The sequence below is a fragment of the Mytilus galloprovincialis genome, chromosome 10, assembly GCF_965363235.1.
Source record: "Mytilus galloprovincialis chromosome 10, xbMytGall1.hap1.1, whole genome shotgun sequence".
NCBI classification, from domain to species: Eukaryota; Metazoa; Mollusca; class Bivalvia; order Mytilida; family Mytilidae; genus Mytilus; species Mytilus galloprovincialis.
In genome coordinates, this window is record NC_134847.1 from 48,477,270 (window position 1) to 48,541,804 (window position 64,535).

The following is a 64,535-nucleotide window of genomic DNA, read 5'->3' on the forward strand; positions in this document are numbered from 1 at the left end:
AATTCTATTTCCTTTGAGGAAATTTGCGGCTTCAAATTTTCCTTTGAGGAAATACTTTTTCCTGTGAGGAAATTTGCAGCTTCAAATTTTCCTTGGAGGAAATACTTTTTCCTGTGAGGAAATTTTTGACAAACACTTTTCCTTGAGGGAAAATTCAAGACAACAAATTTCCTCTAAGGAAACCATTGTTCTTCAAATTTCCTTGAAGGAAATTTCTGAACATCAAATTTCCCTAAAGGAAATGATTTCCCCTATTTTTCCTCCATGGAAATTTCATAACAGTACAAACAGTATAAATATAATTTTTCATAGAGTGAATTATTAATAATAAAGATAATTAAAACTTTAATACAAATTTTCATGGTGAGTATTAAACATACAAAAACAAAAGGCTGACTGTTTAACATGTTTAAGACAATCATGACAATACAATAATAAGGAAAACGCTATGAATATCATACCATTTGTAATGTTATTAATATTGTGCTCATATTTGCATATTAAATAAAATACATGTAAACACTTTTCAGGTTAAATTAACTTGTCTTTTGTTTCAGCTGCTGTGTACAATTATTCAACCCCCTACATAACAGTTCAGTGCATAAATAATTCCATTCATCGTTACATCAAACAATGCACTTGTAAAGTACTTAATATATGGCTTTTACGCATCTTCTAAACGGTCAATCGACCGGAAGGTTGTCCGGGTAAACGGTTAGACAAAACATTTCATTTGACAACACAATTATTAACCAATAAAAATGACAAATAAAAATATATAGCTTATACTAAACAGTCTCCGGGACAAGTTTGCAATTCCGCTGAGTGCAAAAGTTGTCACCTTAATTTTTGGAGTTAAGTCAAAATGAAGTTGATAACTTGGTTGGTATTGGTTCCCTGATATTTGTCCTAAAATTTTTTGGCTCTAGCACCACTGTTGAAAAAGTTATGCCCCTTTTTTCAACAATTTCCTCAGAGGAAAAGTAGTTTTCCTCAAGGGAAATCAAATTTCCCTAAGGGAAAAAGATTTTTCCTCAAGGGAAAAAGATTTTTCCTCAAGGGAAAAAGATTTCCCTTAGGGAATTTGCTGCATAAATATTTCCTTTGAGGAAATTCTTTTTCCTTTGAGGAAATTCTATTTCCTTTGAGGAAATTTGCGGCTTCAAATTTTCCTTTGAGGAAATACTTTTTCCTGTGAGGAAATTTGCAGCTTCAAATTTTCCTTGGAGGAAATACTTTTTCCTGTGAGGAAATTTTTGACAAACACTTTTCCTTGAGGGAAAATTCAAGACAACAAATTTCCTCTAAGGAAACCATTGTTCTTCAAATTTCCTTGAAGGAAATTTCTGAACATCAAATTTCCCTAAAGGAAATGATTTCCCCTATTTTTCCTCCATGGAAATTTCATAACAGTACAAACAGTATAAATATAATTTTTCATAGAGTGAATTATTAATAATAAAGATAATTAAAACTTTAATACAAATTTTCATGGTGAGTATTAAACATACAAAAACAAAAGGCTGACTGTTTAACATGTTTAAGACAATCATGACAATACAATAATAAGGAAAACGCTATGAATATCATACCATTTGTAATGTTATTAATATTGTGCTCATATTTGCATATTAAATAAAATACATGTAAACACTTTTCATGTTAAATTAACTTGTCTTTTGTTTCAGCTGCTGTGTACAATTATTCAACCCCCTACATAACAGTTCAGTGCATAAATAATTCCATTCATCGTTACATCAAACAATGCACTTGTAAAGTACTTAATATATGGCTTTTACGCATCTTCTAAACGGTCAATCGACCGGAAGGTTGTCCGGGTAAACGGTTAGACAAAACATTTCATTTGACAACACAATTATTAACCAATAAAAATGACAAATAAAAATATATAGCTTATACTAAACAGTCTCCGGGACAAGTTTGCAATTCCGCTGAGTGCAAAAGTTGTCACCTTAATTTTTGGAGTTAAGTCAAAATGAAGTTGATAACTTGGTTGGTATTGGTTCCCTGATATTTGTCCTAAAATTTTTTGGCTCTAGCACCACTGTTGAAAAAGTTATGCCCCTTTTTTCAACAATTTCCTCAGAGGAAAAGTAGTTTTCCTCAAGGGAAATCAAATTTCCCTAAGGGAAAAAGATTTTTCCTCAAGGGAAAAAGATTTTTCCTCAAGGGAAAAAGATTTCCCTTAGGGAATTTGCTGCATAAATATTTCCTTTGAGGAAATTCTTTTTCCTTTGAGGAAATTCTATTTCCTTTGAGGAAATTTGCGGCTTCAAATTTTCCTTTGAGGAAATACTTTTTCCTGTGAGGAAATTTGCAGCTTCAAATTTTCCTTGGAGGAAATACTTTTTCCTGTGAGGAAATTTTTGACAAACACTTTTCCTTGAGGGAAAATTCAAGACAACAAATTTCCTCTAAGGAAACCATTGTTCTTCAAATTTCCTTGAAGGAAATTTCTGAACATCAAATTTCCCTAAAGGAAATGATTTCCCCTATTTTTCCTCCATGGAAATTTCATAACAGTACAAACAGTATAAATATAATTTTTCATAGAGTGAATTATTAATAATAAAGATAATTAAAACTTTAATACAAATTTTCATGGTGAGTATTAAACATACAAAAACAAAAGGCTGACTGTTTAACATGTTTAAGACAATCATGACAATACAATAATAAGGAAAACGCTATGAATATCATACCATTTGTAATGTTATTAATATTGTGCTCATATTTGCATATTAAATAAAATACATGTAAACACTTTTCATGTTAAATTAACTTGTCTTTTGTTTCAGCTGCTGTGTACAATTATTCAACCCCCTACATAACAGTTCAGTGCATAAATAATTCCATCCACAAGACATCTTCCTTCAATTGGCTGAATAAATTTTTGCAACTTGTTCTTCAAACATCTTCTCTGTATATTTGATATGATGGAGCCATGTACATGAATGGATAAAGCATGTGTTTATTTCGACAACAAACATGACAAAGATACTATTTTTTTCTTAATTTCTCCAGAATCCATCAGTGAATATGTAGGTTTTTACATTTTACACAATTGTGTTCTTGAGCATCTTTGATAGTACTCCATTTTGTTTATAGCAACTTTGTAGAATTTTTTCTATTTCTTTTTCCAGAAAAACACACAATTCATTTCACATTAATTAATCTAATTAGCTCATTATCATGATTATGTAGAAAAGTATTAACAATTAAGTTTCCTCTTCAGTATAGACCTGCAGGACCTGTTGATGATCATAAAACCAAGATATCTGACCTATAAATACACAAAATTAAAAAAAAAATGTTATAAATGGAGAAAAAAACAGCAATATAAATAAGCTTATTTTATCATGTTTTAATGGAAATTTTGAGAAACTTTCATTTGATATTCTTACTTATGAGTTTTCTTATTTCAGTGCTTTGTGTCCAAGATTTAATATTCGTTGTTTAGTGCCTTACAGTGATATTTAAAGTTGAGCCACTTGCAATAGTTGTTATAGAATGTTCATATGTTGTGTTATTTGAACCACTGTCCTATATTATGGTAAGGTTGATTGTTATAGACTTTGAATATGTTGAACTTCACAACTAATACACGATGGTCTTGCTGTATAGATTCTGCGTACTGATGTTGTTTATCATCTTGTTAACGTGTTTTATAGTTCTTTCATTTGTCTTTGGTCTATTATTAATATTACTTTTACTGTTGAATGGTTTTATGTGATATCCGTATGACGTGGCTCTGTACTAATACATCTCGTCAATGTGTTTGTATTGTCTTTCATTTTTTGGTGGCGTGTTTTGTATATGCGACTTTTTGTATTTCTTTGGTTTTTATAACGTGACTCTGTACTTTAAAAGATCCTGTCAGTATGATATTGTTCTATTTTATGTCATTATGATATATTTCTATTATTACAAAATACATTGAACCATAAACGTCAAAATCATTCAATCGCGTAGTGGAATTAACTATTTGTGGATTCTTATAAATTCTATATATAACTTTTGGACAACTTTCAATCTCGGTCTATTTCTGAAATTTATTCTTACATACTTTTGATTTTTTAGCCCTATATGCTAACATTGCCTATAACGCGTTCTATTTGAAAAAGAGAAAATCTATTTTATTCTCTTTTTAGTGTGGTTTCAAATTCGGTAAACAAAAAGATTGTCAACGTTTATTGTAAAAAAACATCTTTATTTGAAGAAGCGAGGCGATTCAGTTGCTAAAAATTAGTGAAAATTTATCCAGAATTACACCTGATGTTAACTTTATATTCATGCAGCAACAAAGAATGATGAAACTCATTGAAATTTTTCCTCATCTATTATCATAATGAATTTAAAAATAAATGAAAATGGGGAAATATCCCCGGAATAAAATGACCTTTAGACTGGGGAAATATCCCCAGAAAAAAGACCTTCAGACTGGGGAAATATCCCCACTTTTCTTCAAATATAATTATAAGTTTGAGAAGTATGTGTAAGTAACTGTAATTAACATCATGAATAAAGTGGGGAAATATCCCCAAATAAAATATGACTTTCAATATGGTGATAAAAGAATACGAAATGGGGAAATTTCCCCATTAAATTACAAGTAGTGGGAAAACATCCATACAGGAAGACAACACATACGTGAACACTTAACAATATTGGGGAAATTTCCCCACATGAAAATAATCTTTAAAACAAGCTGTGTAATTGGTCATTTTCTATGTCGAAGAAATAAAAAATATACATGGAATGGGGAAATGTCCCCATTATGTGTATTTATCCATTTCTACAGCATTTTGCAAAGATTTACTTTCCGTCTAAAAATGTCAATCTTGAATATAAAAATGACGAACATTTATCAGGTGAAGCTTGGAAAAGCAGTGTGATTCTCAATGCACTTTTCGACTGATTTTTTTTTATATTGCAAACAAGTCAAGCTAATGAAAATACTGCTTTAAATTCTTTTTGCAAAATTAGATAGCGGGCCTTAGATTTGAAGGTCATAATTAACACTAACTAATGTACATGTGCAAGACTTTAAATGACTTTGAAACATTCAAATACGAAATAAAAGATGAATCTTGGTGATTCGCACTGTCCAGCGGGAAATAAATATGCATATTCAGGACAAGAACAAGTTAATGTAACATGAAAAATAACTTTACTTTTCACTTGAACCACACGCAGAGTCGGATTTCCAACAAGCTAATTCATAAAGGAGGAGTAAAAGATACCAGAGGGACATTCAAACTCATAAATCGAAAGTAAACTAACGCCATGGCTACAAAAGAAAAGACAAACAATAGTGAGGAAGAAACGTCAAAGAAATTAAAACCTACAAGCAACACGCATCCCACCAAAAGCTTGGGGTGATCTCGGCAACTCCGAAAGGGAAGAAAATACTGCTTCACATGTGACAACCGTCACGTTGTTCATAAGATAACAGTCCACCGAAACGGACATAGCATTATCACTTCGAGCCAATCAATCCTTTGATCAAACTCCTTCATGCTGCGTGCTAAGCGGAGAAGCAACAAATACAAATTCTAAAGTCTCCGTTTTCATCCGGCCGGGTTCCAAACTACGACCTCTCGCACTCGGGGTGATCACGCTACCACGTATTCGTGTATCCATCAAATTAAAGGAAAGTAAACGAGATAGAAATCAATGTTTTTTCAAGAGAAAACATAATTACAAACTGTTTAATGTCAGTACAGCACAAGTAAAAAATTTAAACTCTTGAAAATTACATATTAAAGCATGCACATTATTTTGAATAAAACATAATTGTACTGTTGCTGTTGAAACCATATGTTGTTCAACTGCTAGGTAAAATAGCCACAACAAATATGATACCTCATGTATATAACAAATCAAATCAAAAAAGAAAATGAGTTCTATTAGTTCCTGTATTATAGAATAAAATATCTGTTTCTTTTGACATATATAGCCATATACATATGAGCTATATATGGTGCGTCTAGTTGTCATGTTCTTCGTATTTCCTGAAAATACATAAAAAAAAACAACGATTGATTTCGACCTTAAATGTTGTTAGTTGATGATTAAAGAAAAACAAATAAATATTATAAAGTAGTCAATTACCGATTTCGAGTTGAGTTTGCTAATAAAACGTCCAGATGTTTTGCTCAAATGAAAAATATTTAATTTGAAAAGAAGATAAATATTTAGTTTTCACAGTGATATTAGCAAGCAAAGACAACGCGTTTGACATTTGATCCGTGAAGAGACATTTCCAGTCATTAATTCCACTTTCAATTTTTTCGATAAATATTTTGTCAAAAACTGGCGTGGATACTTTTGGTACACCCTTTGGCAATTCTACTTCACCTTTATCGTTAAACATGAACATTCCACTTGTTGAAATCTTCCAAGGCCCCGCATGATTGGATTTGTAACACAGTTTAATCTTATTAGATACTTCATCCATTGTAAATCTATAATGTAATGGCTTGATATGTTTCCGTACATCAGCAATAAATGGTTGAAGCCAGTTCCTAATATCGTATTGCCAAATTAAGTTGCTTGGATTTGGTAAGAGATCCAAAAGCTCAGGCATTTTTTCTGCGTCATTTCGACGGAGGGAATCTACTATTTTGCTGAAAACCGGCGTCAATATCCTCATGTGTGTGTCCAACATACAGAAAAGAAAGGTGAACCTGCAAAAAAAAATATTTTCATAAAAAATTCTATCAAATTTTATATTGATTTATATTTTAAAACTGTCCGCATTACGATTCTTGTATGTGCATTCTTTTGCTAATTGTTTTGACATTTCTCTGAAGCTATATTGCGACAGTCATGATAGTGGATTTATGTGGAGTATTTATATATTACACTTGATACATTATTTCAGGGACGGTGTTCCATATGATATCATGAATTCAGTTAGTCTAAAAATACGACGGGTGTCCCTCGAGGAGCTGTTAACCGAGTTTTCCGGTGGTATTGGAGTTACTTTATATTTTTATGTAATGGTTTGTCTTAGTTGTTTTACTGTTGAATATTGAGATGATTTATTTTAATCGACTTTTCATTATGATTCTCCGTCGGTATATTTTCTCGCTTTATTATATCTTATTCATCATGTTCATTTGGATACAGTTATTCATGTTAATACATAATGATACGACCCTTATAAAAATGGTAGGAGGAATCACCGAACAATTCAGTAGGAACAAGAATGTGTCCTCAGTACACGAATGCCCCACTCGCACTTTCATTTTCTATGTTCAGTGGACCGTGACATTGGGATAAAAACTCTAATTTGGCATAAAAATTAGAAAGATTATATCATAGGGAACATGTGTACTAAGTTTGAAGTTGATTGGACTTCAACTTCATCAAAAACTACCTTGACCAAAAACTTTAACCTGAAGCGCGGGACAGACGGACGAACGGACGGACGGACGAACGGACGGACGAACAGACGAACGGACGCACAGACCAGAAAACATAATGCCCCTCTACTATCGTAGGTTGGGGATAAAAATACGTGTGTCCATTGTCATGATTGTATTCCCTGAATTTTTTTAGATAGGAATTCTATTATCTAACAGTAGTATGACTACTGTGGGCTATAAGATATCAAATGTCTACCTCTTGAAATACTTTCATGTGCACCAGTAACTCGCAAAACGATAAAACATATTTATTTTTGTTTTCCCGCCAGCAGTTGTCCGCTTGAATATACAATACTGGAGGCAACGTTCCACCCTGCAAAAATTATAATTCAAACCTTAAACATGTTATTTTATTTATCTTGCTCATTCATTACTTGATGTGTCAAAACAGGAGTTTGTTGTCCACTAAATAGCTGTAGCTGACTAAAATAATTGCAAGTATATAATACTGCCTTAGCAAGTACAGTATGTCCAATGAACATACACACCAATATGTGTTATTCCTCCCTACCGTGTTGCTTTTAGTTGTTTTAGTCATCGTAGTTGTAATGTTTTCCCCCTTCTTGATGTGGTATGGTATATGCTATATTTGTAACATAACCGAATTAAACTTCGATATTAATTATGAAAAGACAAAATATTGGTTGAAATCCATGTTGCTTTTTGTATATAAAGATACATTGTATTAAGAATGTCCCAGACACCCGCAGAAGTCGACTTAAACACATACGTATGCATATAAACACATATAAATTTTTCATAGATTTTATATTCAATTATAATGCAAAATATTCTATAAGAATACTAAACCACCGAGGCTGTACCATTTTAGTAGGCTTGACTTCTAACAGATAACAAAAAAAAAATGATATTTCTTTTTTTATGTCTCTTCATGATTAACCATGAACTTAATATGTAGTTCATCCTTAAAGTGGAAAAGTAAAGATAATCGGTTTAATAGATATTACTATCTAGTAATAGCATAATTTAGTCAGTCATAATGTGAATCTTTTCAGTCAATATATGTATGCACAAAACTGATAATCTGTGTATCGCACTATTTCGGATCATTTCTACTGAGGGCTATTTGAAATTTTCTAGTTTGAATTGTTCTATATTTGCATTGTTGTTTTGTAATACATGTATTTATAGTTGATTATGGACATTGATTTTACTCATTGTTGAAGGCTGTGTGGTGATCTATAATTGTAATTTTTGGTGGCATTGATCTCTTGTCATATTCCAGCACTCTGCAATGGTGGTTTCTATAAATTTATCATTTATGATTATGAAATACATGCTTTTCTATTTCAAATAAATCAATACAAGTAAAGGCAAAGGCAGAGATAATCGTGTGTAAAATAGCAGAACAAATGTGTCGTCAAATAAAATAATCATTGTAAATGACATTAAAACAATGACATGATTAAACAATTCCTAAATAATTAAATTAACCTATACTGAGCCAAAAAAGTTTAGCAACACTTTTTTTTTTAATTTTTTTTGGTTGTTTCTGGATTTTTTTTTTAATAAACATCATTGATATAATCCTTAGTATTACCTGTATTTTTAAGCAGTCGTACTTTTTCCAGGTGATTGATTTTGCGCCATTTTAGCTTTGCGCGTGTAATTGATGTTTTACCTTCTGTACCTGTACTTTTAAGACGAAATTTAATTTGTTTTTGCACTAACGTTCAGAAACACACCATTGGTAAGAAAAACACATAAACGTTTGAAAAAATTGCATGGGGCGTCAACCAGGCCTCTACGAAAATGACCGTCAGATGGCTCTTGGAATGGTTGATGCTTGCATGAGTGTTACTGACGTAGTGGATCGATTTAATGTGCATAAGTCAACAGTTTATAGACTAAAAAACAGTTATCAACAAATTGCAACAGCACTGGATAGGTCAATATGTCGTAGACCAAAAACAACCATCGTCAAGGTAGGAGCGCTACATTCGCTTTACATCAACACGGGACAAGTTTTTTGTGGCCACAACAGTAGTGCATTGACTAAGGGCAGCTGCTGGTGTGCCTGCCAATACTTAAGTGATGCCCTGAAAGCATGGTCGAGAAATTGATTTTGAATAACACAATACTCAATCTGCTTTTTGACCCTCTCGCGCTCCATACAAAAAATATTCTAATGAATATGCGTGTTAAACATACATTTTGCTTCTCACATGTCATAATTCATAAAAACAAATATGTAACCCATAAAAAAAAACGACAACCACTGAATTACAGGCTCCTGACATGGAACAGGCACATACATACATAATGGGGGGGGGGGGGGGGGGGGGGTAATCATGTTCGCGGGATCATAATTCTCCCCTAACCTGGGACAGTGGTACAACGGTACAACATGAGAATGTATTTTGTGACTTTTCAAAAGTAATCCGTTTTTTCTTCTTTATCCTGTTCACTAGCCCAAATATATTTATTTTATTTTATTAAAGAAAACCGATATGCAATGACTTTGTAAACTATGCTCAACAGCAAAATAAACTGACCATCGCCATTTTTTTTAGTACATGTCTTAGGCAGCAACCATTTCATTTTCGGGGGGGGGGGGGGGGGGCGGGGGGCAAACAATTGATTTTCCCATAAAACGACAAGACAAGACAAACTATTTTATTTTCTCAGTCATAAACGTGTACAATAGTAGCCTTTTTTCTCTCTCGAGCCTTTGAATGTTGATTTTAAGAACGAAACCGTATTAAAGAAAATTGTAGTATGTTTTAGTAAAAAAAAAATATAGGTTGCTGTTGCTTTTTTTAACGCAATTTGTACTTAATAAAAGTATCTCCCATGCCTATCAATTATGCAATAAAAAAAGTATCACGTAAAAAGTAGAAAATTCTTTTGAGGCCTATTAGGTCTGAGTAAACTATGTTAATTTTCCTTTTATGACAATGCAGAGTGAACGAAGCATCTAGTAATAAAACATATCGGCTGCACACATCGATCAATTAGATTAATCATAGTTTTAATTTTGAATACCATATTATCTTCATAAAATGTCTGTGCCAAAAAAAAAATCGTTTTATAACCCCAGCTTCATAGTGCGTGATTTATGACAACTTGCCGCTGGGTGCGTAAATATTAACACCGATGTGAAGTGCCTACTTCTTAAAGCTTTTATATAAACAAAATAATTAATGCATTTGTACATTTTGATTGGAATAGGTATATTAATATTTCTATCTGTTATTAAAGGATTAACCACGATTATTGAGGGAAATCCTCTCGTTGTGAAAGTAGTTACTATCATGCGTGTTAAGGAATTTTTGATTCTCGGACTATCATTTTTTTCGACATTCGATTTTTATCTCAATATGAACAATTTTGTTTTTAAATCCTGTTATTTTCAATGGGAACACACAATAATTATTTAAAAAGTTCTTGCCGCCTCCACCTCCACAAAAAATGAATGGTCAATGTCTAATATAAAATCATTAATAAAATGATATCGTAAGATATGCTTTAAGTTTACTCGGGGGTGGAGAGGGGGCACTTACTATGCAATGAGTGACAGGAATGGGCCGCTGGAATAGGTTAAAATTTCTTGCTACATGATATATAATAGTTGATAAATTCAAATATCAATTATGGGTTCATATTATCACTTGCTTGATAATATCAGAAGTATCTGAAACAAATCAGATGCCAGTATTTATTTTTATTGCGGTTAAACCACAGTCGACTTGTAAATGCATTAGCTATTTGTCAAACTAATTAAGGTCTTTCCTCTCCGCGAGGAAAGACCTTATTGTTTTTCTCCTGTTTTTTTTTTTTTTTTTCATCCAGCATTTGTTTGACATGGCCTCCCCTCGTTTCTATTGGAGTTATCAAGACCAAATATGGACCATCAATAGACCTCATCATGAAGTATTACCAGATGAGGCTGTGTAGGATTTCATCATCCCCTTTAGAAGTTATCTCCCTTTTATTGTTTTTTTTCGACATGGCCCCCCCTCGTTGTTTTTGAAGATATCATGACCTTATTTGAACAATAGTTAGATCTCATCATGATGTGTTACCATATGAGGCTGCTAAGGATTTCATCATTTCCTATGAGAGTTACGTCCCCTTGAAGCAATTTCTTTCTTTTACATTTTTCTCAAAAAGTATTCAAGATAGAATCCATTTGAAAACGGCAACATGTACAAGACCAGATGGCAATGTTAATTAACATATACAATCATTTTGTTGTTAACCCTTATAAGGAGTTATTTCCCTTCAAAAAATATACACAATTTTTGAAAATTTTTATCTCGAGAACCGGAAGTCGTAGAGACTTGGGACCTTCACCAATAATCTTTATTTCGTGTGACCTTCAATATGCAGTCAAGGTCAAAGGTCACTGAGTGCAAAAAAAAATTACGCTGCAATTTCAAGCTTACATATTAGGAAAACGATAAGAGTTTGCTGCATACTTACAGCGTATAAAATGTTCCTCTCGATGAGCTCTATATTTTATACACAGAGCTCAAAAGTGTCCGACTGTTTGTTCAAAAGTTACGACGGGATGATTCTTAAAAGTATAGTATTGTGTGTATATCTTTTTAAAGGTAACAGATATCAACCTACTATAAACTGCAAAGATGATCAGTAATTCAAGACCTTCAATTTGAGGTCAATGTCAGGTCATGATGAAATTTCACCTTGACCTTCACATTATACTATGACCTTGACCTTGTGATATTTGAAAGGCCAAGTGGTCCTGAGTTGAATGGTGCTAGTCCCATGTCTCTACGACTTCCGGTTCTCAAGTTTTGTATTGCATCATATATTTGATGATTAATTGTGACCTTGGTGAACTCTGAAATTGTCCCAATTCTTTTTCTATAATGTTGTCCTTTAACTGTAGATCATTTATCATTTAACAGATTTGAGATATCTATTGTCGTTTTAGAGATAATCAGTTTGAAATTTTGCGAGCGGCGGCATGTATTTCTGAATCAACAACAGCTTACCACTTAAAATGTTTAAGAAATTGAAGAAGTTGACATAGTTATATGTTTGACCAAATACCAAAAACATTCCATGGAAAAAAACACCAAAAAATCAATTTGAAAATTTTCAAATTTTGCATTGACTTTGTAAGTTTCATAACTTCTATTTATATAGTTGATATTGCATCATTATTTGCACTTTGTCAAATGGGGTCATCTGATATATCAAATTGAAGGTCTTAATAAACTCTACTTAAAAATGAAAATTTTAAACCCCCTTTTCATCCCAGGGGGACGGGTGGGGTCATTTAGTGCAAACATTCAAATTTCTCAGATGGTAAGGTTGTCGCATATCAAATGAAAGAACATAAAGCGTACATTTCAAATTTCAAATTGACGTCTCCCAAAAATGGGTTGGATGGGGTCATTGAGTGCAAAAAATAAATGTTCTTTTAAGGTAGGATTGTTGTATATCCAATGAAAGGTCATGATGTGCACATTTGAAACATCAAATTCCCGACCTCCAAAAATTAGTTGGATAGGGTAATTAAGTGCAAATATCAAACTTTCTAGAACATGGTGTTGTCGCATATTAAATGAAAGCTCATCTACTCTGTTCCATATATCATAATTCCGATCTCAAAAATGTAAGCGGATGAGGTCATTAAATGTAAAAAGCGAAAAGTTTCAGAAGGTATGCTTGTCGTATATCAAACGAAAGGTCGTACAAAGTACAATACGAAAACATCACTTTTACAGGAAAGACCTTTCAATTGTTTTACAAACAATTGAGATACTAGTTAATCTCTATTATTCTAATGTAGTATTTCCACTGATGCTAGTCATAGATGCTATAAATCCGATTATTTTGACATTTGCACCTAATTACCATATCCAAAGGTTTGTATACATGAAACACTATACCATTGATCAGTGGCAGATCCAGAATTTTTCACAAGCCGGGGCCCACTGACTGCCTAAGAGGGGCCCGCTCCGGTCCTGTTTCAGTAATTCCCTATATCATAATCAACCAAATTTAGCATCAGTAGTCAGAGCTCATGTTTTGTCTGTTATTGTGTATATATAAGCCGACCCTAAACAAAATTTACTTACTTAGTACTTACTTTTCTTAATCTTACGTATACATGTATATGGGTTATATTTAGTTTTTAAAGATCATTAAAACCGAATATTTTTTTTGTTTCGATTTGTTTTGTTGTAATAATTCACTACGTCAATTGATAAAAAGCATCAATATAAATACAAACATGTTTAACCCCTGCCGCATGTTTGCGCCTGTCCCAAGTCAGGAGCCTCTGGCCTTTGTTAGTCTTGTATTATTTTAATTTTAGTTTCTTGTGTACAATTTGGAAATTAGTATGGCGTTCATTATCACTGAACTAGCATATATTTGTTTAGGGGCCAGCTGAAGGACGCCTCCGGGTGCGGTAATTTCTCGCTACATTGAAGACCTGTTGGTGACCTTCTGCTGTTGTTTTTTTATTTGGTCGGGTTGTTGTCTCTTTGACACATTCCCCATTTCCATTCTCAATTTTATTTCACATATTTAGACGTTATAATAACCCCTATCTAATTTTGACATTAGTTACATCGTTTATTGATTTGTTATGGCCACTTATATTTCTTATTTGCCGTATTGCTTCACCTATAATAAATCCTCGGAATACATGCTGTGATTGACAGCTACTTTTGTATTTCTGTGTATATAGATATAATAATTAGTTTCTTTAAAATGTATTTCAAGGTCAAGAATGCCAGGTGTTGTAAATTATCAATTTTTACAGCGGATGAGGGCATTCCGGTGTATTGCTATCGCCTAGATTTCCATTACGTAATATTCGTTTTGGTTTTTTGAACCGATCTATAAACATGATGAAGACATCATCAAGTGCTAACTTACATTCCTTATCGCTTGTTAAAAATCCATTTCTTCAATGAATACTCATCACATACTTTTTTTAAAAAGATAAATTAATAATATTAAAATGTTTTGTTATACGTATAAACATTTAGTGAAAAATCATTCAAAATAAATATGCACACGCATGCGGTAGAATATCTCAAGAACGTTTGCAATCTTAAGCAACGATAACTCAACCATGCACTAGCACTGCACTATTACACTACAAACTCCTCAGAGTCTGAATTGACCAGTTTTTGTGCTCGACCAGTAAAATCGAGCACACATTTTACTCGACTAGTCTCGACATTGTCTCGACTGTACTTAACTGTACTTTAGTGTACTCGACTAGGTCTCGACTTTACTTAATTAGTCTGATTCAGTACTTAATGATCTTTGTGTAGTCTGAAATGGTCTTGACCAAGGCTCGACCTGTCTCGACCTGTCTTGACTAGTCTCGACCTGTCTCGACTAGTCTCGACTCAGTCTCAACGAGTCTCGACCTGTCTCGACTAGTCTTGACCTTCAAATTTAGTTTTGACTGGTGTAAATCAGCCCATCTAACTAAATTAAATATTGATCTTACAAAATTCAAGCTTATTAGTTAGTTTGATTTATTGCTGTGAAATGAAAGAATTTAATTTTACAATATGTAAAAAAAAAAATGATTATATAAAAATTCAGATAGGCATCTTTAATTTTTTTTATAACTTTTTCAAATCAACTTGGATTTTCATCAAACTTTGCAGATATCTTAGATATATAACAAGCTTACTGAATCCCATTTCATTTAGTTTTTTGTTGTATTGCTGTAAAATTTAAGAATTAAAGTAATCTTGGTATAAAAAGCTAGGATTTGCAATTCGGACAAAATAGAGATAGTACACTTTAATTTTTTTAATAACTTTTTCAAATCAACTTGGATTTGCATCAAACTATGCAGTTATCTTACATATATAACAAGCTTACTGAATCCCATTTCATTTAGTTTTTTGTTGTGTTGCTGTAAAATTTAAGAATTAAAGTAATCTTGGTATAAAAAGCTAGAATTTGCAATTCGGACAAAATAGAGATAGTACACTTTAATTTTTTTAATAACTTTTTCAAATCAACTTGGATTTTCATCAAACTATGCAGCTATCTTACATATATATCAAGCTTACTGAATCCCATTTCATTTAGTTTTTTGTTGTATTGCTGTAAAATTTAAGAATTAAAGTAATCTTGGTATAAAAAGCTAGGATTTGCAATTCGGACAAAATAGAGATAGTACACTTTAATTTTTTTAATAACTTTTTCAAATCAACTTGGATTTGCATCAAACTATGCAGTTATCTTACATATATAACAAGCTTACTGAATCTCATTTCATTTAGTTTTTTGTTGTATTGCTGTAAAATTTAAGAATTAAAGAAGAATTAAAGTAATCTTGGTATAAAAAGCTAGGATTTGCAATTCGGACAAAATAGAGATAGTACACTTTAATTTTTTTAATAACTTTTTCAAATCAACTTGGATTTGCATCAAACTATGCAGTTATCTTACATATATATCAAGCTTACTGAATCCCATTTCATTTAGTTTTTTGTTGTATTGCTGTCAAATTTAAGAATTAAATTAATCTAGGTCAAAAAAGCTAGAATTTGCAGTTTGAACAAAATAGAGATAGTACACTTTTAAGCTTTTTAATAACTTTTTCAAATCAACTTGGATTTTATTAAAACTATTTAGCTACCTTGGTGATCTTACTAAATCCCAGGTTGTTATGAAGTTTTAAAATATTTTTTTGTTAAATTTAATGACATGACACTATACATGATTTAATAACATCAGTACACGTGAGTTTTACAGGTAAAAAGAAAGCCCTACTTTTCTTAAACTCGTGTATTACTTATCTAGTGAATTAAAAGCCCAGCGATTTAGATTTAACAGGATGTTGCAACTTTGAATAAATGTTATTTAGAATTTAAAACTCTTTGGTAGATGTGATCTTTTTAATAAGTTTGCCCCAAGCAGAAGGTATTGCTTTATAAATCACCACAAATCAGAAGAACTATTTTAATAATTTCTAATGTTTCATCCCTTTTTGATATATTTATATAGTGTATATCAAAAGGAATAAAACATTAAAGGAATCATATTAATATTTTATATATACTTTTTCCCAAATTATGAGAAAAGATATATTTCTAATATCGTAGCTTTTTGACCTAGGTTAATTAAATTCTTAAATTTGACAGAAATACACCAAACAAAATAACAACCTATGATTCAGTAAGATCAATATATTGCAAAGATATTTGTAGAGTTTGATGAAAATCTAAGTTGATTTGAAAAAGATATGAAAAAAATTAAAGTGTACCATCTCTATTTTGTCAAAACTGCAAATTCTAGCTTTTGTTTACCTAGATTAAATTAATTCTTAAATTTGAAAGCAATACAACAAACTTTATAACAACCTGGGATTCAGTAAGAAGAATACATTACCAAGATAGCTATATAGTTTCAATAAAATCCAAGTTGAATTTAAAAAGTTATAAAAAAATTAAAGTGTACTATCTCTATTTTGTTCGAACTGCAAATTCTAGCTATTTTTTACCTAGATTAAATTAATTTTTAAATTTTACAGCAATACAACAAAAAACTAAATGAAACGGGATTCAGTAAGCTAGATATATATGTAAGATAGCTGCATAGTTTGATGAAAATCCAAGTTGATTTGAAAAACTTATTAAAAAAATTATAAGTGTACTATCTCTATTTTGTCCGAATTGCAAATTCTAGCTTTTTATACCAAGATTACTTTAATTCTTAAATTTTACAGCAATACAACAAAAAACTAAATGAAATGGGATTCAGTAAGCTTGATATATATCTAAGATAACTGCATAGTTTGATGCAAATCCAAGTTGATTTGAAAAAGTTATTAAAAAAATTAAAGTGTACTATCTCTATTTTGTCCGAATTGCAAATCCTAGCTTTTTATACCAAGATTACTTTAATTCTTAAATTTTACAGCAATACAACAAAAAACTAAATGATATGGGATTCAGTAAGCTTGTTATATATGTAAGATAACTGCATAGTTTGATGCAAATCCAAGTTGATTTGAAAAAGTTATTAAAAAAATTAAAGTGTACTATCTCTATTTTGTCCGAATTGCAAATCCTAGCTTTTTATACCAAGATTACTTTAATTCTTAAATTTTACAGCAATACAACAAAAAACTAAATGAAATGGGATTCAGTAAGCTTGATATATATGTAAGATAGCTGCATAGTTTGATGAAAATCCAAGTTGATTTGAAAAAGTTATTAAAAAAATTAAAGTGTACTATCTCTATTTTGTCCGAATTGCAAATTCTAGCTTTTTATACCAAGATTACTTTAATTCTTAAATTTTACAGCAATACAACAAAAAACTAAATGAAATGGGATTCAGTAAGCTTGATATATATGTAAGATAGCTGCATAGTTTGATGCAAATCCAAGTTGATTTGAAAAAGTTATTAAAAAAATTAAAGTGTACTATCTCTATTTTGTCCGAATTGCAAATCCTAGCTTTTTATACCAAGATTACTTTAATTCTTAAATTTTACAGCAATACAACAAAAAACTAAATGAAATGGGATTCAGTAAGCTTGTTATATATCTAAGATAGCTGCATAGTTTGATGCAAATCCAAGTTGATTTGAAAAAGTTATTAAAAAAATTAAAGTGTACTATCTCCATTTTGTCCGAATTGCAAATCCTAGCTTTTTATACCAAGATTACTTTAATTCTTAAATTTTACAGCAATACAACAAAAAACTAAATGAAATGGGATTCAGTAAGCTTGTTATATATCTAAGATATCTGCATAGTTTGATGAAAATCCAAGTTGATTTGAAAAAGTTATAAAAAAAATTAAAGATGCCTATCTGAATTTTTATATAATCATTTTTTTTTTTACATATTGTAAAATTAAATTCTTTCATTTCACAGCAATAAATCAAACTAACTAATAAGCTTGAATTTTGTAAGATCAATATTTAATTTAGTTAGATGGGCTGATTTACACCAGTCAAAACTAAATTTGAAGGTCAAGACTAGTCGAGACAGGTCGAGACTGGTTGAGACTGAGTCAAGACTAGTCGAGACAGGTCGAGACTAGTCAAGACAGGTCGAGACAGGTCGAGCCTTGGTCAAGACCATTTCAGACTACACAAAGATCATTAAGTACTGAATCAGACTAATTAAGTAAAGTCGAGACCTAGTCGAGTACACTTAAGTACAGTTAAGTACAGTCGAGACAATGTCGAGACTAGTCGAGTAAAATGTGTGCTCGATTTTACTGGTCGAGCACAAAAACTGGTCAATTCAGACTCTGAGGAGTTTGTAGTGTTATTAATATAGAAGAATAGAATGATATACAATGAAAATACACGTAACTGTAATATACAAGTATTAATATACTATATAACAATAATATACCTGAGTAATTATACGAATTTGTATCACGTACTTCAATATAATAGTCATTACGGTGAGGATGAATCCCCTGTCATTAATTTATCTACGCACGAACTTGTCCAAGAAAAAAATTATATCTGCACATAAAACCTCATTTTCAGGTATAGATATGGGTTTTTTTTTCTGAGACAAGTGCTTCTCGGACCATTCACAAGAACTTGCGGTCATCCGATTTTCAGTATTTCAGTACTTTGGTTTCATTCTTCGAACAGAACCCTGCATAACTGGATAATTTTGGGTCAAGGGAAAACGTTACGTAGCCCTAAGCAATAAACCATACAGGCCTCATTTCGTAGCATATTATGTTGAAGTAGATTTCATATTATAACTTAAATATTTTAGTTAAATACAATGACGATGATGGCGGCCTAATGCTCTTCGCGGTTTTATTTTGTATTTGTTTTTGTGCAGTAGTGTTGTGTTCAATTGAAATAACATATATTGTATACTGAGCATGTTTAGTGAGAATATAAAAAAGAAGATGTGGTATGATTACCAATGACACAACTATCCACAAAATACCAAAATGACACAAACATTAACAACTATAGGTCACCGTACGGCCTTCAACAATGAACAAAGCCCATACCGCATAGTCAGCTATAAAAGGCCCCGATAAGACAATGTAAAACAATTCAAACGAGAAAACTAACGGCCTTATTTATGTCAAAAAATTAATGAAAACAAATATGTAACACATAAACAAACGACAACCACTGAATTACAGGCTCCTGACTTGGGACAGGCACACACATAAATAATGTGGCGGGGTTAAACATGTTAGTCATGTTAGTAACTCCGGAAATAATTATACTGAATCTGATCGTTCATGTAAATCATGAAACAAGACATTGAGGAATTAGCAGATGGGAATTTGTTGGGATAAACTTCAGATTTTGCGGTCATTAGTTATCTCGTACATTACTTAATAACTATCATGCAATCGTTGGTCATTTTATTTTCTCAGGAGGATTGATTACTACACAAATTGTCTGTTCACTACTGCATGGCTATGTAAATATTTCTAAATTAATAAACTATGGCATGATAAATAAATCATACATGCAGAATACTTGCAGTTTTAATAAGTTAAATATTGTTTCTAGATAAACATCGTGGTCAAATCTATAGAGACAACTAAACTTATGACGCTTGAAAATAAAAAAAAAAATCGCAAAGGCTTCAACGGAATAGTGATTTCTGCTGTCATTTTGAAAGCGTAATGTTGACTGTAAAATTGAATCCATGCATTTATCAGTAAAATACCGAATTACCAAAAGGATCAAACCATTTCTGTATTTACTATTTCATGACTTTGGAGATTATATTTTATCAAAGTAGCATTATATACCATGGAGTTTACAAAAGTATAATGTTAAAAAAAATTATCTAAACTTACTAAAAACGTATAATGTGTTATTTGTTCTTATTAATTTTGTTCACTATTTCTCCTTTAACAAACTAAAAGCACGAAAAGAGGCTTATAAAGATAGAAATATATATATTGTATTCAAACATTATTATTCAACAAAAATTTAGAGTCCAGGGGCCTGGTTTTCGAAAGTATCATAAGATATGTCATAAGATATATCTTAGGACATATTTTATGATCATCTTATGACTATCGTATGATATGTCATAGGATGTAAATCAAAGCTGTCTTAAGAGAGTCGTAGCTTTGGTGCTCTTATGACTGTCATAAGTGAACATTATTTTCTAATATTTTAAGTAATGATTAAAAAGTGATAAATATAAAAATTAAAATGAAAAGTATGAACATATTAATATTTACGAATATTTTATTTCTTTCATGTAATGGACATGAAATTTTATATAAAAAGGAATTGATATTTGACTTGAAAATTTGTTAAAAATTAGTTTGTGATAAATAATAAACTTGAACTTCGTTTTCGTGTATAATCATACTTTTTTTTAAATGTGAATACTTTTTAGATTCGGTACATCGAGTACCCGCTTATCGAAATACCCGTGCACATACGTTGATATAGTTCTATCAGAGACATATATATGTCTCTGGTTCTATTAACTATACTAGGAACTAAGTAATATGTATATGTATTATACAAAACCATGACTATTAGAAAAGAATTCAAAATTATATGTCGCAGGAGATTCAACTTTTAGTTCACGTAGTTGAGAAAAATAAAATCCTTACTATTAAGCTAACTGAGATACACAACAAATATTTGTATTGCAATTAACATGAAATTAAACATGAAAAGTAATTAAAATTTTAGTTTACAATCATAAGACCATCATAAGTCATGTCGCGAGGGGTCTTAAGTTTACCACAAAAGTTATGACAATTCGTAACTTAGGACACTTTCGAAAACATATCTTACGACTATGACATGTCATAAGACCATCATAAGACATGTCTTAGTCATAAGATACTTTCGAAAACCAGGCCCCTGACTCACTAAATTTTGAGGTAAATCAATGACTGAAAACTGTAACAATAGCCTTTTATTGAATTATCAATTGTTTAGCAATAAGGTCTTTAAGTTAGTCTAAATATGTATATCAATTAAAAAAAACATTCAGATTGTAGTTTGGTCATGAAACTACGGTGGCAGAATGCGGCCATGAAAGAAAAAATAAATATGTTGTTCCCTCATGATACTATGTCGTTCCTTCAAGATGATATGTCCTTCCCACAAGATAGCTATCTCGTTTCCTCAAGATGCTATGTCGTTCACTTAAGATACTATGTCGTTCCCACAAGATAGTTATCTCGTTCCCTCAAGATAATATGTCGTTCCCTCAAGATATTATGTCGTTCCCTCAAGATACTATGTCGTTCCCTCAAGATGTTATGTTGTTCCCTCAAGATGCTATGTCGTTCCCTCAAGATACTATGTTGTTCCCTCAAGATGTTATGTCGTTCCCTCAAGTTATTATGTCGTTTCCTCAAAATACTATGTTGTTCCCTCAACATAGTTTTAACATTGTATTGATATTGCTACGTTGAGGGAACGAGATAACTATCTTGAGGGAACAACATAGCATCTTGAGGGAACGACATATCATCTTGAGGGGAAAACATCGTTTCTTGAGGGAAAGACATAATATCTTGAGGGAACGACATGATCTCTTGAGGGAACGACATATCATCTTGAGGAAACAAGATGACTATCTTGGGGGAACAACATAACATCTTGAGGGAACGACATATCATCTTTAGGGAACGAGATATTTATCTTGTGGGAACAACATAGTATCTTGAGGGAACGATTTGAAAGATCGTCGAGTCCAGTTCGTAAAATGTATGCATTTGTTTTTTGAATGAAGTAAAGCGTTTCCAACGAGTTTTTAAATCTAAATTATTTTTAAACAATCTATAGCTCCATTCGATCATATTTTTCAACTCGATATCCCTTAATTTTATTCAATATATATATTTTCAAAATACAGAAAAGAAGATTAAGTTTTGTTGAATCGACCATGAGTATAGTATGTGATATTTTTTTCTCATTGTTAAAGACCTACGGGTAGCCTGTAAATCCTTACGACCGCTTTATTGTAATGCTTTTGCGCCACTTTGCACACAATGCAGTGATTTGTTATGTTAAATTTACGCAAAAAAAAACCAAACCCAACAACATTTAACTTAGAATAACTATTTTATAACACTAATTTTAAAAAACGTGCATACATAAAAGTAATAGTTATGAAAAAAAAAAAACATGTCGTCATATATTTATTCTTTACATGTAATATCTTCATCAGTCGTTCTGTTCATTTTTTTTAAATACTGTGCCATGTCACACATCAGATCTAGACTAATTACTATAAAACATCCCAAAAAGTAATTATGCTGTTTTACCATGATACTATATAGATAAAATTTCTCTGAAAAAAGTTTAATACCGTAAATAATAGTTAGTTTTCTTACGCTTTTGTTTTGTATGTGTTTGATAGCTAGCACAGTATTACATGTATTATGCATCATAGATGGTTGTTTAATGGAAAGAGTTTTAAAGTCGAAAATAGTAAACCACTCACATACACTAGCTTTCATTCATTTTATAACACGGATATCATTTAATATTAAACGTTTCCGGGCAGTTGAAGAATCAAACCACATGGGATCTTTCTTGTGTAGCTGAATAAAGGAGTGGTGTAGTGCATACACCTTTCAGATGATGTAAAATGTAAAACCAATTGACAAGTCGATTACTAGTTATTGTATTGATATATGTCAGAGATAATATAGTTTCTAATGAACGAACGAATCATTGTAAATGTAAAATTACTGATCTTTATCTGCGATGAAAACTCAAGTTAAAGCTTGTAGTAAAAATTATAACAACATTACCACATCTCGCGTCTGAGACAGTAAACATATTATGATACAAACACAAGCTATTTTATCGTAATCATAAATAAACAATTATGTATACTAGTATACAAAAATCTGGAAAACCAGATAGGTTCATTATACATGCACCTAAACTGGCCATTCGTTAAAGAGCAGAACAAATGAATACCATGTAATACTCTATGCTTATTCGTATTTATACACTAATTCATAAAAATCGTTTGTAAGTGAGTAAAACGTTTTTTAAGCGTCTTAGGATGTTTATTCATGTTGTTTTTAGGATTTTTGCAAGATATTCGGAATCCTCTGGGTTTTTTTTATGTACTTTCCCAAAATATTTTGCCCGCTAACCCCTACTTTTATATATTTTCATTATGTTATTACACAAAGTTCTATTTAAAAATCTAATAAAATCCTTGTTATTTTTTTAAAAGTTTTTGTAAGAAAAAAGGTGCAAATGTTAAATGTATGAAAAATATAGAGAGAATGATTTCCCGCCAAATTTTCAATGGCTTTTTTTTATATTAGCTCACGGATGATTTTGGCAGTCTAATTGTTTTACCTTTATTCCTCCTTTATTCATAACCATTCTTATTTTTATTTTAACTGTTGCTGTGTGCAAATTAAGGACAACCGATAGACAAATGCAATAACATCAATAATTTAAGACCTCATTAAAGATTAAAACAAAATTAAATTACATTAGACACATTTAAAACTTGACGGTGTCACCGTCAAGTTTTAAATGTGTGGAAATGTGTCCTATCGAATAAATAGAATAGAAGAGAAGAGAAGAGAAGCAGTGGTGGATCCAAGGTTTGAACCCCCTTTTTTGGACGATCAATGCATTTGAATTGGGACATGTAGTTGGACCCCCCCCCCTTTTTTTGTCGTGGGTCATGAACCCCCCTATTTAAAATGGCTGGATCCGCCCCTGAGAAGTTTAAATCGGGGTTACATGAACATTACAAACATAAGCTTGGCAGTACTAGTAGAGTTTCGTATCAACATTGCTACCTTTCCAATTTAAAAACATTAGCATAATAAATATCTTATATTCTAAATGTACACACGTTTTATGCTCTTAGATAGCAAAATAATTTTGTGATGACTTTAGCCATTATTGAAAGCCCTGTCAGTAACTTTTGCAATTTAGCAATTTTAGACAACATAGACATTCTATCGTCTTTATTCATTGCAATGGGAAAAAAGAAAATGTTCTTTACCGTTGACAGTACTAGAATCACATACTATACATATGTATTCTGCGTGCAGAGGTATCAGGATGCATCTGTCTAGTTATATTTGTAAAATGTTAGGGAGCTACCATTTGATTTTTATGGGGGGGGGGGGGGGTGGGGGGGGGCTAGGATGAAAAATCTTGTCCTGCATTTTTTTTTAGTTTTAATCTCTGTCTTGCATTTTTATTTTTCACTTTATCCGGTCCTGCTTTTTTTTTCTTAGTTTATCCTGCCTTTTTTTACATAAATTGTCATCCTGACTTTTTTGCAAGTGTCTCATCCTGCTTTTTTTTTTTAACTCAAAACTCCTGTCCTGCCTATTTTTTTCAAATTTCATCCTAGCCCCCCCCCCCCCCCCTTTCCCCCCCCCCCCCATAAAAATCAAATGGAGGATCCCTTATCTAGTATAAGATGCATCTGTCTAGTTCTATTTGTAAAATGTTATCTAGTATACGAATAAATACGTTGCCTTGAAGGATACTTAATAATGGACAGCTATACAGTATAAACTGCTACTTTTTTGGTATTTCAAAAACATGCAACTAAACGTTAAGCATGCAATTATCAGTTAATCGATCAACGTTTTTAAATAAAGTTAAACGGTGTTTGTATATTCGCTTATATTATATTTCCTTTATCCTGCAATCAGCCAACTATTGTACAAACAACAGGTACACTAATATTTTTGTTGTTGCTTTATTTCTACTTGTTCAAATTAATGTTCTGTTGTCCGACTTCCATATTGAACGAGCGGTAATGCGGATATTCCTTTTTTTACGTAACAGTTAATTTTTGGGGTCCGCGTTAAGCTACATGTCAAATTCTTTGAAAAATAAGGGACAAATTTTTTAGATTTTATACAACTAAAATTTCAAGTGAATGGTGTAAATTTCAGGATAAAAATAATATACGTTTATTTTCGGAGAAAACAAATATAAGTACTTGCTACGAGTCTGAGAAAAGCTCGGCGAAGTTAGTTTTTCGTCACGTTTCGAATACTCATACACATAAGTTGTATATTTTCCGACAATGTACATATATCATATATCTATCACACTCGGGGAGAAAATAGATACATGCGTGGAATGAAAAATGTGCTGAAAATACACGTTTGCAATATTGGAAATTCCTTTGTGGTTTTAAGGAATGGTAATACTTGTTTTACGCACTTGAACGTAACCTTTATTGCTTTTGTGTTTTTGCTTTTCTAAGTGTATATCATATTATGCGTACATTCGCCATGATAACGATTTTAATTTGAAAATAAGTTGAAATAAAATTATACATACCTGTCCCTTTTCTGTCTCATCTTCGCTGTCGCTAAATACGGCATCGGATATCATAAGCATTGAAAGAAATAAAAAGAACACATTTTAAATTAGGAAAACCATGGTGGAATTATAAAATCGACGATTATTTTAAAGTACACATCTAGACCGATGTGGGCGTGTCAAATACCGGCTGTTTTCAAGAGAAGGATCAAATTTTTACTGTGATTGACATGCAGGCTAGGGTGAGAAGTATAAATTAGTGTGAACATATTATTAATTAAACACTCATTGGTAGGATATTCATTATGGCAAGTTGGGACATTGTATTAAACAGTGGTGATTTTTATCTTGTGCTTGGACGTTTCAAATGGGGAAAAATAAAATATATCATACCTGGAGGATTAGGATTTTTTTTAAAAAGGTACTGTAGCTTAAGTTAACTTAGTCTTGGCTTATGCCAATGCAGAAAAAATGAGAACGATTTTTTTTTTATAATTTCACATTTTTCTAATTAAAATTACATTTTTCAATACATTTTGTAGTTTTGATTGACAATTATTTTTAGCGTTTGGGCAATCAAAAGCTGACATCCATCCACTATAATATTATAGCCAAAAGTGATGAAAGTTGCATTAAACACCAACAAGTAATCAATAAATCTTATAATTTCAACAGTTCATTAAAATTCACTTTCAAGAAAGTACATTTTGCTTGGTTTCAGTTATTGTTTTAGAAATGTTAAAGACTTTAAACGTCATTATCCACCAGGGTGCGATAATGACCGGAAATGGTTCAGTACTGGTCATGTGTTAACGAGAAATTTTATTTTTCTTAATTGACGAATTTAACAGGTTTTCTTTTTTAGATCACCTGGCCCAAAAGGGCCAAGTGAGCTTTTCCCATCACTTTGCGTCCGTCGTCCGTCGTCGTTAACTTTTACAAAAATCTTCTCCTCTGAAACTTCTGGGCCAAATTAAACCAAACTTGGCGACAATCATCATTGGGGTATCTAGTTTAAAAACGTGTCCGGGCGGTGACCCGGCCAACCAACCGAGATGGCCACCATGACTAAAAATAGAACATAGGGGTAAAATGCAGTTTTTGGCTTATAACTCAAAAACCAAAGCATTTAGAGCAAAATTAATCTGTTTATCAGGACAAGATCTATCTGCCCTGAAATTTTCAGATGAATCGGACAATCCTTTGTTGGGTTGCTGCCCCTGAATTGGTAATTTTAAGGAAATTTTGCTGTTTTTGGTTATTATCTTGAATATTATTATAGATAAAGATAAACTGTAAACAGCAATAATGTTCAGCATAGCAAGATTTACAAATAAGTCAACATGAACGAAATGGTCAATCGACCCCCTAAGGAGTTATTGTCCTTAGTAGTCATTTGTAAATTTTTACTAACATTTTCCACTGAAACTACTAGGCCAAGTTCATTATAGATAGAGATAATTGTAAGCAGCAAGAATGTTCAGTAAAGTAAGATGTACAAACACATTTCCATCACCAAAACACATTTTTGTCAAGAATCCATCTGCTTCCTTTGTTTAATATTCACATAGACCAAGGTGAGCGACACAGGCTCTTTAGAGCCTCTAGTTTCATTTTGTTTCAAAATAGTCTACTATAAAAGATACATTTAAAATAAAAATGAAGGCAATATATGCATTACCGAAAAGATAAAATCTAGAAGTTTAGTTATAGCACTATATACATGATATACTAATCAACAAAAGAAACGATACACGACTTTGAAATAACATTTATCAAAAAGTATTTCATATAAAACAAAATGAGATATACTTTTTTAAAAAGCTTTCATTTGCAATGTATGCACATGTGATAATGAAAATCAAAACTTGTCGGAAAGTATCTAAATTCCGTGTAAATGATCAAAGGGTGCAAATTAGTTTTGCGGAAAGTTGAACAAAAATCGACACATAACTGTCTAAGCACTAAATTAAATTTCAAATTTGTTTAAAAATATTCAATATGCTAATCAAGTTATGTTCATGATGTAACTAATGGGTTGAAATATTGATTTTTCAAAGTTTTGGTAAAAAAAGTGTTTTTTCAAATCTCAAAAAGTGCAAAAATTTTTTTTTTTATTTTCGTCTCAAATCAATGCTTTAGACATGAAAACAACACACAGTAAATTTGGAACCTTTCGGATTAGTTTTAAGATTGCTACCGCTTTTTGAATATCACTTTACACATACTGTCTATGGTAAATCAATTGATATTGTATACATTTTAAAGATTTCTCGTGGGACCGAACTTTGCTTAACAAATAAACGAAGAAACTGTATGATTTTTAAAAACAAATTGATGGCAAACACTTTCTTTACCTTCAAATGAGAGGTTGGCATCATTAGTTGGAACTTCTGTTTTTAAAATTGTCGTTGTATGTGAATTTTGTTAAAAAAAAAATCGCGAAAAAACTTCACAAAAGCAAAAAAAAAAAAATTTTTTTAACGGATTTATATTTCCATAATGATTAAGTATTACTATCTTCAATATTGGTCCATTGAACGGAAAACTTTACCTTTAATTTGAAAAAAGTCTTGTATCGTTTCTTTTGTTGACTAGTATATATAATAATGACTTTTGCGTTATAGCCAATTATTTTAACATCTAAAATAGATGTAGCAAGAAATGATCAACAATACGCAATTTGCACATAAGTTACAAATACTCAAATTATCAGTAACAGGATGAGTTTTACCAATATTTTACGTTTTTAAGGAAATGCGAATGCGAAAGCTATCCACCAGAGTTCAAAGCATTAAATTGGTAGTAAGCTAACTTTTCCTATAATCTTGAAAACTACAATAGCTAGAAAAATTTAAAAGGTGAAACAATTTTTAAGAAAAGGAAGATATTAATTCATTTATGTTGTTGTAAAATTGGCATTGATGCAATTGTACTTTTAACTATATTTGACTACAAATATTTGCCTTGAAATGGGTAAATACGTTTGCCCTTAAAATGTCCGATGTAATTGCGTCCTAGATTTTGGCGTCCTAAATACATGATATACATCAATTCGCAAAGCATATATTTTTTTCTAAATATAACTGAACGCGATCAGGTTCAAGGCTTTATGGTTTTTGTTAATACTAATCTTTATTGCAAAATTACACCTATAAGGGTCAAGCAATACATTTCGTTGACTTATTTGAATATTTCAGGTTTTAGGAGTGGATGGAGAGGTTCAAAGTGTTCAGCTTAAAGATTTCGATACACAGAAATCCTTATTTAAAGACCAGTTCAAAGGGACTTTATTTTCAAGATCAACCTTCTTAAAGGCGTGGAATCATATCCGTGGTAAGACTTTTGTTAGTCATTGAACATGTAGAAATTAAATGGTAGCTTCCTTAGTAACACAAATAGATAAAAATAAATAGATTAATTTAATTCTTGAATTTGACAGCAATACAAGAAAAAATAAAATGACCTGGGATTTAGTAAGCTTAATATATATCTAAGATAGCTACATAGTTTGATGAAAATCCAAGTTGATTTGAAAAACTTATAAAAAAAATTAAAGATGCCTATCTGAATTTATATAATAATTTTAATTTTTACCTATAATTGTAAAATTAAATTCTTTCATTTTACAGCAATAAAATAAACTACCTAATAAGCTTGAATTTTGTAAGATCAATATTTAATTTAGTTAGATGGGCTGATTTACACCAGTCAAAACTAAATTTGAAGGTCAAGACTAGTCGAGACAGGTCGAGACTAGTCAAGACAGGTCGAGACAGGTCGAGCATTGGTCAAGACCATTTCAGACTACACAAAGATCATCAAGTACTGAATCAGACTAATTAAGTAAAGTCGAGACATAGTCGAGTACACTAAAGTACAGTTAAGTACAGTCGAGACAATGTCGAGACTAGTCGAGTAAAATGTGTGCTCGATTTTACTGGTCGAGCACAAAAACTGGTCAATTCAGACTCTGAGCAGTTTGTAGTGTATGCCTACTGCTGATTGTGCGGTTAACCTTTTTAATATGATAAATTGAACCTCAAAATAGGATTTTATTTGTAAAAATGTGACAGTTTTTATCAAAACAAAATATTATTTTGATAGGAAACAGAGATGACAATTGAGCTCGAGTCAAGAACTTTACATGCAAATGAGGTAAGTTGAGGATGAACTTAGGTGAAATTAAATAAAGCAAGAATTTAAGATTGTTACTATTACCCGGAAGAGCATTAGATAAGCCTCAAAATAAGCTAAATACATTGAAATGTCATGGAGCTCATTTCGAGATATTTGATTTTTAAAAGATGGCCGGATAAGGCTGACTCGAACTCTGTGTATATATCTGTCTGACAGGATTTATCTGACCTTCACCTCATCATGCTCATTGTCATCATATTTTAAAATGTCAAGTTTATGCGATACTTGTAGTTAGAGCTTATTCTTTAATAATTTCCACATGAAATCAGTGATTAGTAAATCGGACGAGACGTTTCAGTATGTGTGGTTAGTCAATTAAACAAAACACTGATTACTTTGATTTACAAACTCAATTATTTTCAAAGGAAATGAAGATACCTGAGAATCAGATAAACATCAGATCATTGGAAGTAACAAATGTGAGTATGAAGTATGAGTATGTTTTATTTGTTTCTGCTAGTCCCATGTCGTGGATTATGAAATAATTTACTGAAACTTAGATTACAAAATTGTAATGCCTTGGGCAAAGTGAATCAGTGAAATATATAACATGTGTATGCAATGTAGTTTTAAGCTATCAACCGTTATATTTCTGTCTTCTCCGCAAAATATCAACGAGCACCTAAAACAAAAACGTATATTTATATTATTTTTAAGTTCAGATTTGCACGTTGTGTTATAATTCAGCTTTCTTTGGAAAACCGGTTGGGATCCAGTTCGCGGAAAAGGTGGGGAGGGGGTGTAAACCTGGAACATCATGATACATTTGCATTTTTTGTGAACTTCAAAAATAATCTAATAATTATTTCCAGTAATGTGTCATTGCTGGAATGATTTCACACTTAATTGAAATATTTGTTTGCGTTTTACTTGACGTTAAATTGGGCCACATTTGTACATGTTAAATGTCTGTCCCAAATCAGTAATTTAGTGGTCGTTTTGGTTGCTGTTTGTGATCTATGAAGCATTTCTATTTATCGGCCGTTGATATTCACGTTTAAATTTGTATGCCCCACCTACAATAGTAGAGGGGCATTATGTTTTCTGGTCTGTGCCTCCGTTCGTCCGTACGTCCGTTCGTTCGTCCGTGCGTCCGTTCGCTTCATTTTAAGTTTTGACCACAATTTCCCGGTCCACTGAACATAGAAAATGATAGTGCGAGTGGGGCATCCGTGTACTATGGACACATTCTTGTTTGACATTATGTTAAATCGTATTTTTTAAGCTTACACTACGGCATATGATTGCTTATTGTTGAATATTGTACAGTAAAATATAGCTGCTTACATCCAAATCAATTTACGTCTATGTGATATTGTCACTAGAAATTATACCACATCTTTGTATTCCTATTTAGTTTAAAACATATCATTTTAATAAAAATTAAAAGCAGCATTCAAACAGAGGTGAAATTCTAAAGAAGATTACATTGTTTAAATTTTTTTCTCAGGATTTCGCAATGAACGAAAAAGTAATGGGCTTCTGGAAACTGGAGAAGAAATGGTATAATGCAACAGTCCTAGAAAAAACTAAATCAGGTAAACCATGATATACATCATGTACATTAAAGAGAGATTACAAAAGAACGATGAGTAATAAGTTGATTGATTGTCAGTTAGTTTTTTTGTTGTTGTTGTTTAAGGCCACATTGTGCACTCTAGGCTATATCATAGATATAGGAAGATGTTGTATGTGTGCCAATGAGACAAGTCTCCATCCATGAATTTTTTTTATAAAAGTAAACAATTATAAGTCAAGGTATGGCCTTCAACACGGAGCTTTGGCTCATACCGAGCAGCAAGCTATAAGGTGTCAGACCACCAATTACTCCCTCAAATTTAGAACGTAAAAGTAGGCCTACTCGGGACAAAAAATAGTGCATTTGATGTCATTGTTTACTTAAACTACACAACAAATTTGCAGAAATGAAACTTTTGGTGAAAGAGAAATATATTAAGACCATTTTGAGCCCAAATTTACTTGTCTATGAGTTGAAATTAAAAATTGAGGATTAATGCGCTCCATAGTATACTAATTTAAGATTTCAAGAAAACCAGGGGTTATTTTTAGTGGTACATCCATTCGGAAGGTCTCTTCTTTCTTATATGGCTTTAAAGGTATGTCGAAAATTGGAATGAAGAAAGGTGATACCTGTACGATTCAGGACATACCTGGTTTGTAAGAGGTTAAACTTAAGATAAAAAATTTAGAAATCTATGAAAATTGCAAAATTTGGTTGAACAGATAGGGACTTTTAATTGGTGGTCTGACACCTTTTATAACGGGCCCAAAAAAATTACTAGTGTAAAACAATTCAAACAGGAAAACGAAGAGCGGTCTAATTTATATAAAAATGACCGTTTGCATTTATTGGCTGAGAAAATTGGCGTATCTGGAGAGAACACAGAGCATCACATGTCCAATCAACAGAAACAATGTACATAGCATTCGAAGTAAAAGACTCACTAAGGAGTCAACATTTCGATAAAGTCTAGGGAAGCATCATATGAAAGGAAAGATGTATATATGTTTGATCTAATTGTATATGCATAATTTGTGTTTGGTTTTCTGTCCCTTTGATTGGATAGTCTCTATTTTACAGGTTACAAAGTCGTATTTGCAGACGACAACTTAGTAAGAGTGTTAGGTCTACAGAATCTACGACAAAAGACATCAAGATGAATTCAGCTGAAGGTGTTTTGTTTAACAAAACACTTTCATATATATATGAACTTACAAGAAACTCACAAGTCATCTGATAATGTTCTCAAAACAGGATATAATAAACAATATCAACAACAAAAGGAAGCTGTATTTCCTTGTCCTTGAACAAAAGACATTTAACATCAGTCAAATGATCCTATATATTTATACATGTATACAAGAATGAACAAGGTTATATATGTTATTTAATTTATAATGGGACATTATCATGGTATCTTAATGACAAAAAAACAAACATTCACATAATTAGCTTGTTTGGTCTGAATGTGCTTGTAATTTAATATGACAAACTGTATGTAGAATAAGAAGTAATTATCACACCATCAATGAGACAACATCAACGACGAAAATAAATAGATGAAAAAGTATGCAAAAATCATCAACAACAGATAGATGTGCGTAGAATCGCCAAGTGTGTTACAACATTATGCACATAAAGCTGTTCAATATAGTTGCAATATTAAAATATGTAACAATGTGTCATAGAGCACTTTTTATAGTAATTAGTAAACACAATCCTAGCATATTAAAATTTATGATGATGTACTTGTGCAAGTTATTGAGTTTCATCATTAACAGAATTACTTTTATAAATTCACTAAAACATAACCACCGTTTACATACAGGATAGATATTTTCTGAACATCAACAGCTTCAGGAAAACTATTTGAAATTTGAAAATATCGATATTTGGTATAACAAATTGATTGGAATTGTTTTTTAGTAGTGCGTTCGGTAGTGTCTGCTTATTACATTTTAAACAACCATAGATTTAAATTCCTTGTTTGTGTGCGTTTTGTGGTTTTTGTGGTTTCGTAAGAATATAACAATCCCTTGTGTTTTTGTGGGTTCTTGTTGCTTTGTCTTTGGTTTTCTATGTTGTGTTTTTACTATTGTTTGTCTGTTGGTCTTCTTTTTAAACCATGGCGTTGTCCGATTATTTTCGACTTATGAGTTTGAATTTTCTTCTGGTATCATTTGCCTCTCTTTTAAGGAGGTCTGTTCCTAATGATGACGATTTAAAGTAAGCTCCTCGTGTTTAAAAGCAATCTGTATTCAAAACATTCTGCCTTCTTCATACGGATAACCACAAAATATTCAAACATTTTGTCAGGAATCTGATGTTCAGTAGATGTCGTTTGTTGATGTGGTTCATAAGTGTTTCTCTTTTCTCGTTTTTGATATAGATTAGACCTTATGTTTTCCCGTTTTAATGGTTTTACGCTAGTCATTTTGGGCCTTTTATAGCTTGCTGTTCGGTAGGAGCCAAGGCTCCGTGTTGATGACCTTTTTATTCCTATAAAGTTTTTTTTTTTACAAATTGGGACCTGGATGGAGAGTTGTCTCATTGGTACACATTTGTTTCATAAGTAGTCAACTGTCTAAACACTGTCTAAATTTCACGACTTGGGATGACAGTTTTAGTACATACAATTATTTGATTTACCGTAAATTTGAATCGTATGAGATTATGGGGAAATTTTCCCAATTTGAAGTCAACAATATCTAATATGAACATGATGAGATTATGGGGAAATTACCCCAATTTGTAGTCAACAATATCTAATATGAACATGATGAGATTATGGGGAAATTTCCCCAATTGATAGTCAACAATATTTTCTATGATTTGAACATAATGAGATTATGGGGAAATTTCCCCATTTGATGGTCAGCAATATTTAAGCTTGTATTTTCCAATTAATAATCTTATCGTGGGAATTTCGGCATTCTGATGTTTTTGGTTGTAGATGTGAATGTGGGGATATTTCCCCATTCTAATGTTATTGGTTTTATATGTGTAGTGTATGTGGGGATTTTCCCCACTGGTACGTTTTTCAATTCAAGAATACTAGTTTTCTTCATTGAGTGGGGAGATTTCCTCAAATTTGATAAAATCATGTAAGCGCATTTCCATTAACTTATAGATTTGTTGACAAAAAGTGTTTATTTCAATTCACATCGTCAACCGAATTTGAAACCACCAAAAAAAGAGAATAAAATAGAAATTCTCTTTTTCAAATAGAATGCGTTCTATGTAAATTTTAAAATTGTTTGTATGCACATTGAACGACAAAGCTATGTGACATATAAAAGTTTCTGACGTCAGACACACAAATCAATGTTTGTAGATAGATGTGTTTGTGTTCTGTAAAATTGTTCCTTTTAAAATTGTTATACGATGATGACTGATGTACCCATATTTGTACTATTTTATTTATTGTGTCTGTTTAGTTAACGGAACAATGTAAATAAAACGGAATTTGATGAGACTGTCATCAAAGTGAGAGGGTTAGCGCTATAAACCAGGTTTAATCCACCATTTTCTACATTTGAAAGTGCCTGTACGAAGTCAGGAATATGACAGTTCTTGTCCATTCGTTTTTGATGCGTTTTGTTATTTGATTTTGCCATGTTATTATGGACTTTCCGAATTGATTTTCCTCTACATGCTCTAGGTTCAGTATTTTTGTGATTTTACTTTTTCTTTTGGATTGTTTAAATCTTTTCATGTTGGGATCTTTATTGGCTGACCTATAAAGGAAGTGTTTTCTCATTATTGAAGGCTGGCCTATCATTGGCCTTTAATTTCTTGCATTCACTTCATTGAACTCTGATGGATAAGTCACTCATTTTAATACCATACCACATCTTCTTATTTTTATATATATGTCATCATTCAAAGGCAATTACTTTTATTACTGTAATTCAGAAATTATTGAGAGGTTTTTAGTAATGCGAATAATATGACTGGGTGGGTATCACAAAAATAAGAACTCATATTTTGATAACAAAAACATATATATATATATAGATCTTTATGCAGATTTTTTTTGTAATCACAATAAGTTGTCCATTTGTGAAAAATCACAAATGCAATCAACATGTATCAATAACTTCTGAATTTACATGTGCAGTATATATAGAAGTGGTCTTACCATTTAGGCCTTGTTGTATTCTGTTTTTTTCTTGTTTTGCCGCTCATTTCTATTTTAACTGTTTATATTTTTCTATATTTCTTGTCCTAAACATAAAAAGGAAAAAAACTATTATTAAACATCAGTATGTGTTTTTCTTTATATACAATAATATTTAAAAAGAATCAGAATATTTGTGCTATTTCATTTCACAGACTTTTTGCCAGTCACCACTTTCAAAGACTTTCACCATGTTCACCATGTTCACCCTGGTCAATAGTTTAAAAAACAAACATTCCTATACTTTTCCTTCGTGTTCATACTAACTTTTCATTGGACAACAAAGACATGATTCAACTATTTTTCTATGATTTGTTCGCTTGCCTGTGTTAAAATCTGAAATATTGTTTACAGCATAATCTGTAGGTGTCTCACTCGTCAAAATTTCAAATTAATATATGTTACTTACAGAAGCAATTCAGAGGCTGATTTAGGGGGGGGGGCCAGGGGGCCTGGGCCCCCCCTTTTTGGGAAAAAATTTGGTTGCTTATATAGGGAATCACTGAAGCGTGACTGGAGCGGGCCCCCTCTTAGGTCAGTCAGTGGGCCCCCACTTATGAAAATTTCTGGATCCGCCACTGCAATTAAACAACAATGAACAAGAGGCTCTCAAGAGCCTGAAGTGCTCACCTGACATTTTTTGCATCAATCTTCCATTTGTGATCATTTTACCCCTATGTTTCATTTTAGCCATGTTACTATAAACATGATAAAGTGACTATGTTTCTTGACGTAAAAGGAAATAAAATACAAACTTTATACTCAATACTAGACTTTACTCTTTTTTAGCTCACCTGGCCCGAAGGGCCAAGTGAGCTTTTCCCATCACTTGGCGTTTGGCGTCCGTCGTCCGTCGTCGTCCGTCGTCGTTAACTTTTACAAAAATCTTCTCCTCTGAAACTACAGGGCCAAATTAATCCAAACTTGGCCACAATCATCATTGGGGTATCTAGTTTAAAAAATGTGTGGCGTGACCCGGCCAACCAACCAAGATGGCCGCCATGGCTAAAAATAGAACATAGGGGTAAAATGCAGTTTTTAGCTTATAACTCAAAAACCAAAGCATTTAGAGCAAATCTGACACGGGGTAAAATTGTTTATCAGGTCAAGATCTTTCTGCCCTCAAATTTTCAGATGAATCCGACAACCCGTTGTTGGGTTGCTGCCCCTGAATTGGTAATTTTAGGGAATTTTTGCTGTTTTTGGTTATTATCTTGAATATTATTATAGATAGAGATAAACTGTAAACAGCAATAATGTTCAGCAAAGTTAGCTTTACAAATAAGTCAACATGACCAAAATGGTCAGTTGACCCCTTTAGGAGTTATTGACCTTTATAGTCAATTTTTAACCATTTTTTGTAAATCTTAGAAATTTTTTACAAAAATCTTCTCCTCTGAAACTACTGGGCCAAATTAATCCAAACTTGGCCACAGTCATCTTTGGTGTATCTAGTTTAAAAAATGTGTGGCGTGACCCGGCCAACCAAGATGGCCGCCATGGCTAACAATAGAACATAGGGGTAAATTGCAGTTTTTGGCTTATAACTCAAAAACCAAAGCATTTAGAGCAAATCTGATAAGGGTTAAAAGTGTTTATCAGGTCAAGATCTATCTGTCCTGAAATTTTCATATGAATCGGAGAACCTGTTGTTGGGTTGCTGCCCCTGAATTGGTATTTTTAAGGAAATTTTGCTGTTTTTGGTTATTATCTTGAATATTATTATAGATAGAGATAAACTGTAAACAGCAATAATGTTCAGCAAAGTAAGATTTACAAATACGTCAATGCAAAGGAAATGGTCAGCTGACCCCTTTAGGAGTTATTGCCCTTTATAGTCAAATTTTACCCATTTTTTCGTAAATCTTAGTAATCTTTTACAAAAATCTTCTCCTCTGAAACTACTGGGGCAAATTAAACCAAACTTGGCCACAATCATCATTGGGGTATCTAGTTTAAAAAATGTGTGGCGTGACCCGGCCAACCAACCAAGATGGCCGCCATGGCTAAAAATAGAACATAGGGGTAAAATGCAGTTTTTGGCTTATAACTCAAAAACCAAAGCACTTAGAGCAAATCTGACGTGGGTAAAATTGTTAAGCAGGTCAAGATCTTTCTGCCCTCAAATTTTCAGATGAATCCGACAACCCGTTGTTTGGTTGCTGCCCCTGAATTGGTAATTTTAGGGAATTTTTGCTGTTTTTGGTTATTATCTTGAATATTATTATAGATAGAGATAAACTGTAAACTGCAAAAATGTTCAGCAAAGTTAGATTTACAAATAAGTCAACATGACCAAAATAGCCAATTGACCCCTTAAGGAGTTATTGCCCTTTATAGTTAATTTTTAGCATTTTTCATAAATTTTTGTAAATTTTTAGAAAATATTTTCCACTGTAATTACTGGGCCAAGTTCATTATAGATAAAGATAATTGTAGCAACAAGAATGTTCAGTAAAGTAAGATCTACAAACACATCACCATCACCAAAGCACAATTATGTCATGAATTTATCTGTGTCCATTGTTTAATATGCACATAGACCAAGGTGAGCGACACAGGCTCTTGAGAGCCTCTAGTTTGATGAAATCAAATAAAGTTCAATTTTGGAACCTTTAGACCTCAATGTGGACCAATTTGATAACGGGCCAAAATATCAAAAATCTAAATGAATGCATGGTTAGATTCAGACTATCAAAGGATCCCATATACATATTCATTTTTTGTTGAAATCAAATAAAGTAAAATTTTGGACCCCGATTTGGACCAACTTGAAAACTGGACCCATTATAAAAAATCTAGGTAAATATTCAGATTCAGCATATTAAAGAACACCAAGAATTTAAATATTGTTAAAATCAAAATAAGTTTAATTTTGGACCCTTTGGACCTTAAGGTAGACCAATTTAAACAGGACCAAAAAAATTAAGAATTTAAATACACAGTTAGATTTGGCATATCAAAGAACCCCAATAATTCAATTTTCTATAAAATCAAACAAAGTTTAATTTTGGACCCTTTCGGCCCCTAATTCCTAAACTCTGGACAAAAACTCCCAAAATAAATCCCAACATTCTTTTTTGTGGTCACAAACCTTGTGTTTGAATTTCATAGATTTCCATTAACTTATACTAAGGTAATGATGCGAAAAAGAAATGTCTTTGGACGACGACGACTACATTATACCAATATATGATGGCAAAAAACGTTTTGCAGTTGTATAAAAACTGCAATGTTTCCTTAAAATTACCAATCTAGTGGCAGCAACCCAACAATGGGTTGTTACATTTGTCTGAAAATGTATGGTTGATAGAACTTCACCTATAATGAACAATTAACTCCGTGTCAGATTTGCTCTCAACGCTTTATAATTTGGGTTTTGAGATAAAAGCCAAAACTACCTTTACTCCTATGTTTTTATTTATCCATGATCACAATGTTTTTTGACGAAACAGAAAGCAAAACAAAAACTTGGTTCAGTAGTTTTAGAGGAGAACACCAGACAGACGACGACGAACAATGACAGACACCACGTGATGGCAAAATCTTACCGTTCCACTAGAACAGTGAGGTAAAATTGCACTGGCTCTATCCAAAAAAAGACTTTTACAGTGCAGTGTACTACTTTTGGGACAGAACCACATCAACATTGGCGGATCCAAGGGGGGATCCAGGGGTTGGAACCACCCCTTTTATTTTGCCGAGCAATGCATTTGAATGGGAGCATATAGTTGGACCCCCCCCCCTTTTTACTCTGGGTTGGGACCCCGGGACCCCTCCCTGTTTAATAATGGCTGGATCCACCACTGATCAACATTATAGAAAAATCTATAAGCTATAACTCAAAATAAGGATAATTTTATTTTTAAAGGGTCTATAATTAAGTTTGACAACTTCAGACATACTAATATTTTACCTTTTCAAACTTTACCAAATTACTACTTTACCTAAAAAAAAATTGCCACATTTCATCCAATTCAATTTCATCCTCTTAATTACTTGCTACTTCATCCATAATATTTAAAATTTTAAAGAAATAAATTTGGAAGTAGTATGATTTTAATTTGCAAGTTAAACACTATCCAAACTAGAGACCAAATAGAGTAGATATACTCGACTAATTTTAATCAAACTTGGCGTGAACTAAGATTTAAGGGAATAGATGACAGTTTACCTGCAATGACCTAGTTTCATGGCAATAGCATACACATTAAAGACTATATGGTCATTCTTATGTTTAACTTTAAACTTTGGGTGTTCATTTTTTAATGTTTAAAGCTAACAATTTCAACTACATGTATCAAGATTTGATCCTTTATTATTTAAGTATTGCAAAAAATAGCTTTTTAAATGGCTCTATATATAATTGTGTATGTCACATGTATGTATATGATGTACGTATTTTAATGTAAAGCAGCTGAAAACTCATTAGCCGTCTCATATTTATTTCAGTTCTTCAAAAGGTAAATTTATATGAGCCTATGCCTAAAAATAGAGATTTCTAATTAAGGAGAAACCCCCCCCCCCCCCCCCCAAATCCCCTTGGTGTGAAAATTTTTGTTGATTATATAGGGAATCACTGAAGCATGACTGGAGCAAGCATCCCCCCCCCCCCCAAAAATGAAAAGTTATGGATCCCTTCCCGTCAATCTTACACTCAGAGTTGTCACACAAAATGAATGATACCAAATGTTCATATGAATATGTTTTAGGTCGTGTAGGTGTAAGGAGGCAACCATTTGATTTGTGGGGTGAAAAAGGTGAATAATCTTGCCTTGTAAACTTGTGCTATAAACATTTATAAATAAAAATTAGTTAATTACCAATCCATTAAAAATCCGTCAGCCCAATCTCATCCAGTAAAATAAATTATTGTCTGTTTTCGAAGTTATATGGAAGTGTTAGCACTTAGTAGTCCAGATAATTATGGCGCATTGCAAGGCATTTTTTCTAAGGAGAAGTGTTGACTTATAATTTGGGGGAATGGAACCAATAAATTGATCGGATCCGATATGATCTTCCCAGTAACGGAGCACCATAGATGTAATACCCAGGGTATTACATCTATGGGAGCACCTATTAACTTTGAGGTAAATTTTATTAGTGTCGGTGGTCTCACAAGTAAATCAGAGTGAATATTATATTGCATGCACATTAATTAGCAGAGAAGAGACAATTATCAACTTGTGTATTATTCATTTTCTCGCAGTTATTTACGGTAAATTAGCTATAAATGTATATATCCCAAAACAGGTGCTCGGATCTAGTACTAGTATGTGACTTTTAAATAACAATTTCATATTCTGTGGCGGGTCGAAGGGGATGGAATCCGGGGGTTGGACTCCCCTTTTTGTGAGCAATCATTGCATTTAATGGTAATCTCGGGAATCCTCTCAAGTTCCTATATACAAGGTGATAGGACGTGCCGTTGAAATAGGTCACCTTTTCAGGCTTAAAAATATGTGAATAGGTCGGGAAAAACTCTCTTTTGACACTTAGGTATTGCACTGTTACATTACACACCAAACAAAACGCAAACAATATGAGAAAAGATAATATTTTAACCTACACAATATATAAAAAGGTATACAATTTTGAAATCTAAATTTTATCATAGGGTGCAGGGGCGGATCCAGAACCTCGATTCCTGGCGGGGGGGGGGGGGGGCACCATGAAATCAAAATTTATATATTTTTTTAGAGATGTATACATGTATATATGCGAGTGTGGCTGGGTTTGTTTAGTTGTTTGGTTTTTTTTGTTGGTTTTTTTTTTTTTTTTTTGGGGGGGGGGGGGGGGGGGAGTCACATCATCGTTTTCTATTTTTTTTATAACTATTTCACTTTATACTTTATTATTGATCTTTTTTATATTCGTTCTTAACATGCATCAAATATTTGCCACTGGACTTTAATTAAACAACCAACAATCAAACTATATTTTCATTATATTTCATCGCCTCTACCTTCTTTTATCTATACTTTTTGGCCTCCCTTTCAGGCTTACTTTTTTGCACAGAATTCTTATCTCTATAAAACACCTTCATATCCTTATATATGGTGACCTATTCATTTCCTTGTACATGTACGTACATATGGTACCGTAATTGAAACAAGAAAAATAAACAAATATAACTGTATTCTTGGGCTGTATAAGTCCCAGATTCTGTTTTAAAGTAGATCTTATGGAAATAAAATAGCATTTATAAACGATTATTTATTAGAAAATATCAATTCATTTTTTCTGGACCTGGTGAAAAGGGGGAGGGGTAAAACAAATTGTTAATTTCTCATGAAAATAAGAGGGAAAAGAAATATGACATGCCGTTTAAAAAAAAAATCTTATATGGTATTAAAAAAATAGTTTAATTTGTTTGCTGAATAAATTCTCAAAACGAGTTTTGAAATTGAAGAAGAAGAAATTTTATTTGTGAGTACTGTATTTTGGAATGAAGAGATACCCAAATATAAATGCATATGCCATCCTTATCGACTTCAAACATATATTTGTACCTATTTAAAAAAAAAACATCAGAAGTTTCACCTGGTAATCGTAATTATAAACCAATAAAAAAATCGTACTATTCGAATCAACATGTATTTTACATAAAAGCTTTTGAAAACAGACATTACATACAGGTGTCAATATTTACACACCCACCGATCATTTGTCATAAATCACACATGTGGACGTTGGTATTACACAACGGCCAGTTTAAGAAGTCAAATCAAGCTGGGATTAATTTCCGCTCTGGATAAGAAGATTCAATAGCAATAAAATTATGTTAGATTTTTTTTGGTGACCTGAACTGGGGGTAAATCCGCCACTGGGGTGAGGCATGGAAGTATTATATTGACAGGAACTCCAACGAAAAATTAGCACATTCGCACCCCACTGATTTCTTAAGTAAAATAAAAGGTTCCGACTCAGTATTTCAAGTATGTGATAACTCCTTTGTGGGGTATCTGCGATGCCGCCCTCGCGTGTGTAGTTTACAGAAACTGATCTTATCACGTGATCTGTTATCGAGGGTCTAATCTACCTACCAATGTAAATAAACACGGAAACTCCCGTGGCTAATTGCGAATCGCTACATGAATAACGACACCTGTTTCTATTCAATAATTAAAGACTACAGCTGAAACAATCTTAAAAATCGGTCCATATTTAACAGAATGACAAAAGAAAAATAACTGTATTTGGAAAGAAGGTAAGATTGTTTTTAGTTTTGTCTAATATGTTTTTATCACTAGAACTAGGAAATCGGGAAATATCGGATTATGCAGATTACATGACTCTGAAGTAGAGTGTTTGCAGAAAATAATTATATGTCCGTGTAGTGTGCCTGATGGCGCCTGATAACTCAATTTTTAAGTTAAAGATGGTAAATTTTAATCGAGTGTAACACAAATATTAATAGTTTTCTCGATCGTAAAATGTAACTTAACATATTTATAGAAATTGTTTTAAGCACTAAGAGGTGGATAATTATACGCCCGTGATTGTCTCTCCATATAGTATGTATCAAGTTAAAACACAGATTACATGTACACCTTCTTTTTTTTTAAATTCAACCTGGTCCGAGATTGCTCTGGCGTCTGACGGATTTGTTTTGGGAAATTTATAAAATTTTCTTTTTGTTGAAATGAATGAAACATTTGACACCGGACTTTCAGTAAACAATTCAACAAGTGATTTGTTAGCAGTAAACCTCAATTATACATGCAGATTACAACTATTTGTTTCCTTACACAAGACATTTATTATAATTCAATATAAAAATAAGAAGATATGATTGCCAATAAGACTACTCTCCACCAGAGATCAAATGAAACAGAAGTTTTCAACTATAGGTCACCTTACAGCCTTAAACATATTTTAGCAAATCCATTTCATATATGAAAAAAATTCTATTGGCCTGATTAGTTGTCAGTAATGATTTTGTTTCACATTGGTAGCGCAAAAGGGGGATGGTTAATTTTTTACTACAACTATATCAAATGAAGAATAGCATTACTTTTTTTTTCAGTAAACTGATATGGCGGAACTTTGCCGTTTATGTAGTATTGATTAGTGAAATATTTGTAAATGTTGATAGTTTATTAACATAGAAAACCTAAAAACTATAAATTGTCAACTGCCAAATATTGGCATGGTCGTTAAATGTCATATCCTTGACATTTATGTATACATCCGGTTACTTCGGTAAATTCCGTAATTACGAGTATCCCGAAAACGTCGTTGAACCCATGCATCGATACAACTAATTGAAAGATGTCAAATTAATTAACAGATTCTTAACGATTTTGCGGCATCGCACTATAAACGTTTGAAGTCCGCTTGTTGGAGTTCCTGTCAATATAATACTTCCATGGGTGAGGTAACAGAAACCCAGCGATAACGACAGCCCTTATTAAATGGAGACATGTAGTTGGAACTTCACGAAGATCGAAAAAAGTATCTTGCACGTTATTTTCATAATCTTGTCTGAAACACTCTGCTCAGACACTCTGTATAATGAGCTTCAATGCGAAAACAAGTCATGTGAAATACTAATAACATACACGTTGTAAGGACAAACCCTTAAATCCCTCAACAAAAATTGTTTAATTCATGTCATATCAAATAAATTATAGCGCGGAAAGGTAACTTTAATTTAATATCAAAACTAAATATTTGTTATATTTTTAAATAAATTTATAAATCTTAATTAGGCATGCGTGAGTTCCATTTCAAGAGACAAGGATTTCTATAAAATAAATTTAAATCATAAATACAGTTTTAATTTTTTCCCGGTATAGATAAAACATATGTATATAATCTTTTTGGAAATAATACGATTTGGTTGAATTATTTCACTTCATAATAATGATAAATCCTTTAGTTCTTAAATTTTTAATTAAAATGAATATTTCATTTCGATCTCACGATAAACTTTTTATAGCGTAGTGACATGGTCAGTCACCAGATTAGTTGCATGGCTGATTACCATCTTACAGGTGACCCAGTAATTTTCCATGACAGTAGCGTGTACCCTTGGGGTGTGTATAACTTATTTTCTGGGGAACATCCTGTCCACGTGTAATACTTAGTATATATTGCAACAGATGACATTAAACAAATTCTCTTTGTAGCATCGGTGTCAATTTCATGTTCAACCACACAAAAAAAATCAAAAAAGATATTATGATAAAATCATAAGAAAAAGATTAAAAATACTAACAAATAAATTTGGCATTGAGTAAACGGGGATTCGTGTTTTAAAGAGCTTATTTCCAGTGGACAACAACAAATGGAAGTTTTTAACGACCTTGACTGGCTATACAGTACTTGCACGGTCGGTCCATTGGACATATTTCATACTAGATAACTTCTATAGTAATTCTTTTTATATATACGACAATTAAAAAAAATGTCCGATCTGATACACGTACATATAATGTAACTGTAGAATTTTGAACAGCTTCAAATATATGGCCTTATTATTGGTAATATACTATATTAGTGTCACTGATTGCCTAACGTGTTACCAAATTAAAAAGACAGAAATTGGCTCAAAACCGCATTTTTTAATTATTTTTTTTTTCAATCCCAAAATAAAGAAAGGGCCGGTATATACAGACTAAAGTCCAGATGAGAAGTTTGACTTGCTTTTCTATATTAGCAAGGATTTATTATTAAATTCATCAATTTATTTGAACATGGGAACCAAATAACGAAACAAATAAACCGGAAATTGGCCATACCTTTTTAGTAAGTGGACAAATAGGCAAGGATAATGTTTTTATCATTGTTCAAATATTTCAGAAAAAGTTCTTAACAAATTCACATTCATTACCTTTTTATCAGTTTAGGTAATTCTTTATTAGCCTAACGATAAAGCCATATATGAGGGGGGCAAGGGGTTTAACTGTTATGTTGTTATGGGCCAATTTAATTCTTTGTTATCTGTTATTTTGAAAATATATTTGCTGTTAGCTGTTATTGTCTTATTCTTTGTTAGCTGTTATTGGGCTTTTAGTTTTTTTGTTATCTGTTATTGTGATTATGTATTTGCTGTTAACTGTTATTGAAAATTGGAATGCTAGCATTTTTTTACAGCAAATTTTCGGTAGAAATTGAAGATCATTGGACATTGGGGTCTACCACTACTAATAAGTTGGTCCCATATTCGGAGAAGGATTCCATTAACATATACCCATCACAGAAGTGAGGTCCAGGACAATTCCAGTATATCTTAAGATTATCCTTTGTAATAAATTTCATTTTTTTTAACATGTATTTAGAATCATCTTATTTTTTTGTATGAGGATAATGTTCCTTGCAATTGTTTCCCGTACCAACATATTAAATCAGAACAATTCTTAATATGACAAAAAGGAAAACATATGGCCAGGAATATCTGACAAGAATCTCAATTAAAGACTAGGTCCTTACAAACAGTTAAACTTTTATTTAATATGGTACATTGACTCAGCTCTGTGATTCTTTTCAAGCAGAACCAAACACATTGTACAATGAAAGTTCTAACCATGTACTAGCTAGGTTCCGAAGCTGCACATAGCTCATTACAAACAAAGATTTATTTTGTCTTCAAGCCATTGTTCCCCTACTAAACTATGTATTCTACTAAAGCCTGATAAAAAATTGTTCAAATTGAGCCTATGAAAAGAGTGGAATAAATTACTTTTGGAGTGTCAAAAATTGGTTCGAGGTACTTGATAAATTGCATGCTTATAATTGGTGCTTTTGATTTTTCTACCCTATATACCACTTTGCCTCATAGTCTTATTAAGAAAAATTCACACACCTCATTAAATGGGCATTTAAAAACGTCAGAATGCGAATATGTATTTTCAAACTCTTTTAGGTCATTTTTTAGTAGCAACAAACACAAGAACTATATGTCCATTGGGCCTGCTTTGATACCATAACTGCCTTTGAATTTTTACTAGATATCATTTTTTTCTCTTTGACATATTCCTCATTTCCCTTCTCAATTTTATTACACACTATTTAAATTATAAGCATGTGTGAGTTTCTATAAATGTTTAAAAATAAATGCTGGAAAAAGTATTCTATAACAAATAAACAGCTACGCCATGAGCGCATGATACGCCCGTCGCCCTTTTTGAAATATTCGAAAACTTCCTTATGTCATATCAGATATTTATAAAAATTTAAAGAGAGCTTCAGTCAATATATATAAACAATACACCAAAGTTTCATGAGAACTGCTGAAAATTATTTTGAGTTATTGTCCGAAAACTAGAAAATACCACCTTTTTTAATAAATGGAACCCATCAACTCAATAAAATAAAATCTAAAATTAATGAAAATAGAAAGGGCGCTTACAACAAAAGCTATAACGTAAACTCTAAAATTTATAAAAATTGAAAGGGAGCTCATGTCAATAAATATGTTATAGATAATGCATATTTTAAGGTTTTTCTTGGGAGGTTTTCTTTGAGCAATCCTGACACCCCTAGGTGTGTTCTACGACAAGAAAAACCTTAAAATATTCATTATCTGACTTATATACCGTCAAAAAAATATTATTTTTTATAAAGATTTGCAAAACTTAGTATCTTATTTTACCGACAACACTAAAGTGGGATATTCCTTTCTAATGCGTTCAGGTTTTAATACGCCCTACTGCTCATTTAGAATGTGAAATAAAACTCACTAATGAATCTATATATAAACCTTTTAAAAAATATTATCCATACACAATAAAAATATTACTGTAACTGCATGAAGTAAGACACAAATGTATTGTTACCATCCGATAACGGTGTACAAGACACATTGTAAGTAATTTATTGTACCACTTAGTTTATGGAAAAGGGGGAGGGGTATGATTTTTGTTCTATTTGTAATGTCATTTCTATCGCGGAAAAGTGTTTTTTTTAACAATTTTAATTGAATCGAATGAAAAATTCAGAAAGATTGTCTTTTGATCGAAAAGCAATACATTTTATTAACAGATAATCAGGATATAATTATATACCCTCCGCACCCGACCCTTTTCTGAGTTACGTTAATGTTATTCAATAGAATATAAGATTATCTTATTAGTTGATTATTTGATAGAGTAAAGGGTATACATAAATTTAAAACAGTTAAGAACTGACACGAAGACGAATATAAATACATGTAGGTCACAGTATGATTTCCTATTCAGCGTTTATGTCCTGAACATGCATGAAATATTTGCCACTGGACGTTAAGCAAGCAACCAAAAATCAATCAACCTATTCAAGACTCAATAAGATTTTCAAAATCTAACACACGAATATGTTAAATCTGGTTTTTTATTTATGAAGGTCTATATTAAAATTCAACAAAAAACTATCAGACGAATAAAATGTTTAAGTAAATTATAGATTGCATTTTTATCAAGGAAAATAATGACCTCACACAGGTCATTATTTTATGCCTTGAAGCATATTTCATTGAAACATGGTATCGTCCGGGTTGATTCTGAAAAAGAATAGCCTGTCGTTCTGAAAGAAAATAACTCCATATAGGTATTTAAAAACAATTCACCAAAATTCCGTGCAAATTTGTTAAAGGATTTTTGAGATATTATCAGAAAACTGAAGAAAAAAAACATTTTTAAATCTGAAATCTATAAAAAAAAAAATACCGAAGGGGAGCTCAGGTCAATAGATATAAACATTTTTCCAAAGTTTTATGCAAATTGATTAAAGCGTGTTTGAGTTAATGTTTGACATGTTGACGACAGACGGACAACAGTATTTCATAATACGTCCCGTAAACAAGCGTATAAAAATATACTGAGTAGTAAACACATTCTAGATACATAATTTTAAGAACATGTTCATAGAAAATGGAATTCATTACAAAGGATTATACCCGTAATACGAAATACTGGATCTGTCAATGACCCGACTTATTTTAATATTTCATTTACTGTTATCTGTTTTTGTCCATTTTAATTCCTTGTTATCTGTTATAAGCCAAATCAATTTGCTGTTTTGCTGTTATTGGGACCCCCTTGCCCCCCCCCTCATATATGTACCGGTGTGTAGAAATACCGCAAAGGACTTCTTAGTGCACTAAGAAGAAAGTTTTTGCACTAAGGACACTAAAACGATGTTTAAGGACAACAAAATATAAGAAGATATAAGTAAACTATTTTACTCATAATTATAAAGTTTGGTATCAATAGATAATGTAATTTGAAGTTAAATGCCTTTTCTTATCAGCGCGTGCCATTCGACACGTGAACAACGGCATATTGCAAATTCACAATTATCATGTCCAATCAACCTTATCGAATAAACAATTGTCTTTGATCGTTACTAATTGATTAGTTAATGGTAGTTGTTGAATAAACCTAACGGTTTAGCGTGGTATAATTTCAAATTGATGAAAGAAAAATTAAAAATTGAATTTTGTGTTTACTTTGACTTTGTTTTATTTTGTTTTGAAGGAAATTGATAAATAAACTTTTTTTTAAAGAAGCCACTTTTGAGATACAAATTGAGAAAAAAATGCTTCTGAGATTTCATTTCCTAACACAAGAGTGTACATACTATTATTATACCTTAAAAGATATTTGAGAGTAAAAAATGTGGCGTCCGTGGGTTTCTTCAAAACCCGATTACAGAACTATTATAGAAAGACTTCAAGAGGTAAATACTATTTTATGAAATAACATACCGTTTTTTTTTATTTTTCAAAAAGAGAATCATCATAACTGTGTACTATGACAGATACCTTTATTACTGATGTCAATGCCTTTTTATTACAATTTATCTTTATTTCAACATTTGAAGATGAAGACCATTTTCTTTTATAATGTAATAGGCATAGCGGTTTGAGAAACCAATATATTCACAATGTTGTAGAAGTTAATTTCAAGTTAACTTTTGGTTCAATATATAAAAATCCGTTATATAGTACAGCAAGATTCCAATCCTTCAAACTATACAAATCCTTGAGTACAGTAATAGGACAAATTTATGGAATTATGGAGTGGACAAGATAAATTAGAATATTTCAAAATTCATATATGAAATTCATATCGCCGATAATTATATAACTCCACAGCCCGTTCTGTCAGTATAATAAGAGACGCTAAAGAACTGTAGTGATATATGATTTTAAGATTTGGAAATAAATTAAATTGGTGTCACAAATGGTATGTCTGCTTGTATTTGAAATAATTAATAAAATATATATAATGTTCATATACATAATGGTTGTTTTACTTCGCTTATTTATAGCATTTGAATACCTTCGTTTTCGTATTTTCAGCATCAAATAAAAAGTATAATAGAATCCTATCCGCAAAAGTTAAATAAAGTAGATGTAAGAAATAAATAGGTATAAGAAATAATTCAATTGAGAAAACTAACGGCCCAATTCATAAGGTTTATAATTCATTTAATAGTTACATTTTGTTTACTTTGTCAGAATAAGGAGATGTATGATTGCAAATGAGACCATGCACAAATTAAAAACGAAGTGCATGTAAGCAAGTATAGGCATGCAACAATGCGGCTTTCAACAATGAGAAATACCCATACCGTATATAGTAAACTGTATACATAAAAGCCTCCTACATGAGCAGAAAACGACAGTATAGAGAGTGGTGCATTGCTAAAAAAGAGAGAAAAATTAATAATTGTTTAAGAATTGAATACAGACATGAAACACACCTGGGTGTTGAAACAGTACTGAACGGATTGCGATGTACCCAAATTGGTGACAAATACTAGAAGCTTACATGCGGACAACTGCAGTTCTCCTCTGCACTTATGTAGAAAGGAACTAAACGGAATAAAATGAATTAAAACTTAAGATAACCAAATGTAGCTGCATTCGCTCCTTTCCATTCTCTAGAATGATTTGTAAACAACATATGATTAAGTAATAAAAGAAAAGAACCAATTGGATAATACTGACGAATAAGGGTTTAACGCTCAGTGACAAATATCGTGCATATAAGAACGACAATACGTTATATGTACCCTGTGTTGTATTAGAAAGACACTTTCAGGCGGATTTTAAAACGTGCTACTTTGAACAGACATAAAAATTAAGGTCTGATTGAAAACGTTAATAATAAATACATGTATATTCCAGCGGTCAATCCATATCACGCTATATTGAAGTGACACACCCTTCAATAAAATGCAAAGAAGTCGAAATAAAAATTCTCTTACTATAGAAGGATACTGTTGCACCGTATTGTCATTATTTTTACTCAAAAAAGATTTCATTCTCAACTTTTTCAATGGGAAAATATAAAGGTAGCAAAACTATTGCCGTGGCTAAATAACGCTTAACTGACACAATTTTAATTGTCCAACCCATTAACAGACTTTATTCCCATAATTTTCACTAAATCGTGGTATTATTCACGTTATATTATAATTATGAAATATTTACTAATGTCAATTTATTTTTTAGAACCAAAATACTATTTGTGTTCTTTAAAAGATATCTAAATTGTTTTTATCGCCTTTTATTGAAAAAATTGCTATGCGCATAACATGCCAAGAAATTGCCTCTGTTAAAATTCTGCATGCACCCCATAGAGCAAATTACATGGATGATTAATATTGACCATTAGGTATATGGCCGTGTTCTAAGCGACACGTAAATGTAGGCCATAAATTAATTTCTTAAAGGAAATCCAATCTTTAGTTACTAATAACTGCCGTAAGAGGTCGACCGGAATTTTTAGCGAGGATTTCTTGGCATGGAGTAACAGATAGAAAACTCAGGGTTAGAATTCATAGAACAGAAAAGGGGCAGTAGCAAATATTTCAGGTATATTTTGAACACAGAGAGAATTTACCGGCACCCTTTGCCAAAACCTTTCTTTTTCTTATTTGTGCCTTCGGACTTTATGTTTTAAATTGTAGTTTCACTTTCCATATTCGGTATTTATTTAAATGTAATTTTAAGCTCCACGTGGTAAAAATCACGTGATGCAGGACTATATTATCTTGGAGTTGGGCTATTTCTTTCTTTTCGGGCGGGGACTCCAGGCAAACAACATGCATGTGTATAACGGCACTGTAGATTTTCGTATTAAATAAAGAAAGTTGCCGGTCCGGTACATGAACCCATGAATAGATTGGTTAGAAAGCAAGGTTTTAATTTTAACTAGATTCGAAGGTTTAAAAGAGAGAGCACAAATAAAAGGGGGGAAGGTGTCCACAGGGAATATTTGTATCTTATGAACTCTATATTTGAAAGGTTTATTTTTTTTATTTAATTAAAAAATAGAAAAACAAATGTAAGACAAATTGTGAATGGTCTTTCTTCCTTTCTCGCGGCATAAATACTTCATACTTGCGCTGCGCCTTTTAGTTATACTGAAAACTTCACAAACTGAAATGTTTTTACAGGTGGAAAATGTTCTATGATAAATATCATTTTGTCAGACACTTTTCTTTTTTTGATTTGGTTCTTATAATATGCCAAATATCTGCATATTTAAAAGAGTTTAACATTAAATGTGCGTTTTACTCTTAACAGACGTATGACCAACCCGACTGATTAACAGACCAACCGCCCATATAGCCGCATACTCAAATATAGATTAACCGACCAATCTCTCGGTTAGCCGAGTGTCGGCCGTGATATACATGTTTAATCAGTTTACAAGTGGGTTATAAACGGGTCAAGGTTCAGCGAACATGAATTTCAATCGATTACACAGGTGACAATCAATTGATTGAGGCGCGTGTCGATAAAACATTAAATAACTTTCTAATTACTAAAGATATGATTATAAAATTTGAAATTATGAAATTTTTCAAAGTATAATTCTATATGCCATGTCCTTTGTGACCGTTGTATCATTCCATCAGGTCCTTAGTGCACATTTTTGTTCTCAGTGCACTAAGGAGGACCTTTGCGGTATTTGTACGGACCCGAAAATAGGCTCTTCAAAGCTCTGTCAGATCGGCGACACTTCTTCTAACTGTTTCTTGACGCGTGCCAAAAAAACAAAAAAAATGCAATACCGAGATACAGATGCTCATTGACAAATTATCATCTTTCGATTATATGATCTTAATCTATATGGTCGTAAATTGGAAAGTTATAATTAAAATCATTACTAAGGGAGCTACCATTTGATTTTTATGGGGGGGCTAGGATGAAAAATTTTGTCCTGCATTTTTTTTTAGTTGTAATCTCTGTCCTGCCTTTTTATTTTTCACTCTATTCGGTCCTGCCTTTTTTTTTATTAGTTTATCCTGACTTTTTTTACCTAAATTGTCATCCTGCCTTTTTTTTTTGCAAAGTGTCTCATCCTGCCTTTTTTTTTAACTCAAAACTCCTGTCCTGCCTATTTTTTTCAAATTTCATCCTAGCCCCCCCATAAAAATCAAATGGTAGCTCCCTAATGAGTATTTTCGATTTTTCTGTGAAATGAGTCTAAGGTGGTCTAAACGTATATATATATATATATATATATATACATGTGTATTTGGCTACTGACTGCATAGTAAACTATTTATGTATCTATTAGGGGTGTTTGAGCGGGACGCGTGATTGTCGAGGCGGATTTTTTGTAAGCGTGACACATGAAAGTCAAATTATTGTGCCGTGAAAACGGGAAATGAAGTTAAGCGGGACACGGGAAATTACAAAAATATCAGAATTGCTTACTTACATAGTGTAAGCGGGATGCGGGAATCTAAAAAAAAGTAACTATAAGCGGGATCCGTGAACGGAACCCCCAATGTGACCCCCATTAGTTGTGGCTTATTTTGGTCTTTTAAGTTAGTTTCTTTCCCCTACATTACTTGATCGTTTTTGTAACACAACAGCACTCGAGGTCTGATAGTATTTTACCAAGAAATGGACAAAGTATCCAAAAAGAATGCTTAGAAAATTTATATATTGGTATGCACACATATACTAACCTGTCAGCACAGACAATTATATTTTTGTTAACGCGCCAAACTCGTTTTTTCCACAGTGCGACACTCTTGACAACAGTACAATGTTGATGGTGGTGAAAACCTAGTCCAAATAATTATGACGTCTTGCAAGGCTATTTTATTTCTAGGACGCTTTCCTCCGACGAATCCGAAATGTGAAACCAAATCAACAAGAAGTCTAACATTTATAATAGAACTGAAAATAAAATTGAAAATGGGGAATGTGTCAAAGATAACAACCTGATCAAAGAGCAGATAACAGCCAAAGGTCACTAATGGGTCGTCAACGCAACGAGAAAATCTCACAACCTGAGGCTGTAGTGGATCCAGCCATTTAAAGGAGGGGTTCCTAACCCAGGACAAATGGGGGGGGGGGGTTTCAAACTACATGTTCCCATTCAAATGCATTGATCGTAAAAAAAAAAAGGGGGGTTCCAACCCTCGGACCCCCCTGGATCTGTGCCTGTGAGGCATGCTTTAGCTTGCCATTAAACAAAAATGTATACTAGTTGAGCGATAATGGACGTGATACTAAACTCCTCAATATATATAAAAAAGAAACTATTAAATAAAAATCATACAAAGGTCACAAAGGCCATAACTTCTGGCCCCTGACTTGGGAAAAGTGCAAAATGAAGTGGGGTTAAAAGCCTTTACTGTAAATTCCTGAAATTACAATTATATAAATCATCTCGCATCTTTGTGCATTTCTGACAATGTCTGAAAATTGGTCATATTAATAAATGCATGCTATATTTTCAGAAAATTTCAATATATATAGGCTTTTAAAAGTCAATCTTGTGCATAATTATTAGATTATACTCGCACAATTAACACATGTGGTTCTCAAAACTAAGAGATGTCTATGCTATTTATGACAAGTCAAGTATTTAATCAAGTATTTACAAAATATATTTAGTACTCTATGATTTTTAGGTTTTTTTAAGCATAAATATACATGATATAGTGGGTCAGGATCTGCCAACTCTCACTGACTGACTGAGTACATGAATTCAACACTAGTTTTTTGGTGATGTTGGTGTTGCGTAGTGTTTTGTTTTGTTTTTCTTTTCTGCATCTTATGTTTTGCCTTGGCATTGTCAGTTTCTCTGTTTTTTTTGGTTATTGTTAAATAACAAGAGAGAAAAGACCAAAAAATGTGAAAAAATTGGCTTAATTCAGTAGATATTAAGGACAGAGATAAAACAAGAATGTGTCCAAAGTACACGGATGCCCCACTCGCACTATCATTTTCCATGTTCAATGGACCACGAAATTGGATAAAAAATATAATTAGGCATTAAAATTAGAAAGATAATATCATAGGGAACATGTGTACTAAGTTTCAAGTTGATTGGACTTCAACTTCATCAAAAACTACCTTGACCAAAAACTTTAACCTGAAACATGCACTTTCATTTTCTATTTTCAGTGGACCGTGAAATTGGGGTCAAAAGTTTAATTTGGCTTTAAAATTAGAAAAATCATATCATAAGGAACATGTGTACTAAGTTTCAAGTTGATTGGACTTCAACTTCTTCAAAAACTACCTTGACCAAAAACTTAAACCTGAAACATAAACTTTCATTTTCTATGTTCAGTGGACGGTGAAATTGGGGTCAAAAGTTTAATTTGGCTTTAAAATTAGAAAGATCATATCAGATTTACAGAAGGAACATGTGTTCTAAGTTTCAAGTTGATTGGACTTCAACTTCATCAAAAACTACCTTGACCAAAAACTTTAACCTGAAGCGGGACAGACGGACGAACGAACAGACGGATGGATGGACGGACGAACGGACGCACAGACCAGAAAACATAATGCCCCTCTACTATCGTAGGTGGGGCATAAAAATAGCTAAATATAAAGAAAAAGAAAATTTCTTTTCTACAGTCAATTGTCTGATAATCTAGACATGCTAGAAGATAGCCTGATTTGCTCTAATTCTCCTGAATTCTAGTAGGTACTTTATACCAACTTTTTTTAATTCAAACAAACCATGTCTTAGATAGTCTTGGAATTAGAATACATTATCCATAAAATTAATTTTTCATAATACTTTGGTGAATTATCTATTGATATAATTAAGCTCCTTTTTAATTTTTAAAGATGTTGAAATTTGCAATTTAAAGTTGGGGATTTTCCCAGTATACTATTAATAATGCTTCCTGTAAGTCATTGGTTGTCGTTTGTTTATGTGTTGCTTATTTGTTTTTCGTTCATTTTTTTACATAAATTAATAAGGCCGTTAGTTTTCTCGTTTGAATTGTTTTACATTGTCTTATCAGGTCTTATTATAGCTGACTATGCGGTATGGAATTTGCTCATTGTTGAAGGCCGTACGATGACCTATAGTTGTTAATGTCTGTGTCATTTTGGTCTTTGGTGGATAGTTGTCTCATTGGCAATCATACCACATCTTCTTTTTTTATATTTGAGCAATTTTCATGAAACTTGGTGAATTATTTTTGTATATTAACATAATCATGATAATTTTCCTTTCAATTTTAGAAAATTCTGATTTATGTCATTTGTACTATTGGGATTTGGATAGTCTCACGAATGCTTTCACCAATTTTTATGAAACTTTGGTGAATTGTTTTTATATCTTGACATAAACTCCCTTTTCATTTTCATGACCCCTAGTGGAGGGGGCATTAAGTTTAACACTTGATCGTCTGTCCGTCTGTCCCCAAATTGTTTTTTGTTCTCTTACAGTACTTTAGTTTGCCTCAATCAAATTTAATTAAACTTTTACAAAAGCTTGTTATCACAATAATCAGATCAAGTTTGAATTTTGGTGATGTCAGTGCTACTGTACTAGAGTTATGCCCCTTTACAAATGGGAAAAAAATGCTGAATTTTTGGTTTCCCGTTCTCTAAACTTTAGTTTGTCTCAACCAAATGTTATGAAACTTATACACAATGCTTATCACCACAAAATACAGATTAAGTTTGAATTTTGGTAGTGTCTCTTTTACTATTGTAGAGTTATGTTCTTTAAAAAGAAAAATTATAAATTTTTCGTTTCCAGCCTCTAACTTAAGTTTACCTCAACCAAATTTTTTTAAACTTTAAAACAATACTTTTTACCACAAAATCAGATCAATTTCAAATTTTGTTAGTAAAACTTTTACAGTTCTTCAGTTATGTTCCTTTAAAACTTTGAAGAATATGCAAGCTGGAGTATCATCCCCTATTTATCATGTATATTTTTGTATAAGATGCAGAGTTAAGGAACTTTAGTTGTTGGAAAGTTATTTAAAATCTGTCCATTTTCAAACTATGGAAGGTTTTAGAAATGTATTTGTTTAAAAATCACAGCCTTAAACTTAAAGTCACTTGAGATATCTCTAAACGGAGCCAAATTATCTTCATGTTTTATGTCAATGAATACCACTGTGTGTGCATGTCCTTTTTTTATTTGGAGGGTCTTATTTGTGCAGTGCTCATAGTTTTTCTAGTTGATCATTAAAATTCATTTATAGCATTTATAGCATAAAGACCAACGAAAAGGGCAACAAGCTTATTAAGCACTCATGGTACAGATTTTTATTAAACACACATTAATATACATCATGTACATTAAACAGCAAAAAAAAAAAACATTGATGCAAGATGTCATTCAATACATTCAATACATGTACTAACTTTTACTCTTTTATATATAGGACAAGAACTATAGAAGAATTAAGAATTATAAACAGCAGAAATGATAGGCAATTTAAAATTTGCACAAGCCACCTAAACCTAAATGGTAAGGCCACTTTTATTTTTTAAAAAGTTATTGAACTTGAAAGACGGTTATCATGATTACTAAAAAAATTAAAAGATGTGGTATATTGAATATGAAAACTATTGATCATGGCTTGAAGAAAGCAATTGTAGGCCTGTGACGACCTTCAATAATGAGAAAATCTGTACCCTATAGTCAAAGTAGGCAGCTATAAAAGACCCTCAGATGAAAAATTGAAACAATCAAAACTGTAAAACTAATTGCCTAGTTTATAACAAAATAAATTACAAAAAAATAAATATGAACAGTATGAAACAACAACAACAACCACTAAATTTTAGTGTCAGACTAAACTGACAAAAACTACAGGCTCTGAACTTTGGACAGGCACAATAGGAATATGGCAAGGTTATATAAAAATAAGATGTGGCATGATTGCCAATAAGACAACCCTCCACCAGACAACCAATGATTTAAATTTCCTGCAATCACAGACTGGACTACTGTAAACAAACTAAATTTTCGCGAATACTTTATTTTGCGTTTTATACTTTCTAGTCTACATCACAATGATCACAGCTATTTATTTTTTTAGCGATTTTCAATTTTACTTTTAAAATGTATTTTAATAAATGAATAAGGAAAGATACATATGAAAAACAGTCCTGCAATTTATATGCGTGTTATATTTCTAAATGCAAAAATAAATTGCTTGTGAAAATAAATCGCTCGCGAAAATTAGTTTGTTTACAGTAACATGAGCAATGATGAGTAAGCGAGAAATTTATACATTTCCCTTAATTGAAAAGACACAAAGTTAAGTACTCACAGTAACTGACTAAGTAAGCTTAAGTTAAAAATCCATAAAAACTAATGCATGTAATAAAAAACAGGTTTATGAGCACTCAACCCAGTGGCGGATCCAGCCATTTCAAAAAGGGGGGGTTCCCAACCCAGAGTAAAGGGGTGGGGGGGGGGGGGGTCCAACTATATGCTCCCATTCAAATGCATTGATCGTCCAAAAAAAATGGGGGGTTCCAACCCCAAGAAAACCCCCCCCCCCCCCTGGATCCGCCACTGCAACCCTACCCTTACTTTAGACAGTGGTTTAACAGCTCAACATATATATATAATATAAAGAACAAGCTGCCTCAACTTGAAAGATTGATAAATGCACAAAATCAACTAATATAAGAACTATAGACAAAAGCATTCACAAGTGAGAAAGGAAATATATTTAAAATGTTAATAAACATGACAAAATAAACTTTTATTGCTGTTTCTCTCTCCATTTATAACATTTTATTTGTTTATTTTGTGTATTTATAGGTGATCAGACATCTTGGTTTTCATGATCAATAGGTCATTGTACTGAAGAGGAAACTGAAAGTTGAAATGTATCTACATAGTGCGCAATTGGATTAATTTGAACTGGAATGTGTGCTTTCCTGCAAAAAAGAAATAGGAAATTTCATCATAATCACATGATAATGGCCATAAACAAAATGGAGTTCTATCATAGATACACAAAAACACTATTGTATAAAAGCAACAACATATTATATATATTAGTCGAAAGAAAGGAGAAATGCAGAAAAAATACTATTTTGTTGTTGAAAAAAGGAACACCAGTTTTATCCACACATTTACATCGCTCCCTCATATCAAATATATGGAAGAAGATCATTGAAGAACAATTTGCAAAAATGTTTAGTGAATGGAATAATGTATTCACTGAATTCTTACGTAGTGGATTGAATAACTGTACACAAGCTGAAACAGAAGAAAATTTCAATTTAAAATAACAGGAAAAGACGTGTTTATTTTATTATTTAATCTGCAAATATAAACAAATTTTTTAGAACACTACAAATGGTATGACATTCAAATTGGTTGCTTATTAATGTATTGGATTGAAACAATTACAAAGAAAACAGAATCCTTTGCTACAAATTTTTTTTATAAATCAAAGTTAAAGTTATATAAAAAGTATGAACAATACCTGTCATACCTAGACCTAAACCGTCAGACTTTTCAATGTCATTAAAATGTTGAGTCAAACCAGGGCCGTAACTACATTGAGGCAAATGAGGCAAATGCCTCATGTTGGAAATTTCCAAAAAAAAAAAAAAAAAAAAAAAAACTGAAACAGGATTGTCCTTATATCAACCTGAATTGTTTTCACGGAAAGTGTCTTGCAAGTCTCTCTGATGTCTCCCGTGCATGTTTTTCAAGATCCATGTTTCTATTTTACTTTTAGTTTTCAGAGTTGATGGTCTATTGTTTGTACTTCTGTGTCCCGGGTTTGTCTTTTGTTCATTTATTGTCCTACTTTATAACTATAGTCTGCAGAGTGGTGATTTTCATTCGTAAACTGTGGTTTTGCCATGTTGCATGTCCACCGATGTCCAGACATTGTACGAGAAACTATTTTAAGAATATACGATGCTACTGGACATAAAAAAAAATTGTCGTTTCTGCATGGAGAATTGAACTTGATATCAAATAAAATTGAGAATGGAAATGGGGAATGTGTCAAAGAGACGACAACCCGCCCAAATAAAAAACAACAGCAGAGGGTCACCAACAGGTCTTCAATGTAGCGAGAAATTCCCGCACCCGGAGGCGTCCTTCAGCTGGCCCCTAAACAAATATATACTAGTCCAGTGATAATGAACGCCATACTAATTTCCAAATTGTACACAAGAAACTAAAATTAAAATAATACAAGACTAACAAAGGCCAGAGGCTCCTGACTTGGGACAGGCGCAAAAATGCGGCGGGGTTAAACATGTTTGTGAGATCTCAACCCTCCCCCTATACCTCTAACCAATGTAGTAAAGTAAACGCATAACAATACGCACATTAAAATTCAGTTCAAGAGAAATCCGAGTCTGATGTCAGAAGATGTAACCAAAGAAAATAAACAAAATGACAATAATACATAAATAACAACAGACTACTAGCAGTTAACTGACATGCCAGCTCCAGACTTCAACTAAACTGACTGAAAGATTATGATTTCATCATATGAACATCAGGCACAATCCTTCCCGTTAGGGGTTTAGTCTCTTTTTGTAGATGAAACTAGATAGCTGACATGGTTTAAATTAAAGTAAGACCACCAATTTCCCGGTGTCAAATCATCTTTAAAAAAAAGTCAATGTATTGCCATATGACCTTTTACATTGAAGGATTAAACTTGCATGAAGTCGTGTTAAGACTCTTAAACAGAAAAAAGGAATATGGAGTAAACGTGCACAGGACCTTATCTCACACGAAGTCAATGCATAGAAAAAATACGAAAGATCAATGGCCAAAGTTTTTTTTCCCTATTCTTCATCTTGATAGTTGATGGAGGGTCTTCAACAATAAAAGAATCATTAATACCATAAAACAAGGTCAAGATGGTCCTTAGTGTCGACTTAAGCAGTTCTAGTACTTAAAATATAATACTGCACTGTCACTCTATTTCAATCTAGCCATAAAAAAATCACCAAAGTCTGAATTAAGCACAATACAAGACAAGTACAGACAGACACAATGATTATGAGAATTTCGGTTTTTGCTTTATTCTACATATCCGTCTACTTTTAATGTTGTTCCCGTAAAACCTAAAAGTCTTAAATTACAAAGAGTTTTTGCTTTGAGACAAGAATATTGTTAAAAGAAATAGCTTAAAATTAATAGCGTTTCAATGTAAGAAAGAGTCCGGGAAACGCTCAGAATGCACGATCTTGAGTTATTTTTCTCAGAGCTTCTGGAGCCTGAAGCGGCCCCGAGACCCCACGCAATTTTTTTTTCACATCGCTACGCTCGGCGAATATATTTTGCCTCAATATTATAAGAGGCTAGTTACGGCCCTGCTTTAAAACAAATAAAAGTATTGTTTATGAATTATCATGGTTTTTATAAAGCTGATACTTGTTTCCAAGCTGTTGTCGCCTACCTTGCAAGGGCTGTATTGCCAGTCAAAGTCGTTACAAACTTCCATCGGCATTGCCTTCGTCTGAGAAGCTTGCAATTTATTGCAGTTTGAAAATTCAAAATTTGTATGATTTCTTTGCTTAACGTCCAGTGCAAATATTTCATGTATGATCGGTACACCATTTTAACTTGACAATAAGTTGCAAATACTAAACTCATTTCAGGATGAGAATTACAAAGTGTTTTCAATAGTAAATTTAAAAACCCCTAAAATGTGAGTCGAAAAAGACAAAGGATTGAAAATTTTGAATGTCATTCGAAAATAAGGGTATGACAGATATTGGTAGATTTTGATCTTGCAACAGGCTTAAAGGATGGGGTCGATTTTTTTTTTATCGTTGATAGAATGAGCTTTTCTCAACATTAAAAAATATAAATAAACATTTCTATTCTTTCGGGACGTGATTGCGTATCAGCTTTTTAGTACTTTTTTTAAAATGTCTAAATTTTAAATATATGGGTCGTTTTCAAAAAATGTCGAATTTTCAGTACACCCATGCTAACTTTTTTATTTCTAATGGAAATTTCAGTTGTAATGGTTTAAATGAAAGCTTGTCAGATTTGTGATTCAGAACATTAATAATAAACACACCTTACATCTATTTTGATAAGATTAAACTGCATTTAAGACCCATTTTGGGGGTATTTGTCTGCGTACATTGTCAGAAAATCACATTTCAAATGATTTTTTTGCGATTTTCTGATCGGCTTGATATCTGCAAAAGGGACTTTTTAAGAACGTTAAATATTACTTTAACGAAAAATCGTAGCTTCTATATCATTGTATGTAACATATTATCTACAAACTAAATCGAATCTGCGTACAGGAGGTTCATGTCTTTCCTGTTACCGCTACTTAAATCAGCCGTTAAATTATTCTCCCTATGAATATTGAATCAGTCAGTGTTGATCTCAAAAGTACAAAGTAATCTTTACATTTAAAACGCCTCGTTTCTTGAACGACAGTGTAGAGAAAAGAAATTTCAAGACATTTAGTGAAAAAAATATAGCGTACTTTTTTTCATGTCTATGCTGTTACCACCAATTTTGATTAAATACACCAACAGTATACTTGTAAAAAGTGCAATAACGTGTTGGAAACCAAATTCACAATAGAAAAACATAATCACTTCACCAAAGGGAGTAGTTATTTCACAACAGCAATCAAAAACGAAGAAATTTGTCTATCCTGTTATGTCTATCCTGTTACTATGGTTACTATGGTTACAGTAACAGGATAGACAATTGTAGACAAAAACGTCGTTAATTTTTTTATCTTAACATATAGGTGCAAAACGAATGAAATATTTCGTTTTTTGAAGTCATCTTAAGGTTATAACGTCTTAATCTTCCCAATTAAGCATTCGCAGGTGCAATACTGATATCGGTAACAGGATAGACAAAAAGGTAACAGGATAGACTTTTATATAGTAATATATCAGAAACGTACGTTCCTGTTACCAATGAAATATAGAGAAAAGTAAACTAACTTATGAGGGATTTACTTGATGTTGGGTTTATTTGAAAGGGTGAAAAAATGCCGAACAATATAAATTGCTATCTTAGACTTGCATTACTGGTGGTAATTTTTACAACCTTTGAAAACCAATTTTTAGAGGCATTTTTCAGTATAACCTGGAAAATTGGCAAATAATCTATCATATTACAGAATGAATATATATAGAAGTTTATTCTCTTGAAACCCATCTAATTGTCTACTTAAAACAAGCTTAACATTTTATCTAAACCTTTTCTTAATAACCCAAAATTTCTTTTGAAAATGGTAACAGGATAGACAAAATAGTGTACCCCCGATCAAAAAATGTTTCAACATATTCTTGTATGACATCATTAAGATTGCATCTTTTAATATGTTGTTCTTAAAGTACTGTTTGTCTTGATTTGTTTATGTAGAGAGTTGTTTGAATAAGTAACTTTTAATATTTTTTTCAATTTCAAAATTTGACATTTTTTGAAAATGACCCATATGGTGAAATTTTCAAATTGTCAATAAAAATTTAAATTAGACTTATTAAGAATGTTGATATTTAAAAAAAAATCGACAAAACAATTAAAAAAAAACTTAAAATATGATAACATTTTAAAACTTTGAATGGGAAAGTGGTACAGGCAGGGACCCTTGTACAATGAATCTGAGACAATAATCAAATATATGAGATAGTTTAGCATTTTTACGTGACAGGAGTTATCGGACTTTGAACAAATTATTTTCAGTTTTGTGACAATTCAATATTATGAAAGCATATTCTATTGAGACAATTTGACAGGAGTCTTAAGATATGTGTTTACTATCGTACCACAGTAACACATTCTCACACACAATTGTTTCTCATTATACTTCATGTGACATTTCGCTACGTTTGGGAGGGGGGATAAACTCTTAACAACATAACTGGGACCAAAACTTATCGCTCTATAAATATATATGTTTGCTAACAAAAGCAAGACTTTTCAACTCAACCATAGATTTTCCCCAGGGTTGTTCCTCAAACCTCATAAAGGTTGCACTTTGTAAATACGGCTCACCACGCCTTTTTTGTGGGAGATAAATAATGTTCATAGATCTTTAGTTTGGTTTGCCTACTGGTTCCAAGATATGTTCTCTATTTTTCTTCTTATAAAGACACAACTTGGAAACTTTTAACATTGTTCATTCACATGAATAGCGGCCGTTTTAAATTCCGTAAAGGACCAACAGTGAAAAGATGGATAGTCATTATAGAATTATAGTAGAAGTTAAGCTCTAATACTTAGCAGTGTGACACATATACATGTTGAAAATATACCACATAGCCATATGTTTGACCTTTAAAACAATTAGTAGTGCATATGAACTTTCCATTCAAGGATATACTTTTTTATGCAGCTTCATAATAAACGTGGCACAGTAGCCGTGAAAGGAGTTCCCAGTATGTGAAATTGCATTGTCTATATTTACAGAATTGCAACCTTTAATGTATTATTTGGTATTGAAAAAAGCGTATAAAATACATTTCTTATTCATCATGTTGGCTTTGACTTTGGTGGACATATAACTTGACCCTTCCATATCTTTGATTGATAAATATCTTGAAAGATACATGTACATGTACTCTCACCCTTATACACCATGGCCATACATACTTTAGAATTTTTAGCTGTGATCATATCCCACCTACGTATATACCATCAACTGTTTAGTATGTACGACGCTAAAGTGCGATGGTGTTTGCTAAAATCCGATGCCTCCATACGCTATTTATAAGTGCAA

At 32.2% G+C, this 64,535-nt stretch overlaps 2 long non-coding RNA genes across 3 annotated transcripts; one reads left to right on the top strand and one right to left on the bottom strand.

The window, feature by feature from the left end:
- Positions 1 to 2,185: 2,185 nt before the first annotated feature.
- LOC143049208 (uncharacterized) lies at positions 2,186 to 40,717 on the bottom strand. Its single transcript, XR_012970124.1, has 3 exons — positions 40,427 to 40,717; positions 35,565 to 35,650; positions 2,186 to 3,304 (listed from the first exon to the last, which is right to left on the bottom strand). It is a non-coding gene; the product is annotated as an uncharacterized LOC143049208 (long non-coding RNA).
- A 1,792-nt stretch (positions 40,718 to 42,509) lies between these two features.
- LOC143047712 (uncharacterized) lies at positions 42,510 to 59,216 on the top strand. Of its 2 annotated transcripts, none has more exons than XR_012969643.1 (3): positions 42,510 to 42,813; positions 57,213 to 57,298; positions 58,607 to 59,216. It is a non-coding gene; the product is annotated as an uncharacterized LOC143047712 (long non-coding RNA). The 2 variants fall into 2 exon arrangements; XR_012969642.1 differs by lacking the exon at positions 42,510 to 42,813 and adding an exon at positions 53,081 to 53,502.
- The last annotated feature ends 5,319 nt before the right edge of the window (positions 59,217 to 64,535 follow it).